Here is a 72089-nt window from a genome sequence, read left to right as displayed (position 1 = left end):
ACCTTCTAGGCCCACCATATTTAAAATTGCAACTTTCCGAAATCACTAGGATTGTGTGATGCCATTAACACATAAAATACTGTTGGCTAATACACAATGCCAACTTCAGAAGTCATTAGTTGAGAGAACTCTAGAAACTTGTGTTAGGAAATTGATAATAATGAATGCTGTGAGCCTGGAAACAGGCTCTCTCTGTAGAAATCCAGTCCTCAATTAGATTCTTCGGTTACCGTTGTGAACAAAATTTTCATCCCTGATTGTCCGTTACTAAAGAGAATATACAGTCAATCTGCAGGACTGAGAAGCACTGAAGCAGGTTATTGGTAAATAAAATAGACTATTTTGATGTTATCAGGCAACTACCTCTGAGGAACTAGAATGCCCAAAAGCTCTGAAATTGAACAAAATCATTCCTGCCGTAACTTTTAAGAATAGGAGACAGTGTTTTCAGGATTAGACCAAGGAATTTAAACTTTGGCCGTGTTTCTACCAGACATTTGTTGTGTGGATTGGGCTAACTCACATATCATCTTTGGGCTTCTCTGGACTCATCTGTTCAGAAGAAAGGGCATATTAAATCATAACCCTCCTTGAGGCAAGGCTCACACTTCTTCGTGAAAAACTTCTCTTCAATTTGAGGAAACCCCATGGAATATCTCAAAGGGTACTAGGATTATACAGAGAACAAAAGCCAGAAACACAGACCACTGCACAATGGCCAGAAAAGAGGCCTCAGGATGCACCATTTCTGTGAGAAGGTATGATTATGGACAGGGTTCTCTGATCCTCTCAGTGTCTCCCACCTGCTGACGTAGAGATACTTGGACCATTTATCAAGAGGTCCCATGGTGACAACAGTAAACACCTCCAAGACATTGTGATGTGAAAGCATGTTAATAAAGCAAACATATCCCCTTGGGTCACACTATGTCACTCTCCAACTATCTTATAAGGAGTAAGGTATAAAACACAATAACCATAACGATGCTATTGAAAGCATAGGTCAAGTTCACACAGTGAAAATGAAGTAAAGAGGGAAATTGAATATGTTTTCAAAAATTTCTAGATAAATGCGGAATTTGCCACTCATTGTCTAGGCAATCTTGTCCTAATAAACCCAATTTTCTACAAATGTATTCCAAAGGGAGAAATCTCCTGAGTACCTCCATGGCAAATGCCAGGAGCTGCTGAAGTAGCATTGCCTAACAGCCCCTAGAAAAACCTGCCAGTTGCCATTCCTGATAGGTTGAACATCCCTTGGCCCAAGACCCAAGACCACATTACCCAAGCAACCTGTCCATCGGGGAAAGACCAAAGGCTGGTCAAATCATAATAAGGTTTGTTTATGAATTGTATACCAGAGTGGTATTTTATTTTTCTCATTCCACTTGGCAAATCTCACCAAGCTCTAGGTATGCAAAGCAAATTGGGCTTTAAAGAGTTACTCCACTAAAGCTTTCAACAACATGGCAACTCACAGAATCTCATTAAGTTAGAGATCTACTAATCAAATCCTGCTGGCTGGTAAACTCCAACCGAGGTTATGGAAATAATAGTAAAAATCATGCACAGCAGCAGGCAACCAATAATCTATTTTCTGTCTCTTATACATTGGCCTTTTACTGACATTTCATATAAATAGAATGAAATAATATTTATAGTTCTATACATGTCTTGTACATACGACTTCTTTTATTTAGCATAATATTTTTAAAATTCATCCATACTGTAACTTGTATCAGTATTTTGTTCCATTTTAATGCCAAATAGTATTTTATTATAGGGGATACTCCATACTTTGTTTATCTCTTAATTGATTGATGGACATTTGGATTGTTCTCATTTTTGAAGTTTTTATTTAAATTCCAGTTAGTTAACATACAGTGTAATATTAGTTTCAGGTGTAGAATTTAGTGATTCAGCACTTACATAAACACCCAGTGCTCATCCCGGCAAGTGCCCTCCTTAATGCGCATCACCAATTTAACCTATCCTTCCGCCCACTTCCCTTCCAGCAACCCTCAGTTTGTTCTCTGTAATTAAGAGTCTGTTTTATGGTTTGCCTCTCTCTCTTTTTTACCACCTGTGTTCATCTGTTTTGCTTCTTACTTTCCACATATGAGTGAAATTATATGGTACTTGTCCTTCTCTGAATTGTTTTACTTAGCTAATACACTCTAGCTCCATCCATGTTGTTGTTAATGGCAAGACTTCATTCTTTTTTATGGCTAAGTAATAGTCCTGTGTGTGTGTGTGTGTGTGTGTGTGTGTGTATGAATATATATGAAAAATATATATATATGTATATCTTTTCACCAGTCGATGGGCTCTTTCCATAATTTGACTATGGTTGATATGCTGCTATAAACATTGGGGTGCATGTATCCCTTCAATTCAGTATTTTTGTATCCTTTCGGTAAATACCTAGTGGTGCAATGGCTACATTTTGGGGTTCTTGTAAATAACACTTTGTTAAATATTCATGTACAAGTCTTTGTGTGGATGAATGTTTCCATTTCCCCTGCGTAAATATCCAAAAGTAGAATCATATGGTAAATTTATATTTAAGAAACTGCCAAATTATTTTCCAAAATGGCTGCACCATTTTACATTACCATCAGCAATGTAGGAGCCATCCAGTTTTTCTGCATCTTCACCAACACCTGTTATTATCTATATTTATCATATTAGCAAGAATGTTGAAACTCAGCTAATCTTTGGGTCCACAAAAATTGACATCTAGACATTCTTCGTGTGACTAAGTATACAGTACAAAAAAAAAAAGAGTTATTGATAAATTACCATAAGTGTGTGAAGACTTAAATATCTCCTGATATTTAATAATCATTTCCTCTGTTATCAAATTTAAAAGCCCCCAAATTACAACCTGTCATTTGCTTTACTATTTGAAAATTATCTACTGTTCGTCTCTCCCCTTCTTCAATATGTGATCACCTCCAGGGTAGCCTCGTATGAAAGTTTCCATTGCAGCCAAGAAAAAATAACCCAGAAGTGGTGGAAGAAAAAATGACAAACCAGAGTTTTTCAGCAGACACACAAAAATTATGCAGCCTGATGTTTCTAAAAAGGAAATGGAAACAGTTCAAGACCATAGCAGCAAAATCTAGGCTGCTGAGTTTTGGCTTCTCATTTCACCAGTTACCAGTGGCTCCACTGAAATAAAAAGGTTAGTCATTACTCAGTGGAAAATTTTGTTGAAGGGAAAAAAAATATATACTAATGGAATCTCTTGTCCAGACCACAAATTACTTTACAAGTGACAATTAATTAGGACCCACAACACATGCATAAAGCCGTTCTGCCTTATATTGTAGCAAAGACTTGGTGAACCTTAGTTTATTTCTCAGGATGTAACACCTGGGAGAGACTACTGGGACATGGATGGGAATTTCACCAGAACTTTTATAACAGATAAAGGCCACTTATCACTTTGTGGGCAAAGACCTTCCCTGTGTTAAGCCACTTAGAGAAATAGCAGAATAAGTCAAATGGATTTGCCATATGCTATCAAAAGCTCATCCTCTTTGGGGACATGGATTAAGTGAGACTCTCCCCACTTATTTTAAGGACCTTTAATGGGTTTTTTTTTTCACTCCAGATATCCAACTTTGACCAACAGTAGTTGGTGGCAATAGTGGCGAACTCTTCAATTTGCAGTGCATCCAACAATTATTGAACACCAGTTGTATGTCAGTCATTGAATTTCCTGAAATTGTCGATTAAAGTATTTTTTTAGAGTTAGTGTCACAGCACTAACGTTGCCAGCAGTGGATGGTGACAGAGTTGGGTGCAGGAAGGAGAAGAACGGCAAGATAAAACAAGAAATTAAATCACGGAACCTTTGTAAAATAAGAGAAGCAGCTGAATAGGGAAATTCTAACTCCCGTTCCCTAGGATTGTGACATCATTAGTCAATCCACTCAATACCTTGTTGACGTTGGGGTGTTCTCTTCCCCTCCAAATCCAGAACTTTTCCAAGTTTGGTCAATGCCTGAGCCATCAGGCCAAGGGCTATTTTCAGCTCCACCGGCTCCCTTGTTTTGTGAGTTCAGCCCAGACAGGAAACCACCCAGTCTGGGAGGATTCAGTTAGATCCCCAAAGAGCACACACACTCAGGTGTAAGACCTTCAAGGCAGAAAGGGATGTCCCAGTTAATCTCCACATGCCGCTGAGGAAGTGAACAAGCAGTCACTGTTTCAACAAGGGATGAACACTTTGATATATGTGTATATGGGCATGTATGTTTGCATATGTATGCAAATGCAAGGGATAGATCTAGAAGGTATTTCACAAAACAAATCCTGCTGCTCCTTTCCATGTAGACTCCCCAGTCCCTGAGCCTGGATTTCCACAGGGAACTTGTGGAGAGCTGAGAAATAGTTTTATTTCAGGAAGATGTTTTATTTTGATGAAATTGTCACCGGTTAAAAACGTTCTGTAAGAGAAGTAATATACAGTAGATTTTGTAGACAGGGAAAAAACACCTGTTGTGTACAAAGTTTTGGTCTAGACTTGGGAGAACTTCTTTACGGTGTTCCTGACTTAATCGTTATCTCCTGTCATGAGGAACAGAGCTTATCTGAGGCTCCAGTTAGTTAGTCCATCTGGGATGCCTGGCCCTACCAGGGACTGTGTGGCTTTAGAGGTAAAAGAGGAGAGGGAGAAGTCAGTAGGGCTCATCAGCTCTCCCCAAAAGTATATGTAATATTTGGGATATACATATGCCAAGAGATTACTCATTGCTCATCTGAAAGTCAGATTTAACTGGTTTCTTGAATTTTATTTGGCAATCCTATCATTGATACCCATCAGTCATTCATCTTTATGCCATGACTTCTTCATGGGCACTCTTTGTCTTTTTTATATTTATTTCCCTGTAGGCTGGGAACAGAGTAAATAATCTAATGTTCACTGGATGAATGGATAGAAGGATTACTAATATAGCCAAAATTGTTAATAAGACCAATTATCTTATAATAAAAAGTTCAAATTGAAGTTAATTGATGAGGCAAATGTCAATCAGATATTTCATTTGCATGATTTCAGGCCAGACTATTTGATGCAATGGTTCCTTTCTATAATCGACAGGTTCATATCTGAGTTGGTGTGAATTATTTTCCTGTAAGGGGGAGCCAAGAAGTTCCACTGAACCATGGGTAGCTAACATTTATTGGATGCTTACTATGGGCCAATGTATATTTATAGTAACATGTAATTCTCTTAAAACCCTACAAAGTAGGAGTTTAGCCTTCTTTCATAGCTGAAGAAGTGGATCACAGGGAAGTTAAGTAATTTTCCCCAAGATCACACAGCTGTTAGGTACTACTGGAATTTGAACCCAAGCAGTCTGGTTCCAAAGCTGGTCTACTAACTATTCAACTATACAGCATATCAAATTGAATGATACTATATATTCAACTATGCCAATTCCATAGCTTTTGCCACAAGAATGTAGTGAATTCTTTCTGATTGTTCATGCCTCAGCCCTCTTCATCTACCAGACAATACCATTCTTCAACAGACCCTGTCAAGGTCCTTTCTTTCCACAACCCTCTCCCTCCCCCACCCTCCCACCCACACCAGTATGCCACAACCAACAATGCAAATGACTTTCCAAATGGTGGCAGTAATATATGAGAGGAAACTTTCAGTGGAGCTATGTTCCAAATTTAAGAACTTCTCAAGTAAATCCTCCTTCCACTCCCTGCCCAGAAGAGAAGACAGGGTGCAAAAATAGAAGCAAGTAATATAGTATGAGATTTCTTTTTTGAACTTTCTGCTGATTGAGTGGGGAGGGGAGTGATTGGGGTACGAATTTTTCACACTGAAGATTCACGTCCAATAGATAAACAGAGACCAAGAAAACCAGACATAATTCACTTGATTAAGGATGACTCAGATGATCTCTAGTGATTCATCTATATTCTGGGGGAGAAGAACATTTTTGGAAAGTTCCCTAAAGTGATTTCATGTAAAGGGCTATACAAATATTAGGCTATTTTATCTGCATTTGATAGAGATGTAATGTATCTTTATTATCCAATTTAAAACTAATATTTTAGGTGATGACAAGTTGAGAAGATTGGATCCACAGAACTGGGACTGGAAATTATCAACTGGGAAAATCTAATCCAGCTTGACTGATGACTGGAAGGAACAGGGATAAGGTTGAATTAACATTTTGGAAGGCCAGTTCATCAGCTGTAATAAGCCAATTTCAATAGGAAAAAAATAATGTGTTAAAGCATGAGATCCTTCAATTAGAAAGAAGAAAAAATACTACAAAAAGCCAAATAACAAGAAACATTTCCAGAGAAGGTTGTTCAAACTGTGTCCTAAAATCCATTTTTAGAACTGCTTTTAAGGAAAACTATTAAATAATGGTCCACCTATAGTGACTGCAGTAAAATTCTCAGTAGGGAGATAAAGATAGCCAGAATGATGCTCTATTTCCTAAGATTCTTTGAATTTCATATCAAAGGGCTTTCAGTTCAATCTCAAGGGTTTTCCAGTGAATGTATTCATTTCTGGGCCATCATCTACCTATATCCACCCACAGTAGTCCACTAGACTTTGGTTTTCTGGGGATTGGGAAACATAGCTGAGGGATCTACCACTTTGGAGACATCGAAAACCACTGTCACTGCCTTTGGATGTCAATGCCCTACGTTCCTCAGTCAAATTACCAGAGGCCTCAAATCCATATCACTCCTGACATGCTAACCACTGTAAGGAACAACAGACATACCTGTTTTGCACTCAGGCCAGACCCAGTAGATATAAGCAAACCCAACAAGTGGCTACAGTGGGGTATGTAGGCCACATGTGTAGACATCTGGTCATCAGCCAGGTGTGTTGATCCATTGCTTCTCATCAGGATGCAAAACCTCATTTTACTCAAAGCAATACTCACATCTTGACTTCTGGGTAGAGGTAAGGCATAGCACGCCAATCAAGCCCCAGTAATGAGACTGTGGAATCTCTGTGCCTTACTTACCCCCTTTGAGGTAAGGAAACACTTTAGGAATCTTATCAAGGAGGATTTGACCAGGGGATGCCACTGTTTATACTTTGGATCTGATACACTCTCAAGTAAAAGAGCTCACCTCATGAAGAGATATCAAGAAAATTTCACTCAGAAAACAGTGATGGAGCAGTAAGGGGACAGGGATGGAGGACAGGATAGGAAAGAGAAGAGAAAAGAAGGAAGAGAATAGAAAAAAGAGAGGTGGGATTTAAGGAAGGAGGAAGATGGAACAGAGTTAACGAAGCCTTGCTCTGAGGAAGACTCTGACCCGCCACCAGGTCTATGAGGAGCTTGCTAGTGTGTATGTGTGTGTGGGGGGGAGGGGGGTTTAAGGCTCTGTTTCATTAAGACCAGGAGTTGGGCAAGCTTCCCTCCTGATCACTGGGCCAATATGTTTCTCTATTATTGCTACCATCGAGAAAGAAAGAAAAAAAAAATATTTGGCATCATTGCTTAGACAAATTTACATTTCATTGTGGAAGAGTCATGTTTGTTCAACTTTACTCAGTTCCAATCTGTTCTAGCTAAACAACTTTCTTATCTTTCTTCCCCATTTTTGTAGGGGCAGAAAGGAAAAGAGAGAGAGAGGGAAGGAGAGAGAAAGGGAGAGAGGGTAGGGAAGAGACAGAGAAGGAGGGAGAGAGAGACTGAGACAGAGAGACCAGTAGGGACAGGCATAGAAACTCTTAGGGTCTATTGAATTCTTCCCAACCCCCCTCTGAAGGTGAGATATTTCCTATGTGTGTAAAAAGAATTTGAATTTGGATTAAACTGTTTCTCGATTCAGTCATGGTTTCTAATATTGAAAGAAAATAGGGACCCAGTATGGCTTAGGTTTTATTTTTTTAAGATGAAAAGTCTTACATGAGGCTGAATTCAACACAAGCAGAACTATCTTGGTTCCTATCCAAAAAATAAAGCCTGATTTATAAAATGTCAAAAGAACCTCATTTCAGAGCAATTGTATCCATCAGACTATTCAATGTCTTAAAATTCGAAAAGAATGCTCACGGAATGTTGCAAGCTAGGGACATTATGGACATTGGATATTATGTCCAATTAGGGACAGCACTTATACCTCTGAGGTGCCTGATGGCTTGGGCTCCGCCCTATTTGCACCTATTTGTGTATTTTCCAGTGGGACAAAACAGTCCCCCTTTCAGGATGACTTTCCCCTATCAATCTGCAAACCGTAGAAAAAGAAAGACAGCAAACCTGGAAAATATAAATCTCATCTTGGAAGTTGGCATTTGAATATGTAACCAAAAATCTAAATAAATAAAGTGGGGCTGCGAGACTTCAGTTCAAACCAGAACCAATTGCCGAAGTGCCTTATCAGGTATGATCCTAGCCCGGAGATGGAGGTAGAGTGAGTGAAATAAGCGAGCTATAAAATCAGATCCTTGGAGCACGCAAACCCACCCTTCTCAGGTTCTTATGCATTTGGAAAAGGTCCACTGCATTTGGAATTATGTGACCTAAAAAAATGGTTAACTATTGACTTCATTTTTCTTAAAAGTATAGATAGATATGTGTACATGTATAGCTCTACAAATACACATTCCAAATAAATTAGGAAATGATATAATTAGTTTAGCATGGTGGTTACAGTCACTTGAACAACAACAAAAAAGAAAAAAAAGAAGAAAGAAAAAAGAAAAAGAAAGAAAGAAAAATCTAAATGCCTGTTGCCCGTTTCTGGAAACTAAACAAGGAATTGAAAGGACTCCACATAAGTTTGCCCTATTAATGCCTTCGAGTTTTGAAAACTGAACCTCTTCCAACCTGGTCAAAAATGACCAACATTGATTTGGCCAAGTCTTTGAATTGTAAAACATTTCAGAACATGTTTGGATATTCTCTACTATTTGTCCTATATAGCCAGAAAATGACAATGCAGACAGGAAAGTAGAAGGAAAAGAAGAGGAAAGAGAAAAGAAAAAGGGGAAAATACATTATGATATAAGAAAGAGGTGATGTATTTCTACTAATTACTGCCAAGAAATTCCCAGCCTGATCCCTTCACTAACCATAGTGCAATGTGTGTGGCTTAAATCCAGCACCCCCCGCCAACACCATTTACCTAGTGAATGATTCTACCCCAGATCAAACCCAAGCTCCATGTAGCACATGATTTGAACTTAAGGGGGATGGAAGAAATCCACTGTATGCTCTCTTCTACTTGATTAAAACTGAACCCCAAATCTTTTTCATTTTCTTAGAAATTCCTGAAGAACTGATTTGAAAATAACACATTGAAACCTGCCTCAAGTTGAGAGGATATAATTGTTGGGTATTGTACATTTTTTTCCCCTCAGTGAATTTAGCTGCATCCATATTCACATCAGCAGAAAAATCGCAAAACAAGAATTCCAAATTGACATCAGTAAATTAATGCGAGAAGTGTAAACTCTTATTATTTTTTTAAGTTTATTTATTTATTTCGAGAGAGAGCAAGGAATGGGCAGAGAGAGAGGGAGAGAGAGAATCCCAAGCAGGCTCCAACTGTCAGCACAGAGCCTGACGCGGGGCTTGAACCCACAAGCTGTGAGATCATAACCTTAGCCGAGATTAAGAATCAGACGCTTAGCCAACGGAACCACCCAGGTACCCCAAACTCTTATTTTAATCAGAACTTTTCCATGATCAGATGCTCACCCCACCCCCACCTAATCCAATACTGCTTCATGCTGAACTAAAACAAACAAAAACAGAATAAATGTCCAGAACCAGGTATTTTCTGGATGCTGCTGGGGAAGGTGGTAAACAAGACAGACACATTCATTGATTTTTATGGATTTTACATCTAGAAGGGGAGAGAGCCAATTAGCAAATAATCACCCAGATCGTGTTAAATACTATAAAAGGAAGATACTGGGTATCATGAAGGCATAGAGCAGGTGGGCCTAATTTAGATAAGGAGTAGGGGTGAGGTGCCTGGGTGACTAAGCCGATTAAGTGTCTGACTTCAGCTCAGGTCACGATCTCACTGTTTGTGAGTTCAAACCCCGAGTTGGGCTCTGTGCTGACAGCCCAGAGCCTGGAGCCTGCTTCAGATTCTGTGTCTTCCTCTCTCTCTGCCACTCGCACTCTGTCTCTCTCTCTCTCTCGAAAATAAATAAAAATTAAAAATAATAATAATAGATAAGGAAGGAGGAGGAAGGTATCAGCCAAGGTCTGAATAGGTTGCTGTAAAAATCTAAATTTTTTGCAGACTCAAAATCACATAGATGTGGCACACAAGACAACTGGAGTGAGCAGGGGAGTGACGTTTGATTGATTCAATAGATTTTTAATTTTTGTTTTGTTTAGAAAGAACATTTTTTTTTTCTCTAGGTAGATGGGATGCAGGATTCCTTGGGAAACACATAATCAACAGCAAGAGAGAGCAGACAGAGGTTTCTTGAACTAGAAGTCAAAATAAGGCATCTACTTTAAAACCATGGAGTAACTGTCAGTGAATTTCCGCCATTAGGTGGGAAGAATTCTCCCTGTTTATGTCATGGTGAAGGGACATTGGGTGACAGCAGCAGAACCTCACCCAGAAACCCCAATGCTGAGGCAAATGCTTTCTGTCTCTTTTACAATTCTCAGGAGCCCACATCCTGTTTTCTCCCAGGCCCTGAACTCATCTACATAGTCAGACCAAGCCAGAATGTTCCTTCCAGCTCTGGGTCTCTGTGTGAGGCTGGGAACTGTTTCAGTAGCAGCTTGGCGCATCAGAGATCTACCTGAAATGACATGATGCAAGAGGGGCCCCAGCTCCAGGCGTCAGTTAAATTCCAATGATTGACAAAGGCTACTTTGCACTTTGAAGTTCCATCTGCAGAAAAAAATATGAAGCCCTCTTCCCATCTTATCAACAGGAGAGCCATGACCTGCACTCAGACTTCCTGATTTCTTGCCCAGAGTCCTTCTCAGAGTCTTTATTTTTATATCTGTGTGCAGCAGGGGGAAAAAATGCACTTTCCCTTTTCCAAATGTGAGGTTAGTAAAACATCATGCACCCCTGTTTAAACTGCAGTGTCACTTTATACAATAAGTCTGTATTATTAAAAATTGACCACGTTAAATGACTGGTAAAATATGTGGTCCGGCACCAAACAATTGCTGTGTGGTTTAAGTGCATTTCCAGTGCCTGACGTCATAGAATCCCCCATGAGAGTCAGGAAAATGGTAAAGTTATATTTACCATTGTAAGAGTCATCTTAAGTGTATGCAAAATGCATCTAAGCTTAATAAGCTATAGGTAGAAAACCAGTCAGGCTAAAGGTTTCATTTAACTGCCCTTATGAAGTGCTCTGAGAACAAAGGATATAGAATCACAAATTGCACACTTGGAAACATCATCTAGTCTAATCCTTTATTAAGTACTTAAATACCTCTAGTGATACAAGGATTTCACTATCTAGAAACAGGAGTCTCACTACCTCCTAAATAGCCAGTTAGACAGCTTTCAATGTTAAAAGCTGCAGAAGGTTTTTATCTTGATGAAGTCCCGATAGTTCATTTTTCCTCTTGTTTCTCTTACTTCCGAAGATCTGCTGGTAAGAAATTGCTACGGCCGAGGTCAGAGAGGTTTCTGCCTGTGTCCTCTAGGCTTTTGATGGTGTCCTCTCTCACATTTAGGTCTTTCATCCAAAAATGCTGATTCAAAGGGGAGCTTGCACCCCTATGTTTATAGCAGCTCTATCAACAATAGCCAAATTGTGGAAAGAGCCCATATATCTGTTGACTGATGAATGGATAAAGAAGATGTGGTATATATATTGTGGAGAAGAATAAGAAAAAGAAAATAAGATAAAAACAGAGAGGGAGGCAAACCATAAGGTACTCTTATGTTAAAGAACAAACTGAGGATTGCTGGAGAGGAGGTGGGCAGGGGGATGGGCCATATGGGTGATGGGCATTAAGGAGGGTACTTGTGATGAGCACTGGGTGTTATATGTCAAGTGCCGAAGCACTGACTTCTACTCCTGAATGCGATACTACACTATATGTTAATTAACTTGAATTTAAATGAAATGTTGGATGAAAAAAAAATGGTAAAACCTGCAGTCCAGGAGAGCATGAAGAATGAAAGAAAAAGAAAGAAAGAAAGAAAGAAAGAAAGAAAGAAAGAAAGAAAGAGGAATGTGTGTGTGTTTGGGGCCAGGCAGGGTGAGGGCATTGCCCATTTAATCGTAAGAGAAATACTGATGCTATGGGTGCATGCCAAATTTAATTTTAGGGGAGGGATCTGTAAATGCTTCTTGGAGGAAGTAACCCAAAGATGAGATCTTACAGTCAAATAGATGAAGTTTGCTGTAGGCAGAGGGAATAGAGAGAAGTGATTCCACCAAAAGAAATGCAGGTACCCAGACCTGGAGAAGTAAGACTGCATGATGCGTACCAAGAACAGAAGGATCACAGTGTGTCTGGATCCCCGATGGACAGGCAGAAGCTCGATAGTGACACAACTGAAATGGACTCATTTTTTGCCATTGCTGTTGTCACCTGGACCCATCCTTCTTTAATGAGTTAGTTAACTTATTCACTGATAATTTATTTACAGTGCCATGTCAGTCACCCCACAGGAGCTTGATCTACAGTGTCCCTGCCTCAAAGGCGTTCCTTGTTCTGGATGAGGTGAGATAAAAGAGGACCAAGCAATGTTTAAAAAAGCAGCATAAGTGCTTTGAAGATGGAAGATGGTGTTGTAAATGGGTCACTTCTTTCTAAATTAATCTATAATTAATAGATATGATGAGTGCCTGCCCAATCGGAGCACCAAAGGTATATTTTGAAACCTGAAAAATAAATTAAAGCTTACCTGGAGAAAATGTGTGCAAAAAATAACCGATAAATCTCTGGAATCAAATACAAGCAATCTGGATTAGAGAACTACCAGATAATAAAATGTATAATTAATCCATAATAATTTAAAAAGGGGGTGTTGGTGGAAGAATAGACAATTGGCCCTCTCATCACTGTCACCCTGCACTTAAAGTGAAAGTTTAAAAGTCATTTAAAATCTCCAATGGTGGGTGAAAACAGAATGCCATGGTATTTTTTCTTCCTTTAATTGCTACTAAGATTGAACATTTCTCTTGCATGTGTTGGCCATTTGCATTTTTCTTTTGCAAATTGTCTATTCATTCCCTGTGCCTATATTTCTGTTATTTGGGATTTTATTCATGAATTTGTTTAAGATCTTTATGTTTCAAGAACATTGAGTTTGGGTGGGATTTTGTTGTTGTCGTTGTTACACAAGAACCTTTGCATCCATTTTAATTTGTTGACACACCTGGAGACTTACTCTTTACCTACAGCTTCCTACAGCCTTCTGGATATGCATATATGCACACTTGCTTATGAATATGCATGTACGCATACTTGTCTACAATATCATCCTTTCTCTCCATGATGATGACAAAGACGATAAGGCAACTGACAGCCAGCAAAACATTATCATGGCATACTTCTTGGGACCCTAAAATTAGCCGAGTCATACATTTCAGGGGTGGTATCTACACGATAGCTTTCTTTGATGAGAGCTCCATACTACCTGAAAAAGACTTCAGAACTACAACATTTGGGAAAAAAAATGTGTGTCCATTTGAAGAACATTTTGAAGACATAAAAATATTTGCAGCTATCATTCACCCTCTTCCTTTATCTATCCCTGACAATTTTAAAAGTGTGCTTTATTTCTCTCCAAAGATTACTTCTGTATAAATTCAAAGGTATCTTAGAGTGGACATGTAAGTAAGTGGGTAGCCTGACCCTCCACATGTACAATATCTGAGCAGATAAACAAAAACGTCTCCCGGCAATGTGCTCTTTTACAAAGCTAAATCCAGCGTCTCTAACTCTCCCTCCCTCAGACTTGATTGACTTCTATCCTCAAAGCTTTCCCGGGCCTGGGTGCCCAGCAGAATCCTGGATTACACCATGTAGTATATTTATCTAATGAAATATGAGCTGTGGGTACAATGAGCAGTGCCTTGCCGCAGACACCCCATCCATCTGCTGAAAATAATCAATCTCAGAAAATAAAAGTCCTGGGAAAAGTTAAAATTGGGTCCATGCCGAGGATTAACAAGGGGTTCAAGGGCAGACCTGTGCTCATTTCACTGACTTGGAATCAGTGCTTGGGGAAAGGATTTGGTCATTTACCATTGGTCTAAAACAGGCATGTGTCACATGAAGGCTGGGATTGCTGTCTGAACAACAGCCAGGCAGGTTACTCAGAGTTGCCTCTTGAATGGGAAATCACGTGGTTGTAGTCGTGGCTGATCATCCCAGTTTTGGCACAGACTGATGCTCCAAGTTAGTCAGTTTAGTTGGAGAACCTTGATGCCATCCCATGGTCCCACATGGTACCTTTAACCTCAGCTGAAAATCGTACTAATAACAACCATAACAATAATGATAATAGCACATAACATTCATTGAGTGCCTACAATATGCCAGGAGCTTTCATAGAGATGTTTCAAATTAAAAAAAAAAAATTCTCTTAGACCCCCCAAGCACCTTTTGAAGTACTTATAATTACTCCTGGTTTATGGGTCTGTGTGCATAAACCAAGGCTCAGGGCAGATGAGATTTGAAATCAAGATTTAAACTCTGTGACTGCAAACCCAGCCACTTGTGATGCAGCCCCACACTCTAGAAGGTCAGGAAAGATTGGGTGTTTGCTCCAGTGTGCTCTATTTCTCTTATAATGGAAAAACAAGCGATATCCCATGGCTCTAGTAATGCCAATATCAAATTGATAAGATAGTAGCTAACCAGAATGTTTCCACTGTTAGAGTCCAGGGTGGGGAGGATTAAAATTCAAAGGTGGCTTCCCAAACATTATGAAGCTCAGGCAGGGAATGCACAGAGCACGTCCATCTCTCCTTGGCAAGGCTGGCTGCAGGCATCTGCCTTTCTACCCCTTGATTTGAGAAGAATTGCCTAACCCCCCACACACTCCCAATACTTCCTAATTTAGCTCTAAACATTTATTCTCAACGAAAAGAATCAGGTTCCAGTGGAAAAGTATGCAAAAAGGAAAAACGAATGAGGAGAACTGGGAGCAAAGAGTGAGAAGTAATATTACGGTACGCTCCCTGAATCTCATCCTGGCTAAGAATATAAACTCTAGAGTCAGCCAGACTTAAGTGAGAATCCAGACTGTTGTTTGGACAAAGTTACTTTTCCCTTTACCTATATTAGGTTAAGAACAGAACCTAATGCGTAGGGTTGCTGTCTGGATTTAATGAGAAAAACACGTGAAAGAGCTTGGCACATACGAAGAGCTCAGTTTAGGACATTTGTCCCCAAGGTCTTTGTCAACATCATCATCACCATCATCACCATCATCATCATCATACAGGCCCCCTTCTAACATCCATGGTGCCTCCTGTATACTTTCCTTGTCACCTGCTCCTACATTGGAGTCTCACACCCTCTTATTTATACAGAGTTGGCAGTCAGGCTTATGATAAGCAGGAAGAGAACAGGCTTTCCTGTTCACGGTCAGATATGCCCAGTAACGAGTGGACGTATCTTCACCACTTCCTTGTCTGAAAGGAATCTTGAAGATCTAGCCAATTCTCAACTCCAATTTTGCTTTCCTAATAAAAATAGTGAAGAGCTCCTAACGTGGCCTGTCAGTCACTCATGTTCAGCTATTTGATATTTGTGCAGAGGTCCCATCTCTTATAAAGGTTTCTTTTCTCTGTATCAGGATGTCAGGCTGCCATCTTCCACATATTCTTACTATTTTCATGTACTTTTCCTTAAAACGGATAGACCAAATTATTGAAGAACGTTTGGAGGGGGAGGAAGTGTAGCCTGGCAAAATGCATTTCTTAAGAACCAGAGCTGGAAGTAAAGACGTTTAGCTTGGCGTAACAGGGAGGGACTTACACAGAACCAGACGGGGCCGTGGGTGGGGATAAGGCTACAGGGGGAGCTAAGAAAGGGCCCCAATTCCCTGGAAGCCTGACTGAGTTTCTGGACGTTCACCCATCCTACTCCAGGAAGGCACTCCACTTTGATATGGAACTTAATCACACTTTTACAAATCTGTAAGCATGGCCTTCCGATCATATTTGTGCAAACTGGAGAATCACCTCCAAAGCCTCCAGATACCACAATGGCGTCTTTCAAAATGGGGTTCGCAAAGATCAACCGCATAAACCCGTGCAAAAAAAAAATTCAGTTAGGCAGCGACATCATGGAAACACAGTCCAAATAAAATAAACCCAGGGGTTTTCCTCCACTGACCTTGAATTACAAATTATATTTCTCATCCCACACAGAGAGACTCTTCCCTGCACCATCCCAGAGATGAAGCCCAAGTGTCAGCTTCAATATTAGAAGTTAATTCTACATTTCCTTCTGCGGATCACGAATGCCAAGGTTCAGGGTGCCTGAATGTTCTGTGGTTGAGTAGATTTTAGTGGTCTTTAGGAGATTACCTCAAATGCACGGCCCTCTCAGTACAAGACCAGAACGATTTCAAAAGAAAGGAAACACACTTCTAACTGCTTTATAATTTAGCTTTCAAGAATTTAAAATTACTTAAAGCCTTATTTTCATATCTAAATTGTGCCAGGTTTCAGGCATGGGAGACGTCCTAGTCTTGTTCTGCAGACAATGTGTCATCAACCAAGTATTTACTGAGCACGTGAGTCATGCATAGCGATGTGCCAAGGCGGCCGGGGGGACTTAATGAGGGGGAGCCTGCTCTCTGCCCTCAGGGGACTTACAGTTTAATTGGGAGCCCTTTGTCTCCTGTATTGTTGTTATGATTACTTTAGCTCCTCTGCGCAGGCAGGTGTTTGACGTACAATCAAAAAACAAAAGGATGTCTTGTTTCAACTCATTCAGTTTTGTAGAACGACTTCCATCTCAAACCTTTGGAGCTTCCTGTTTGCATAACAAATTTGTATCTGAAGTTGGCCATGTGTGTTAATTTCAGAAGGCAGAGGATACATGTGGAGAAGGGGACATGACTGGGTCCAAAATCAGGGAGCAAGAAAGACCTAAGCAGAGTTGGAGCAAGATTGGGGCATGGTGGAGGTGATGGGCAGGCAGCGGTGTGCAGAAGAGGGGCCCCGAGTCCGAACGAGTCAGGTGTGTGCAGTAGCTGGTGCCGTGGAGTGGCGGCTCTCTTTGCTTTGGCCGAGATGCAGTTGTGTGGACATGTATTTGAACTGAACTTTGAAGCCTAGGAAACAGAAGGTGTTTTGTCCCCTTCGGAGAGTGTCCCATTTTCCACTCAAGGTCCAGTTTGCATGCCACAGTCCTGACTCGGCCATCCTCCTTTGAATGGGCACTTATGTTCTCGCCAGGAAGGGCAGCCCTGGCTAAATGTTATGGTTTGGAATGATCCTTCACAAGGATGGAAAACCGAGTTAATTCAATTAAGGCCTGGGGTCCTGGGCTTTGAACCAGCCACAGTCTAAATTTTATGAGAGGATGAAAAGTTAATTATTTGCCGAGTTTGAGTGAAGTCTACTTTGAAAATCCCTTTCCAAAAGACTTATTTCCACGTCAGCTTCCCTGTGGAAAATCAAGGCAGGTTGAACCAGGGTCATAAGTAGAAGCTCTGGGCCTGGGTGCTCCGTCGGGAGTCCGGAGGCACACCCCTCTGTAAACCCCTATCTTGCCTCTGTTCATCCTACATTCAGAGACCTGGATGGTATCTGGAAGGTGACGGCAGCCTCTGTTTGCCACCACCGGCTACTTTGGAAAACAGAAAAGAAAATATAAGCTGAATTCAGGAAGTCAAGTTTTTAGGGTGCTTTTTTTTAGAGGAATGTCTTAATAATTCATTTGATAGGGTTTTTCCTTTCTAACTGGCAGTTTCATTGCGGCTGTTAATGTTCTTATTTTATTTACCTTTAAAATTTTAACTTTAAAAGTTGTATACACATATACATGCATGTATATATAATAAGTATGGAACAACTTCAGTGGTGTAGAAAGTATAAAGAAAGTGAGAATTATCCATAAACCCACTGCCCAGATAGCAGGTGAATGGTTTCAGTGTAGATAGTTCCAAAAACTTTGAAGTACAGAAACACACATGCACACACCCACCCACACCCACACACACACACCCCACATAATTAAGCACATGCAAAAAATAGTATGTACCAGATTTGTTCTGTTTTTCACAACAGCATATCACAATGACATTTCTGCATAAGTTGGGACAGCAAAAGTTTTGGGGAAAAAAAACCCTTTAGAGTGAATTGAGAAACTACTCCACCTTTTCAAGCCCCAGCAAAAGTACAACCAATCTATAGCATGGTTCTCAGCCTTAAATGAAATATTCTATGTAAGGTTTTTAGCATCTAAACTTAATAAATGCTCAGTAAATATTAACTATGGTCTTAGCATCAATGAAGAGGGATTCGTGTCTTCCTCTGTAATGACAGCAAAATGCCCCATAATATTTAGGGATGTACCACAATGTATTTTAGAAGGGTCCTTATTGCTGGACATTTAGACTGTTTCTGATTGCTCTCCCTCATAGACGGACCTGTACAACTTTTGTGGCTTTAGTGTTGGCTGATGCAGGAAGCTGGAAAGAAATATTTTCTGAAAATAAGAAACATCAGCCCCCATCTCCCCGACACACACACACACACACACACACTCACATACTCACACATTATTTTAACCTTACTAATGAGTTGACTTAAGTAATCCCAAGGAACATGCTAGAAATGCTACCACAGGACTTAAACCAAAGTAAAAGAACATTTTCCAATGACTGTACCCTGGGCCACAAGAGTGGACCTGAGGTAAAGAGAACTCATTTCTGACTCTGGGTTTATTATCAACCCCAAACAAATGCCAACTCTCTGGGCCTCAGTTTTTCTCCTTAGGAAAACAGAAGAGGTTGAATGAGAGGAACTAGAAGTTCCTTTCCATATGGATGTAGAATTTATACTCTGCATGTATTTCTTGCAGGATGTCTTCTCACCGATGCTACCAGAAAACCTAAGTCCTGATGCCCAGTGGGCTAGACCTACAGGACGTCCTAATACTTCATGTCTTTGCATTCAGCTCTAACAAAATGAGATGAAATGAAATGGAAAATTCAGCTCTTCCCTCTGGCCCCATGCTAACTCCATGCAATGGACACTAATGATATCACATAACACATACAGAATATAAGCCTGTAAAAAAATCAGAAGAGCTTAGAAACACCTAGCAAACAAATCGCTCCATCCTATCACATACAAAAAGAACTTCAAAGAGCTACAGAGGACATGAGGAACGTTAAGATGTGATTTCTGCCTTAACATTGCTACCAAGTGGTAGGAGAGAAAGGGCATGCCCACAGAAGGCTCTCTGAAAATACAAAGCTTGGTTATATATGGGTATCATGATGCCCTTCTTTGTTGCGAAAAGAATTTGTGACAGTTTAAAAACTTGCATATAATATACAAAAATGCATCAAAATAATTTAGAGAAACAGTGCTAACAAGAGACAAATATGGATGCAGTATGAAAGTAGGGATTATGTTACCAAATTCTCAAAAAAAAAAAAGCTGTGTGCTACATCTTTAAGTAAGCATTCTGGCAGCCAGTGCAAAGATAAGGAGGGACAAACATTACAGTGTTATCAGGGTCGTAATAATAATAGTTAAGGCCGATATAGAGCTGACTGTGTGGTGGGCAGACAGAGAATGTCCTAAAAATTTTACACATAGATGAACTCATTTCATCTCACGACAAACTACAAAGTGATTCTGTTATTATCCCCAACCTACTGTTGGAGAACCTGGCCTAGAGGGGTCATGTAAATTACTCAGGGTCACTCAGCTCAGTTAGAAAGTCCTCTCCAGAGCTAGCTTTCTTTTTTCTTTTTAAATTTTTTTTTAATGTTTATTTATTTTTGAGAGACAGAGACAAAGTGTGAACGGGGGAGGGGCAGAGAGAGAGAGAACACAGACTCTGAAGAGGCTCCAGGCTCTGAGCCATCAGTACAGAGCCCAATGCGGGGCTCAAACCCATAAGCCATGAGATCATGACCTGAGCGAAACCGACTGAGCCACCCAGGCGCCCCTCCAGAGCTAGCTTCCAATTCCTAGCTGTTTCCCAAGTTTCTAGACTCACGACACTCTTCTCATTCTCCCTCTGGGCTCTGAAACAAAGGACAAGTGTTTTTAAGGTTTTCTTTTGTTCTTTATTCCATAGACTTCCCTGAGCACGCCTGTCTCTCTGGAAACTAATTGGTAAGTATATGTCTATACTAAGAAAAATTAACATTTTTACAGAAATAAATGAGGCAAGATAAACTTAGGGGCCACTTGGGGAATTCACCACAAGGAGAGGGTTACCTATTGTAGAAGTATAGACAGAAAGGCTTCGTGGAAAATAATAATAATTAAAAAAATAATAAATTAAAAAAATTTAATTAGGAAAATAATGAAAGGCTTTGTGGAAGAGGTAATCCTTGAAGGACAGGCAGGATCAGGAAAGAGAATCTGGGGAGCATCTCAGGAAACAGGAATTGTGGGGAGGTGAGCGTGTTTTTCAAGATCTGTTCACAAACTGAGCTCCTGAGCAAGTTGCATGGAAATTCAGCTCAATTTCCACAAAGACATTGACCTTCCTGCGTTGATAGATCAAAGAGAGAAAAGTAAGTTAGAGCCACATGTTTTCTTTGCATGTATTTTCATGCGCCCAGAGAGGCTCCAAATTCCTTTCAGAAAGATGGTGACATTATGGCCTCTGCGTTGTCTTCTTTCTCTCCTGTTTTTCTTCTTGCTCATCCATTCCTAAAGTCACAGACCCACAAATTCAGATGTGAATGGCATAGCAGGGAAAGGAAGGAAGCCCAGAGTGAGAGAAAGAAACAGATGTAAAGGCAGTTGGCCTTTGGATCCTCCTCCTTGGTAATTTCTGCCCTGAGACCCCCATTGCCAAGATGCAAAATCCCACCCTCATTAAGAGACTGGTGACAGATATGAGAAAGGTCACCCATCTGAAGCCACTGGAGCTTCCTTGTCTCTGAGAGACCCAGGCGAACAAAACCCTGCTAGCAGATATTTTCAGAACATTCATTTACTTCAAAATCAGATCAGTGAAGGGTTGAGAATATTCTCTGGGAAATCTGGTCAGCCTTTAAGGAGAGAGTTCTAAATGCAGTCATTGATGCAGTGATTAAGGGGAATAATTATCTCTTCCCTTTATTCTGCCACAGAGGATTGCTAGAGGCCAAGAACCGATTAGTGCTGGCTAACAAATCCTGCCCTACCCCACCCCCACTTCCCTGCCCCACTGACTCCCAAATGGAAAGGGCCAGAATATTTTTCAGCTGAACTAATTCATGAAGCTATAAAACTAGCAGCCTTGCTTGCCGTTCACCATTTGGGATTTAAAAACTGAAGAAAAAAAAAAGGAGATTAGACAGATTGGCTTTATATACTGTTACTACCATTAAATAAACAGCCCCCTGTGTGAATTCATCGCCTTGATTCAGCCTAAAATAGAGCAAGAACATAGGCGAGATTTTGAAAAATGTTGAGACTGATTTGAATCAACTAGGAATTGCTAATGGTTTTTATAGCTAATGCTTTCAACTCTGTCCCACAAAAGCAAACACACACACCCACACACACCTAAAACTCAGGAGTACAGTTGTGTCTCCCTTGGTTAGTCTTAGTTTTGCAAAATGAAGATACGTGTTATTTTTACATTGCTTCTCTTCTGAACTTCCCAACATGGCTCAGGAAGGATGGAGGCTAGAAGACAGGTAGAATCCTCTTTACAAAGCTGCAGGCATACTACCCTCTATGGCCTGTCCAAGTGTTGACTCCATTGTGAGACCTTGGACCAGAGCCCCCAAGTGGTTGTCCAGTAATCCTTGAAACAAGACATCAGTGTGAGAAAAGTGGCTAACCTTTACTTGTCAGAGAATCTTATTCCCTAGAAAACCTGTAAACATTGCAAGAATCCACCTAAGAAAGAGAAGAGACAGAATCAAAGAACAGCAATGTCTATGTATCTCTGGTGGGGGTTGGGGGGAGAAAAGAAGGTGTAGAAATAGACATTTGTGTTAATTTATTTCTATTAAAAATAGGATGAGAGGAAATGATACCAAATCATTAAGGGAGGAAAATGTAACAGACATCAACTCCACAGAAGTGACTTTATGATCACAGCAATGGGACCAGTGTTTGGAATTCAGTTAGTTTAATTTTGTAAAGGAAGGGATGGGAAGGCATATACCACAAACAGGGCACGTGATAGTCCTAGAGATTGTTGAGGGAAAAGAAAGGAAAAAAGAGCAAGTCAAACAAGGACTGTGATATAGCCTGGGTAATGAAGGAGGAGGAGTTGCACTTGATGAAAGCCCCAAACACAGCAGCAGGTGGAGAAGATGTTGACTTTATTTAGCATTAATTGCAGGAAAGGGTCTATAAAATGCGGTAAAAAATTATTAAATCCCCAATGTTATGCCAACATTATGCCATCTCCTGTTCCAAGGCAGGTGTATTATTCCTGGTCCCTAGGATTAAAGTAAATCATTGCTTTTCCACGTATTCTGAATATTGCATTTCATTATTTTTTACTGCCCTGTTTCTTGAGGTTTTGTGGCTTAATAGGCACTGTTACGTATGGAGTCATCATGGGTTCTGTGTTGGGAGTGGGAATGTCCAGAAAAAAATATCCTTTCAATGTTCCCTCTCCATCCTTAAATTCCTAGATGAACTTTCTCTACATACATTTCCAGAAACTTCTCTTCGGTCAAATACAATTCCAGTAATGACCACAGCAAATCTCTCATCCCACTGACGTTGAAATACTCGCTCAGGGGGCGCCTGGGTGGCGCAGTCGGTTAAGCGTCCGACTTCAGCCAGGTCACGATCTCGCGGTCCGTGAGTTCGAGCCCCGCGTCAGGCTCTGGGCTGATGGCTCAGAGCCTGGAGCCTGTTTCCGATTCTGTGTCTCCCTCTCTCTCTGCCCCTCCCCCGTTCATGCTCTGTCTCTCTCTGTCCCAAAAAAATAAATAAACGTTGAAAAAAAAATTAAAAAAAAAAGAAATACTCGCTCAGATTTAAAAGACTACCTCAAGCCACTCACTCACTGGTCTGGAGAAGCCCAGATTTGCTTCCTTGAAGCTCCAACCTTTTTTCTAGAAGGTACAAAATTATGCTAATAATTTCAAACTAAAAAAATGGGTTGTGTTCACCCACAAATCCAAAATGAATCCAAGTATACTCATTAAATCCCATCTTAAAATTAAAACATTCAAGTAGTAATTTGCAGGATCCTCTCACTACTGCCCATTAAACATCGAAGAAGACCCAGGAAAAGATCATTGAGATAAACGACTTTCCATCAAGAGTCTAGAGAGTCCTGTCATAAACTACCAGGTATCATAGGTGGGTTGAGAAACAAAGCAAGCAAAAACTTCCCACAGTCCACCTCATGAGATGGGTTTGCCCACTCACCATCCCGTTGTTGGCCACCAGCACTCAGTGAGGAGCCTCCCCTCTCTGTGTCTCCTGAATTGGGAGGTGGCCAACATGCCTCCCCTTCATATTCTTTCTCCTACCCTCAATTTTCTATATCTTTCTGCCTTTAATTTGCAGAAAACAAAAGAGGCAGTTGGAGAATGACCTATAGCAGTTTCCCTGCTTCCCAGCATCCAAAGGTGAGCAGGGAAAAACTCAGAGAACAGCACCCGGGTTAGAGCAGGGTCGGGAATTGTAGTGAACATGTGTGTTCCAAGCGTCAGGGACCACACAGAGGATGGGGGGCAGAGAATTACAATCATGCCACTTCGATGTTTCCCAGCCTTCCCCCTCCCCATTACCACCCTTTCCCCCCAAAACTTTGTAGACTGCTTTTAGTGTCACAGATACACCATAAATCCATTTACATGTTGTATCTATATCTGTGTTTAATACATAAAAAGAGAGTGAGATTTTTAAAAAATTTAAATACAAGTCAGTTAATATATAGTGTAATAATGGTTTCAGGAGTAGAAGGTAGTGATTCATCACTGACATATAAACACCCAGTGCTCATCCCAAGTGCCCTCCTTAATGCCCATCACCCATTTAGCCCATCCTCCCACCCACCTCTCCTCCAGCATCCCTTGGTTTGTTCTCTGTATTTAAGAGTCTCTTACGGTTTACCTCCCAAGAAAATGAGAGTGGGTTTTTTCTGTTTTTTTTGTTTTTTGGGTTTTTTTTTTTTTTTTGCCCTTGCCCAGAAAGAACCAGTGTTCACCTAGTTGGTGGGAATATTACTCCTGTTGAGAATGCGTATGCAGCTAGCACCAGCCCCTTAGACCCTAAGAGTGAAGTTGTGTGATCACTGTGAATTGCTTTTTTCCTATAGGCAGGTCTTCTCAGCCTCCAAACTGTTGCTATTTGGGCCAAATGACTCTTTGCTGCAGGAGCAGCCCTGTGCGTTGTACGTGGTTAGCATCATCCCTGGCCTCTAGATACTGGGAGCACTTTTATTTCCCATCCCCATCTGAAACAACTAAAAATGTCACCGGACCTTCCCAAATGGCTCCCCGAACGGCGGGGGGGGGGGGGGGGGGGTGCAAAATGCCACCTGGCTGAGAACCACTGCTCTAGGGGGAGGGACCCAGCAGTGAACAAGGCAGGCTGATTCCCCACTCATTTTGATACTAAAAAATTAATGTTTACAGCTCTCAGTTGCTTTATCGCTCAAAGAAAAAAATTAAATCAAATAATATCCAAGGCCTGCTCCAACTTTATTATCCTATGGCAAGTGATTTCTTTGTGTTTTTAATTTAACAAAGCTGGGTTATTTAGAATAGCTCTTTTGTTTTTCCCCCTAAAGTTTTAAGCTGAAATCACATATACAATGAATTGCACTTTAAAACTCAAAAGCATTTATTAATATTCTTCCAAATCAGCTGTGAATGATCTTATACAGAGAAAGTTGTACAAATATCACCTTTTTATAGAGTATGGTCCTGCACTAGCAGCATGGATTCTGGGAGGGAGCAGAACCAAGCAACATACAGAATCCAGCATACAATAGATGTCAGATTTTCTGAGTATAAAGCCATCAAAGAGTGTAATAAAATCACATTGAGCCTCGTTAAAGATTTTGTTGACATTTTTAATAAAAGGCATCTCTTTCTCCCTCCTTCAATTATCTTTCTTTCTCTTTCTCTCTAATGTAAACTGATGTTTTGCAACGCAAAGCCCAGAGCTGAATTCAGTGACTTTAAGGGTCATAAAGATGAAAAATTATATTAGCCTGCCACCTAACATCAAAAAAAAATCACTTAATTCTCACTCACACCAAAAAGTCTTAGGATATCCATAGTGGAGAAGATGTTGGTCCAAGGTAGGGCAAAATGTAGAGAAGAGAGGCTCAGAAACGTTACGTGATGGGAATAGAATGTGTTCACAGGCCCTTTCGGCAAGTTAGGCAAGAGCTCTTTGGATGCTATTGAGAATTTCCCAGCCATTCTTGTTACTGCCAAGTCCTTTTTGCCCAGGGTCACTGAAATATTATTATATTCCTGGACTCGGGAATAAAACTCAGAGTGTCTCTGAGTGACAAAAGGATTGAGGTCAGTTTTCATACCACTTGTGTCTCTTCAGCCTAGGAGATTACATGAGATCCTGATGAACAAGGGGTCAGAGTCAATGGATTCCTTTAGTTATGACCGTAAGCCGAAAATTCCAATCAAGTGTAGAACTGACTTAATGAGAGGGTCCCAGGCTGGGTCTGTAACCCATGTGAATTTTGGAGTGCTTGATGCATGACTCTATCTTGCTGTTTCCCATTGCAAAACCATCATCTAAGAGAATTGGTGACTCATTTGCTTTGGAATCCCCAAAATAATTGGAGAAATACCTTGAAGGTCAGGATGAACCCCTAATTTTTTAAAAAAAATAATGGCCTATGTCCCTTGGATCACTGTCAGCCCTAGAGGAAACCAAAGAACTACTCATGAAGAGGCCATTGCTTTTTTTTTTTAATATTTGTTTGTTTGTTTATTTATTTATTTAGAGTGTGTGTGTGTGTGTGTGTGTGTGTGTGTGTGTGAGAAGGGGAGGGGCAGAGAGAAAAGGAGAGAAAGAATCCCAAGCAGACTCCACACTGTCAGTGCAGAGCCCAATGAGGGGCTCCACCTCACCACCGAGAGGGTGACCTGAGCGGAAATCAAAGAGTTGGACGCTTAGCCAACTGAGCCACCCAGATGCCTCCTTATTATTATTTTTTTTAATGTAGATAGACACAGAGGGGTGGCTTCTTTTTCCCTTCAGTTCTGATGACCAAAACATCTTGAAAAGAGTGGGGTTTTAATTTCTTAGAACTCACAATTTCATTTCCCATTCTGATGCTCTCTTGCCTTTCAAGAAAGTCATTATCTGATGACCTGTTCCTCAACAAAGTTCTTCGTTCCAGAATTCCTGGAGGGAACTGAGGGACCCCCTTAGTGTCATATTCCCAGAGCCATCAGGCTTTGTCCTTCTATCCAAGGGGGCCCACATATAGATGGCCCATTTTGGCAAATTCCTCCATTCCCTGTGGGTTAGCTAAGTGCTTGCTGTGGTCAACATCTGGAGAATGTTGCCAGAAAGCCTAAATGGCTATTATCTTGTTTTGGGATCTTCTCACTCCTTGGCCAAAACTTAAAATAACTGGCCGAAGAACCAGGAACTTCTCCCAAAGAGGCATCCAAAGGGAAAGCCAAATAGCTCATAAAATCTTTCCCCAGTCTGTAAAACAGTGAAAGAGACACTTAGCATAGAGTGCTGTTTCCTTGGTTCTCGTTATTTTATGAGGTCTCAATAAGTTTCCTGGGGCTGCTGTAAAAAAGATTTCTTTTTAGTGGTTTACTAGGCTAGATCCCCACCCACCCTCATGCACACCCCCCCCACTCCTGCCTCCTAGACACACCTCCCCTCCCTTTGTTTTTACAAAAGTTTTTCCATGACCTGTGCTAGTTCTGACAACTGACTTTTTTTTTTTTTGACTCAAAATATTTCTTTCTCTCAAAGGCAATGTTCACCGCTGATGGGGCTTGTCACGGTTCAAATTATAGTCTTGTCATGACTCTATGTTTAGACTTTTATTAAAAAATGAAATATGCCAGTAACGCCTCATAATCATCGGAGGTGGACACTGCCATGTGCTGCCTGGACCTCCCTTCAGGAATGAAGGCTCGATTTTTCCAGGTGCTGGTTGTACTAACTTGGACCTCGGCTCTCAGACTCCTTTAAAAACTGCCTCCACTGGGCAAAGATGCCTCATCTGAGGCTGTGCTTTTTTTCCAGGGCAACTCACACCCAGTGACTGATCACTGTGAGGAACGAAAGCCCAGCCTAACTCTGGACAACTCAGAAGGCAATTTCAGCCCCAAGACTTCTTGTGGTATTGCCTCTGCTTTACTGCTCAGCTTTTCCTTCCACCTGATTCTCTTCCCTTTCCCTGTCACAAGATGCTACTACATAGCATCCACCTTGTGCACTACTCTCTGTCTTGAGTTGGCTTCCCAGAGAACTCAGCCTACAACAGTGGGTGGTAGGGGTGGTAATGAGGACCCCTCTCCTCCTGCCACTTGAAGCACCATGGACAGGAGAATTGTTAAACTTCCACCAGCGGTGGACTGGGGGTGGTATAGCTGAAAGGTAACACACTAGCTGGTACAATGTATCAGGTCTTCAAAAATACACAAGGAAGGTCAACTATTGGGACCATGGAGTGGGTTGGCTAGTGCTAAGTTTGATTGACACTCTAGAAGAAGAAAAGATGTGTGTGATGAGTCATCAATTAAAAGCTAAGTGGGAAGACAAGGGGGCTTCTTTGGTAGCATGGAAAGATGCTCTTCTTGGGGAGCCTGGATGGCTTAGTCAGTTGAGCATCTGACTCGGGCTCAGGTCACGATCTCGCAGTTCTTGGGTTCAAGCCCTATGTCACTCTCTGTGCTGACAGCTCAGAGCCTAGAGCCTGCTTCAGATTCTGTGTCTCCCTATCTCTCTGCCCCTCCCCCATGCACACTCTGTCTCAAAAATAAACAAAAAAAATTAAAAAGAAACAAGAAAGATGCTCTTCTTGTCCCCAACAGAAGGAAAACAAAGCAGAGGACTAGGCCAAAGAAGGTTAATTCCCAACCAAATTAGGGTGGCTGTGCCAAGGCTAAATTAGGGTGGAAATAATGGGGTCTTGACTCCTGGGATGGAGACATCTGGGATGATAATACCCACAAATCTTGGATCTCTGGATTTTCCTGAATTCTTTGAGTCTGTAGAAGTCATCCCCAGTCCCAATGGGCTAGTGCTTGCCCCTTGTTTAAAGCAATGCCACAGCCTTTTTTCTTCAAGACAATGTGCTTCCCCTTTAAGATCTATGCCCACCTTTGGTCCTGGCCACTGGGGTAAACTAGGGATGTAGCACAACACGACACAACCAGAGAGGTGCTGGGCCTGCTCAGGAGGGAAAGGACTGCTCCCTAGGGAGCTGTAGGACCTGGTTGGCATTTTCTGGCAGGGTCTTGGAGAGCACTCATGGGACTGGATTATGGGGGTGCTAGACCAAGGGGGCAGAACAGAAATTTGGATACAAGAGGAGAGTTTCATTGAGTTGGGTGCAGTCTCCCAGAAAACCAGATTTAACCACCTTGGTAAGGATGCTGGGAAATGGCACGAATGCACTGTTAGGATGGCCCCCATTAAGTTAGGTAGAAGTACCAGAAGTCCCAAGGCAGACACCGAGGAAGAGATAAATGGCCAGAGAAGGGGACAGCTTAGAGTGGCTGAAAAATCCCACCTGGGAAGAACGTTCACGGGACAGCCCAGAAGAACCACCACTTTCCAAGCAATAAGGAACAGCCTTCTGAGAGGGGCACCAGCCTCTTTCAGTAGTTCAATGGTGGCCCTGCTCCATAGGACGCCATCACCAGGAGAAGATGCTGATTCAAAACCAAGATCAAGAAGAGGAGTGAAAGGGTAGGACCGAAAAACAGTAGAGGCCAGGTGATAATGCTTAACTGCCACAACCAGGTGGGTACAAGTATCATACCTCCTTGAGATGCAAGGAGGTCGGGCAGTTGAGAAGCTCAGGCTGGCAGAGAGTCACGGACATCGGTTAAAAGAAGACAGCAAAATAAACAAAAAGCCAAAAAAAGGCACACCCAACCTTCACAATCACAGTAAATAAAGAATGGATGATTAGGTGAAGTGAGTTGTCCCAATAAAAAGTCAGAGAGCCTTGCCTAGTGTTTAGAGTAGAGCCCGTTTTTGACCCTGGAACTTACAGAATGAGGAAGAGGCAGACTCTCCAGGAAGAAGAACCCTGTAACACTGCTACAAATGTATGCAGCGATGAGCCCCCCATCCTTCCTCAAAGGAACCTATTACCATTTACTTGGTAAGTACACACATGGAAAAAAAGGAGTGCTCAAATATTTTTTAAAAATGTTTATTTATTTTGAGAGAGAGAGAGAAAAAGAGACAGAGACATAAAGAGACACAGAGAGACAGAGAGAACGAGCAGGGGAGGGGCAGAGAAAGGGGGAGAGAGAGAATCCCAAGCAGGCTCTAAGCTGACAGCTTGACACAGGGCTTGAACTCACAAACCATGAGATCATGACCTGAGCCGAAATCAAGTCAGACACTTAACCGACTGAGCTACCCAGGTGCCCCAGTTTTATATTTTTAAAATGGGTACACTTTAAATGGTTTTATAAGTACCTACATAATAGCCTCCACTTTTCCACTTGATAAAGCCTAAAATATTTACCACCTAGCCCTTTACAGAAAAACTTTGCCAACTGCTACATTAAAGAATTATTTCCATCATATCTCCATTTATTCTAACTCCTGCAGAAAAAAAAACAGACAAATCCTGGAAGTTGACAAATCCTGGAGGTTGACAGTGGACTACTACAAACTGAACCCAGCAGTAGTCCCCACTTCAGGTACTATGCCAAGTGAGGTAGCTTTGCTAGAGAAGATTGACATGATTCCTATATATGGTATATGTCAATGTTCTGGGGAATGTATTCTGTTCCTGCCTTATCAGAAAAGAGGGCTATCAACAGTTTACTTGTCTTGGGAAGGCAACTTCACAATAAGTTTTGCTCCAGGGCTAGGTTAACTTTCTCACTCTCTGTCATAATATAGTCTAAGGGGATCTGGACTGTTATGAGGACCCAGACATTCCACAGAAAAACATATTAGTCCACTATCTTGATGACATTGAGTTCATCAGACCAGAAAAGCAAGAAATTACTAACAAAGATACACATGCTCCAAAGCATGGCTGATGAATCCTATGAAGATACAGGGGGCTACCAGGTTAGTAAAAGTTTTAGGGGTCCCAGCAGGAAGGCACGTTAGCACAGAAATCAAGAGAACAGTCTTTGGCTGTTCTCTGCCAACCAAAGAATAGATGCTCAGAAATTGGAAACTAATGTGATTATGGTACCGATGCTAATTACAACTTTTGGAATTTGGAAGAGCTGGCTCTGCATCTGTTGTTAACCTGCCTATGTCTTTAAGTCATTCACTTTGTTATGCCATGTGGCAATATGATGCCTTGGATTTGGAATATTGGAGCTTGATCAGAATGTTGGCTCTGCCCCCTTACTGGTTGTGAAACCCTGAGCATGTTATTTCATATCTCTCTGAAATATGTGTATTATCCCCTGGGATGATCACTTTGGAGTAGATAATATCTAAAGTTTCTTCCATCTTGAAGTCACTGTGTGCAGTCTATGATGGCAGCTACTTAACAGCTAAATTAAATTAAAAATTCGCTTCTTCAGTTTCACTAGCCAGTGCTCAATAATCACATGGAGCTGGGGGCTACCATGTTGGACAGCGCAGATAAGGAACATTTCCATCATCCCAGAAAGTTCTATTTTGGCAGTGCTGCTTTATAATACCAAATACTAATACTACAATATAGTCTTTTTCAGGTCTGATACACACACATAAATAAAATATACATAAAATAAGAGCTAACAGAGTACTAAATCAGCCATTCATAAGGACTCAGTCCTGGGAGATGCGTATTATTTTAACTTCATCATACAACGCTCCCATAAAATTGTTACTATGATTATACCATTTATAGATGAATCTATCTAGTTTAAGACCCTTGCCCCCGTCATACAACTGGTAGAGTGAGGATCAAACTCTTTTTTGTGACCTTCACCCTTAAGCACTTTCTCCCAATGATCTTCAATGTTAATGGCTTTTACAGTGTGACTGTCTTCTGAATTCCAACATGACAGATTCTTGAGAGCTGGAACTCAAGCAGCTAGGAACTGGCTGGCAGGGCCTTGGAGGCAGAGAATGCCTAGTTTCTTAGATCGTAGGGCAGCGTGTTAGAAATAAAGGGAGCATTGCCTGGAAACGCTTCCTTCCCTCTGGCTTTCAAGTTAATTATTTTCTGCCTCAAGCTGACATTGTGGCTACTTTGTGCATCTCTCTCCCTGAATCTTCATACATATCCTCCTTTGTTAATACATTTTTTCCCTATACTGCAGTCTGAAAATAGCATAAATGTCTGAATTCTGCGTTATTCCATTAATTTAATAATAGCATAGCTGTCTGGATGCTGTGTTATTCCTGAAAATAGCATAGCATAAGTGCTAGTTTGAAAATAGCATGGATGTCTGGATGTTGTGTTATTCTATTAATTTAATAATCCTTCTGATAACATACTGCTTTCATCCTCTGCTGTTTCGAAAGTACACACAATGGGGCACCTAGGTGGCTCAGTCGGTTAAGCATCTGACTCTTGATTTCAGTTCAGGTCACGATCTTGTGGTTAGTGAGATCGAGTCCCGAATCGGGCTCCATGCTGACAGCACAGAGCCTTCTTGGGGCTTCTGTCTCCCCCTCCCTCTCTGCCCATCCCCTACTTGTGCTCACTCTCTCTCAAAATAAATAAATAAACTTATATAAATTTTAAAATAAATAAATAAATAAATAAATAAAGTGCACGCAAGTGCATGTGTTTCTGTGAAAGAAAATGGCCTTAATTTTAGGGTTGGAAGTTCAGAAGAATTCCTTGACACAGACAAGTTGAGAACTGAATATTATGTTTTGGAAGGAAAAGGGGAAATCCCAGGTGAGAGTTGTGAAATCTCGCTGATTGAAGTTCAGCTGGCTTTAAATGTTTTTTGAGATGAAACGGTACTGCACATTCTGAGGGACAACAATGTTACTTAATGGCAAACTGGCTTGGAATCAGAAGACCTTGGTTTTGGTACTAACTCTGCCCTTCATAGCTGTGGAACTTTTGGTGGGCAATTCAAGTATTGAGTCTCCTCCTTCTCTTTTGAAAATGGTAACCGTGGTGACACTGGCCTCATTTACCATATTGGGTGCTGTCATGCGTGGTCCAGATTCCCCCTTTGAGACCAGGGAAATGATTTTCCCAGGTGCAGGAAGTGGTTCCTGCTGACAGCTCATAGACCAATCTGTCTCCAGGAATTACCTTCAGCCCTAAAGGAGTCATCTTGCCCAAGGTTCTACATGCTTCCCAAGAGCAGTGCACATCCAATGACTGGTATTTGTCATATACAAAGATCCAATATCCTTATCTCAATGTAGGTCATCTCTGAGTGGCCATTCCAGCTCCAGAGCTCCCTATGGGATCAGCTAATGCCTCTGTTGTGACCACACTGCAGTTCCATTTCTCTGTCTGCCCAATCCTGCTTTCCTCACTCCTTTATAGATGGCATCTCCAGAACCCTCCCCAACTAACCACATGGAAGCAAATCTAGATCTATGCTACAAGAAAGAGTTTTGTTTCTTCACTCACGCCTCACTAACATCAAATCAAACATACTATTAACATAGTTTTGTGTGTTTTTATACTGGAGCATGTTGTTATGAAATATACAAACCTGGAGAAAATTTTGACAGGCTTGGCTCTTTATAGGCCAACAAAATACTAATCTGGATACAACAACTGGAATATTTAATATCTTGGCCATTTTAGTGGATCTAAGGTCAGAGTTAACATAACATGACCTGCTTTAGAATTTTAAAACAATATTATCAGGAAAATCTTTCATTAATACTACCCAGGATACGTCATGCTACCCACTCTCCACATCAAGATTTCTTCCCCAACACCCACAGTCAAAATGAATCATCCTCTTCTGTCTGCTCTGTGTCATTTTGTAAAAGTTGGACACAGTTGTTTGTATATATGTTTTCTTCCCCAACTGGTTATGATGTTCCTGTAAGGCAGGATATATATATATTCATGTTATGAATATATATATATATATTCATATTATGAATGTATGTATGTATGTATGTATATATATATATTCATGTTATGAATATATATATATATTCATGTTATGAATATATATATATATATATTCATGTTATGAATATATATATATATTCATGTTATGAATATATATATATATTCATGTTATGAATATATATATATATTCATGTTATGAATATATATATATTCATGTTATGAATATATATATATTCATGTTATGAATATATATATATTCATGTTATGAATATATATATATATTCATGTTATGAATATATATATATATTCATGTTATGAATATATATATATTCATGTTATGAATATATATATATATTCATGTTATGAATATATATATATTCATGTTATGAATATATATATATTCATGTTATGTGTTCATATGAACATATGTTATATGTTCATAACATGAATATATATATATTCATAACATGAATATATATATATACATACATACATACATATATATATTTCATATTTTATTCCCCAGAAGCAAGTACATTGTCTTTCACTTAGTAAGCTATCCATAGATACTGTCTGAGGGTCAGTTTGCATAGTTATATGTGTTGTACTTTGTATGTGTTTATAGGGCCAAATTTCCTCCATTTTCTCTGAAGACTACAGAAAAGAAAAGATGTCTTTAAACTGAAGCCTGAGAGATTTAGGTGTGATATAAAATTTTTTTTATAATTGTGAGTTTTACTATATTAAAAAGAGCTACTAACACTCATACATTAATGGCCAATTGATTCTTTTTAAAAAAATGTTTGAGAGAAAAAATTTTTGAGAGAAAGAGAGTGAGTGGGGGAGAAGCAGAGAGAGAGGGAAACAGAGGATCTGAAGCAGGCTCTGTGCTGACAGCAGAGAGCCCAATGCAAGGCTGGAACTCACAAGCTGTGAGATCATGACCTGAGCTGAAGTCGGACTCTTGACTGACTGAGCCACCCAGGTGACCCTGACCAATTGATTCTTGACAAAGGCACCAAGACCACTCGATGAGGGAAGAATAGTCTTTTCAACAAAGGTGCTGGGACACCTGGATATCCACATGCAAAAAAATGAAGTTGGACCCCTACCTCATACTATATACAAAACTTAACTCCAAATGGATTAATGACCTAAATTTAAGAGCTCAAACCATAAAACTCTAAGAAGAAAACATAGAGTTAAATCTTTATGACCTTGGGTTTGGCAATGAATTCTTAGATAAGACACTTAAAACATGAACAGCAAAAGAAAAACTGGAGAAACTAGATTTCATCACATTAAAAACTTTCAAACATCAAAGGCTATCATTAAGAAAGTGAAAAGAGCCTACAAAATGGGAAAAAACTTGCAAATCCTGTATCCGACGAGGATCAAGTATTCAGAATACAATTCTTACATTCAACAACAAAAGGACAACCCTATTTAAAAATGGGCACAGGGGCGCCTGGGTGGCGCAGTCGGTTAAGCGTCCGACTTCAGCCAGGTCACGATCTCGCGGTCTGTGGGTTCGAGCCCCGAGTCGGGCTCTGGGCTGAAGGCTCAGAGCCTGGAGCCTGTTTCCGATTCTGTGTCTCCCTCTCTCTCTGCCCCTCCCCCGTTCATGCTCTGTCTCTCTCTGTCCCAAAAATAAAATAAACGTTGAAAAAAAAATTTAAAAAAAAAATGGGCACAAAAGGGGCTCCTGACTGGCTCAGTCAGTTAAGCATCCAACTCTTGACTTTGGCTTAGGTCATGATCTCATGGTTCCTGAGTCTGAGCCCTGCATCGGGCTGTCTGCCATCAGCACAGAGCCTGCTTCGGATTCTCTGCCCCTCCCCTGCACAGGCTCTCTCTGTCTCAAAAATAAATAAACATTTTTTTTAAATGGGCAAGAAATTTAACTAAACATGTTTTCAGAAGATACATAAGTGGTCAACAGGCAAATGAAAATATGCTCTACATCATTTGTCATCAAGGTAACGCAAATCAGAACCACAAGGAGATACCACCTCACATCTACTAGGGTGGATATAATGAAGAAATAATAACAAGTGTTGACGAGGATATGGGAAACCGAAACCCTCATACACTGCTGGTGGGAATGTAAAAAGGTTTAGCCACTGTGGAAACAGTGTGGTGCTTCCTAAAAAGTGAAACATAGAATTACCACAAGGCGTCACAATTCCACTCCCAAGTATATACCCCAAGGAACTGAAAACAGGAACTCCAACAAGTACATGTGCACACATATTCATAGCAGCACTATTCACAACAGACAAAAGTTAGAAAGCATGAATGGATGGGTAAACAGAGTGTAGATAGTACGTACAGGCAATGCAATATCATTCAGTCATAAAAAAGAATGATGTACCGATTAAGGGTACAGCATGGAAGAGGGCATGCTAAGGAAAAGAAAGCCAGATGCAAAAGGTCATATATTGTATAATTCAATGTACATTAAACATCCAGAATGGATAAATCCATACAGACAGAGCACAGATTGATGGTTTGTCTCCAGGGGCTGAGGGGAGGGTGGAATAGGGAATAACTTCTTAATAGATTTTATTTTGGGGGTGGTGGAAATATCTCAGAACTAGATAGAGAGAGTGGCAGCACAACATTGTGAGTATAATAAATGCCACTTAAAAATGGTAATTTTATGTCATGTGAATTTAACCCCAATAAATTATTTTTTAATGTTTAAACGCTATTTAAGTTTATTTATTTATTTTATGAGAGAGAGAGAGAGAGAGAGAGAGAGGGCGAGCAAAGGAGGGGTAGAGAGCGAGGGAGAGAGAAACCCAAGCAGGCTCCTTGCTGTCATCAAGGAGCCCAGTGTGGGACTTGATCCTATGAACTGTGAGATCATGACCTGAGCTGAAATCAAGAGTTGGACACTTAACGGACTAAGCCACCAGGCACCCCAATTTTTTTTTAAAAAATGTTTAGGGGCACCTGGGTGGCTCACAGTCAGTTGAGCATCCAACTTCAGCTCAGGTCATCATCTCACAGTCCGTGAGTTTGAGCCCTGTGTCAGGCTCCGTGCTGACAGCTCGGAGCCTGGAGCCTGCTTCGGGTTCTGTGTCTCCCTCTCTCTCTGCCCCTTCCCCGCTCATGCTCTGTCTCTTTCTGTCTCTCAAGAATGAATAAGCGTTAAAAAAAAATTTTTTTTAATGTTTAAATTGCTACTAAGGAAGGTTTTTAAATGTCTCCCATGTTAGCCTTCTAGACTTTACAGGCTTGTCTAAATATATTGTTGATCTTAAGTCAAGGTAACATGTTATTTGACTTTCTAGGTCACTTTCAAGTTGGTGGATAGCAGACCTGAGTATTATTCACCAATGCCTTCGTCTCCTTCTATTTTGGGAAATGTGAAGGGTGACATTTCCCTGGTGTCACCTTGTGACCATTTCCAGCCTAGAAACTGTGGGTAGATGGTACCTGTGTGATTTGAGTGGTAAGAGAACCTCCTTGTTCTCTTCCTTCACTACCGTTGTTGGGAAAACAAAGCATGGGTTGATATAGAGGTGTTACAACATTAAAACAATCCAGAATGCTGGGCTCCTGGTGGAAGATACCTGTTCTGTACCTAGGCCTGCAGTAAACCTTAAAGATGCAAGAAACTGACTTTCACCGTATCATATCGCTGAAATGTCAGCCGTGTTTTGTTATCCCGCAGAACCTAGCTATCCTGGTCCATACAAAGTGGCACACGGAAAGAGAAAGTTTGTGTTTTTTAAGATTGCTCAAGTTAGGTCTATGATTCCCATGAATAGGCTGGCTAAAGATACATAAAGCATCCTGGTACATTGGTCAGCACTCAGTAAATGCTAAACTGTAGAGGCGCATTTGTAATTCCCTGGAACAATTTTGTAAATGTCTGTGCCACTCGGGGGAATGTTCTGGAAAGAGACAGCACGTGCCCTCTCTCCTCTGCCTTCTCACTTGGGCTGTTGCTCCTCAGAGCATCTCCCGCAGAAATTGTCTGGTTGCACAAAACCAGGAAGAAATGCCTAGATGAGGTGAATATCACCTCTTTTTAAATATAGCCTTGGTTTATTTCTTACCGCTTTGAGAATATTTCAAAGTCACAGGGGTGAGATTATGAGATATTCACGTCTAATGGATATAAAGATTTCCTTGCCTAAGACAGACTCTGATTTGTGGTTGTCACTCTTTGGAAGATTAATACCGTGAGACCCTCCATCCCTAAAGAAAATGCCATGGAACACTGTTAATTTATCTGTAGGACCCAGAAGGAAAAATTTGAGTTATCTAAGAAATTAGACTGTGGAATCAGATGACTCCAGGTGTGGTCTCAGGAAACTTTGTTAACCCCCCAATGCCTCTGTTTTATCATCTATGAAATGGGAATATTTATCCTTATTTAATAGAGTTGCCGTAAGGATTAAGTGGGTCTATGTGTTGAGCGTTTAGAGTAATCCCTGGCACACAGTACGTCCTACGAAACACTTTGCTGACTTTGCTAAGGAGCTATTCAAATACCCCCCTGAACCTGAAAGGGTTGTGTGGTGAGGACCGGCTTGGAAGTAATGCCTGAGTTTAAATCCTGCCTTAGCCTCTTACCAGCTGCGGGACTTCAGCTAGTCAAACCCAGAGCCTTTATTCTTCCTATGTCAAGTGAACAATACTTGGGGAAGGGATTGAGCAAAATAAAATATGTAAACAATTTAGCCCAGTGCATGCTCAAGTCATAATCCCTTCCCTTGAAAGACCGTCCTCTTAAACCAGGAACTTAGCTACAGAGGTGAGGTGTGTGGGGGTTAGCTTTCTGTCTCTTACCAACAACCCCTTCCTGAAACTGTATTTAGGAAATGTAAGATCTGACTGACTCACACCGCTCACATAAAGTGCAGTCATGGAATTAACTTCAGATACAGTCAGAAATAAGTACCCAAGTGAAAGCAAAAGTGATCTTTCTACCTTCCCATTATCGGCCTCTGCTCTATTTTGTGCCGGCTTCTTCCTTCTCTGTGGTTATGCTTAGAAGCTCCAGACATATTAGTGTAACGACACACGTAGAGTAAGAACGTCTTCCCAAGAGTTGTGACAGAAATCCTAGCATTTGCTGTCTGTGGATTAAGATGATCACAAGGACACCTTTGAACGAATTGCTGTGATCTGAAGAAATGCATATGCTAATTAAGCTAGGCTAGAGTCATTTTTCAGTGCCATAAAAAAATGCAGAGTCTGGGAATTCCAAAGTGGTACTTTCCAAAAGAAAATGAAAGTATTCTTATTCGAGAAGGGAGAATGGAAGCTCAACGGACAAAAGGAGCAGATTTCTACTAAAAAGGCATCAATAGCAGAAAGAGAAAAATAAAAGGAGATACTAGGCTAAAGGTTCAGGGGAGCCTGGGCGTTAGAAGTTGCAACCAGATTTCCACGTCCTGAAAGTCACAGTGGGACTTTAACTTGTGTGTCCAGTGGTAGTGAATGGATTTTCCACTGTTCAGAGTCCCTTGCCCCCTTGCCTGGTTTCTGTTTGTAAGCAGCTAACAGGAGTTAGGTGTGGAGTTTGTGGCTCCATGAAACAGCCTTGTTCACTGGATTTTACAAGAATTAAATTAAATGTGACTAAATGTTAGCAATATGAGCCTGGAATCTTGGGATATCTATTTGATGTAGAACCAAAATGAAATAAATTAATCAGTATGTATTTGTCTACAAATATCAGAAAACCCAGATTCAACTGGCTTAAATAAAAAGGATATTTATTCACTTCTTTAGCTATAAATACAGAGATAGGACAGGTTCTAGGCAAGATATGTTATGTGCCTCGATGACATCAGCAAGGATTCAGATTTTTTTTTTTTTTTAGTGTATTTGCTTTCCTTTACTCAGCATCTGCTATAGGTTAAGATTGCTGGTCACAAGATGACTGCAAGTGACTTCAGGCTCCCTGCTCTGGTCCAGCACAAGAAAGAAAAAACTCTTTCCAAAACATAAAACATAAGTTTTTCATTTTGGTCTACCTGAGTTAAGTCAAGTCGGACCATATTAGGAGCATACTTATACTGAAAAATTATTCGTTGTTTATCTGAAATTCAAATTCAGCCAGACATTCCATATTTTTTCTGGCAACTGTAGTCCCAGTTGGTTTAGACTAATCCCAAATGTCCTCTAGAGGGAGGTAGGGAGAACACAGGAACAAAATCAGGCTGCATGTCTGTCTCCTTTCTAGAAAGGAAGAAGGCAAACTGGACGCTGAAAATGCAAACATCAGTGTCTGCTACACCAGATGTCAGTTAAGGGATTTTGGAAGAAAAATTCCAGGATGAGTTGCTTTATCCAACAAATAATCTCCAGTCTTAAACCCTGGATTAGTAAGTATTATAATGCAATCCAATTACACAAATATTTATTTAATACTTTTTATCAACAAGGCACTGTTGAAGATTCTGGAGGTCTATTGAGTCTGTTTCCTAGGTGCTTCCAAAATATTAAAGAGAACTAAGCCAGTGAGCACACAAACGTGAAGACCACTATGGGAAAGATCCAGAGACCATGGGGTGCCAGTGTGGTGCTCTTCTGAAAGAACCAGCCTTGGAAACACGCATTAAAGGAGAGTGGATAAGAAGTGACGAGAGAGCGCCGTGGGAGATAAAGCACGGAAGGAGATCTATCTGATCTTAGAGGTGCTTTACAGAGACATTCCGGTCCGAATTTGAACTCTCCACAAGTTATCCAGTAGAAAATACAGTAAAGAAGATTGTTTGAGGAGTGACATGATTAAAGCTGCATTTTAAGGAAAATAAGTCTGACGGCAACGTGTAGGATAGTTGTAGTGAGAAGAGAATGGAGGTAGAGAGGCCAGCGATGGGATGGTCTGCTATAGTGCTACCAGATCGAATGCCCGCGTCTGGTAAGCTGAATTCTGTAAAGGCTACTTTACTATCGTAGAATGAAATTCACAGCCTACAAACATAATTCCAGAAAAAGAAGTGAAATACCTTAATTGTAACGTAAAGAAGAAATGAGGTGATTATTTTATAATAAAAATATTCTAGTACAGGAGTCATTAAACTACCAGATACAGCCCTACACCTGTTTTTATATGGCCCGTGAGATAAACATGATTTTTTTTTCATTTTTAAATAGTTGTTTTTTTAAAATAATTACATGAGTTCCTACATCATATCTTTGACGCCTTCTTGGCCCTCAAAACCTAAAGTATTTACCATCTTTCTCTTTGCAGGAAATATTTGCCAACCCCTATTCTCAGGAATGGCTATATAATTTGTGTGACCGAGGGCAAAGTGAAAATGCAGGCTCCTAATAAAAATTATTAAGAATTTCAAGACAGTGATAACAGAGTAGCCAACCACGAGTAGGGTCCACATCTGTGAAGCCAACCCTGCCTGTTCTAGCATATATATACTTGGACGTCTCTCCACTACAAACATAATGAACTAGTCGGACATGTTCTGTGAATGCACCAGCTGTAAATACAGACTGATACAAACAAGGCCATGCACACAGCACTACCCTATTCAACAACCCAATACAAATATGTTTTATTGACAGCTCAAGTGCCGTGGTGATGTTTCCATTCTTGGTGTGATTTCTGAAACTGGCAAACAGCTCTGTGGGAATTTACAAATAATGCATGGTATAACCTTTCTTTAATTTACATGAAAATTGCATTTCTGGAATATTCATGAGATATTAAAACATAAAGAACTGTATTCATGTGTGAGATGGGATTAGCTTCTAGGTTCAGCTAACTGTTAGCAGATTTTATACGAATGTTCAATGAAATGTTTGGAGGATGGTGTGGGACTCAGGGTACTTCTTTGCTGTGAAACAGTGGCCAACACATGGCAGAATGAGCAACATTACTGACCCCATGCATGCAGTGTCATTAGAATCTCCACAGCCTCCTATTGTAACATGTAACACCTCAAGCTGCCCAGGGCTGTTTTCAAACCAGCCTTTAGAAGGGGGTGCTACTTGAGTCAAGAACAATTAATCTAGAAGATCCAATAATAATTAGATGTTGGGTGGTTAAGTGTAAGATATAATAGGAATGGAGTTTTTGGCTCTTGGCTATTGGTTGCAATGGGGAGAACATTTGAGGAAAAATGTAAATATGAAAACTGTGACGTCTTGCACCGGAATGGCCCTGAATTTTCAATGTATCAAATCAGAATTGCTTAGCTTTCTTCACTTTCTCTTTGTGACATGTCTTTAGGAAGGCAGGACAGTGGGAATGCAAACTGGTGCAGACACTCTGGGAAACAGTATGGAAGTTCCTCAAAAAATTAAAAATAGAACTACCCTATGATCCACCAATTGCATTGCTAGGTATTTATCCAAAGGATACAGGTGTGCTGTTTTGATGGGGAATGTGCACCCCAATGTTTATAGCAGCACTATTAACAATAGCCAAAGCATGGACAGAGCCCAAATGTCCATCAACAGATGAATGCATAAAGAAGATGTGGTATGTATACATATATATACATACACAATGGAGTATTAGCGATCAAAAAGAATGAAATCTTGCCATTTGCAACAATGTGGATGGAACTAGAGTGCATTACACTAAGTGAAATAAGTCAGTCAGAGAAAGATAAATATCATGATTTCACTCATGTGGAATTTAAGAAACACAACAGATGAACCTAGGGGAAGGGAAGCGAAAATAAGATAAAAACAGGGAGGGGAACAAAACATAAGAGACTCTTTTTCAAAAAAATTTTTTAACATTTATTCATTTTTGAGAGTGAAAGAGACAGAGCATGAGTGGGGGAGGGGCAGAGAGAGAGGGAGACACAGAACCCGAAGCAGGCTCCAGACTCTGAGCTGTCAGCACAGAGCCCGAGGCGGGGCTTGAACCCACAAACAGTGAGATCATGACCTGAGCTGAAGTCGGATGCTTAACCGACCGAGCCACCCAGGTGCCCCATAAGAGACTCTTAAACACAGAGAACAAACAGGGTTGCTGGAGGGGTGTTGGGTGGAGGGATGCACTAAATGGGTGATGGGCATTAAGGAGGGCACTTGTTGGGATGAGCACCGGATGTTATACGTAAGTGATGAATCACTACATTCTACTCCTGAAATCATTATTATAGTATATGTTAAGTAACTTGGATTTAAATAAAATTTAAAAAAATTAAAATTAAAAAAGGAAGGCAGGACAAACACTAGCAATATAAGTACTTTAGACCAACGTAGACTTAAAACCCTCCCGGCATTTTTTATTTTGCATTTCACAGAATAGAGATTCAGCATGAAGAGTAAGTATTACTCAATCCAATTACTTAAATATTTTTATTAGAAATTTATATTTTGGGAATGCAAGCTGGTGCAGCCACTCTGGAAAACGGTATGGAGGTTCCTCAAAAAACTAAAAATAGAACTACCCTACGACCCAGTAATTGTACTACTAGGCATTTATCTGTGGGATACAGGTGTGCTGTTTCAAAGGGACACATGCACCCCCATGTTTATAGCAGAACTATCAACAATAGCCAAAGTATGGGAAGAGCCCAAATGTCTACCGATGGATGAATGGATATAGAAGATGGGGTATATATATATATATATATATATATATATACACAATGGAGTATTACTCAGCAATCAAAAAGAAGGAAATCTTGCCATTTGCAACTACATGGATGGAACTGGAGGGTATTATGCTAAGTGAAATTAGTCGGTCAGAGAAAGACAAAAATCATATGACTCCACTCATATGAGGACTTTAAGGGACAAAACAGATGAACATAAGGGAAGGGAAACAAAAATAATATAAAAATGGGGGGGGACAAAACAGAAGAGACTCATAAATATGGAGAACAAACTGCGGGTTACTGGAGGGGTTGTGGGAGGGGAGATGGGCTAAATGGGTAAGGGACACTAGGGAATCTTCTCCTGAAATCATTGTTGCACTATATGCTAACTAATTTGGATGTAAATTTTAAAAAATAAAAAATAAAATTAAAAAAAAAAAGAAAACAAACTGATGGTTACCAGAGGGGAGATGGGTGGGGGGATGGGTGAAATAGGTGATGGGGATTAAAGAGTACAGCTATGATGAGCACTGAGTAATGTACAGAATTGTTGAATTACTACATTGTGCACCTGAAACTAACATAACACTGTATGTTAACTATACTGGAATGAGAATTAAAAATTAATTAAAAAAATAAAAATTTATATTTATTTCAGAGTTAAATTTTTTTTTTAATTTTTTTTTCAACATTTATTTATTTTTTTGGGGACAGAGAGAGACAGAGCATGAACGGGGGAGGGGCAGAGAGAGAGGGAGACACAGAATCAGAAACAGGCTCCAGGCTCTGAGCCATCAGCCCAGAGCCCGACACGGGGCTCGAACTCACGGACCGTGAGATCGTGACCTGGCTGAAGTCGGACGCTTAACCGACTGCGCCACCCAGGCGCCCCCAGAGTTAAATATTAACGCTCACTTATACATAAGACACATAGTTTGGAAATGCAGAAAAGAACAGTCTGAGACTGAGAAAGAGTGAGCAACTTGCCCAGGTTCCCATGACATACAGATAGTAGAGCCAGGGCTAGAATTCCAATTTTTTGATTCTTAATTCTGCCTTCGTCCAAATTTCCTCCCGTCATAGGGTAAATGAATTGGCTCAGCATCTGCTTTGGAAAGAAGGCATTTCAACTCGCAGCTCAGAAGAATAAGGAACATCAAGAATGATGACACCAAGTTCTCTTTGGATTCAAAAAAAGACCCTCACTTGGCATCCCTCTCTAACTGAAGGAGAGAGGGTAGTTCACAGGCAGTCCGTGAGATCTAAATGCCAGTGACTTCCCACGAAGAGAGTATTCATATCAATACTTATGGGGAGCCCATGGAAAACACAGAGACATGAGACACTGGAGTGTTTAAAAAAAATGTTATTGTTGAAACAGGCCCAGAACCCCACTACGGAGCATATAGGTCTGGAACTTGGCAAGACCCAGAATTAATGGTATCGTCATAAAGTTTATATATAATATAATTTCTTAAGCCATGCACCAAGAAGGAGGCTCATGTACAGTAACCAACTCAGCCCACCCATAAATAATCCATGTTAATATCCTAAGAGAGGTCACGGACTAGAGTAATGTACTGACATCTGGCTGCTTCTGGCAGGATAGGCTATATGGTATAAACAGATGGCCTTTAATTAGTGGTGGGTTGTCTCAGCAGAGGGCAGTTTGGGCAGGAATGGTTATTTGGATTACCCACCTCATGCCTGGCTCCTAGAACTCTTGGCATATCGTCAGAAGTGCCACTGTGGTTACTGCCAATAGGTCTGATGTCACTGGATGGCAGCCTCTTGGGCTACCATCGTCATTGGAGGGAGGCCTCTTTGGGAGAATCTCAGGAAAGATGCCATGGTGCAAATAAGCTGGGGAAATCAGGGGGATGGTCAAGGGTGGAGAGAATCCATGGAATAAACTTGCCTTCAGGAGAGTTCCTTACTGAAGTCTTTGGGTTCGGGAGCCAAATTGTTGCTTCTTCTTTTCGAACTCAACACACTTTGAACCCTTTCAATGGCAGAAAGAGATAAAAACAAGGAGGTGAAGGTTTAAACTTGTTTCCTACGACATATGAGTTAAATGGCAGAGGAAAATGCCCATAGGTCATTATAAACAGCCAAGCTGCTGAAGGATCACAAGTTCTATTGCCCAGATACAAAACAATCAAGCTTCTGTTTCAGATATAAAGAGAAAATGACTTACTGTGTCCAAAATGGAACACAACAGCCAACAAAACCATGTCTTCAATTCACCAATTCCTGAAAGTCCTGAGAACACTTGGATCCTGAGCAGAGTAAGGCAAGTTTTCTCTTCTGAATTGAAAAAAGTAAAATAAAATATTCCTGTAGTACCTGACCCTGTGCTGGGACTTTTGAGAGTGGGACACATTGTGTGCCTTCAAAGCTAGGTTCGTGGTTGGTGAGGACCAGATCTGAGCACTGCTATCCACAGTAAAGGCGTGGATTGATTTGTGGATATGGGAGCATTTAGCTAATTTCCTGATCAGTTTTTCCAACAATGGCCTTAGAGTTTACTTTTCTGTATGTGATGGTGAGTGAGAATCACACTTAGCCAACTCAGCTGTCCTCAACTTGAACAGAAACACAAGAGAAGTCTGGTAATAATCTTCTATGTTTTCAGACATTTAAGCAGATACCTTCGTTCACTTGTCTGGTCCTTCAGTATCTTTGTTGTTGTTGTTGTTGTTGTTTTTAATGTTTATTTATTTTTGAGAGCAAAAGAGACAGAGCACAAGTGGGGGAGTGGCAGAGAGAGAGGGAGACACAGTCTGAAGCAGAGTCCAGGCTCTGAGCTCTCAGCACAGAGCCTGATGGCGGGGCTTAAACTCATGGACCATGTGATCATGACCTGAGCCTAAGTCAGACGCTTAACCAACTGAGCCACTGAGGCACCCCTGGTCCTTCAATATCTTGCTTAATGACTTTTGCTCTGATGCAGTTTCCGAGACTCAAGAGTTGGCATGATTTGCTTCATTGTATAAAAATCCTAAAAGCCCAGAGAGAACATTTATGCACGTGATTTGGGAGACACTGCATTGTCTGGATGGCAGAGGTCTTTTTTCTTGAAGATGAAGCATAGTGTACAAAAACCTAACGATAGAGAGGAGGCCTCCTTCTAGTTCAGACAAGGTGACCTTGGGGAAGTCTGAAGGAGCAGGGTCAAACCTTCCTAACTACTGGGAACTTTATAAGTCACGAGACCTTTGGGAAGTATATTGAATGCAAGAAGAATACGGTCAGTAGAGAAAAGAGAGGTTTTCCTGCTCCTATGAGAGACATCTCCAATCAAATATAATATTACCCTGGCTGAAAACACCAAGGATAGGAAATATTGCAATTATTCCTGTATGAGTTTCATGGATTTATGTGGAAAGTTATCTCATATGAAAAGTTATACAGGTAAGATCAAAACACAGAATAATCTTGATTGCCTGAGTGCTCTCATTACTCTTCATTGTTGGGATAAACTGGAAAGTCATCTGAAGATCCCGGGATGAGTGTTTACTGTGTAGCCATCAAGTCTTCCTCTGTACAATAGGAATTGCGTACATGGTTTATTTGTTCGTTCATTTAATCGATATTTAGTGTATTTAGGCATAATATTTATGCCTTCTGTATTTTGAACTCCTTTTTAGAGGTTAGAAATACTTCAGGGAACAACAACAGAAGACAAAACTGATGCTTTCATGGATCTTATGTTCTAGAAGGGAAGCTATATATATATTTATATATAACAAGTATATTAATTAGTAAATCCATAACATGTAGGTCATGAGTGATATGAAAGCAAATAACACAGGAAAGAGGGTTAGGGCATATATATATATTTAATATATATATATTTAATGTGCATTTACTTATTTTGAGAGTGGTGAGTGGATGAGGGGCAGAAAGAGAGGGGGAGAGAGAGAATCCCAAGCAGGCTCCACGCTGTCAGCACAGAGCCCAAAGCGGGGCTTGGCTAGAACTCACAAACCGCGAGCTCATGACCTGAGCCCAAATCAAGAGCCGGATGCTTAGCCAACTGAGCCACCCAGGCACCCCAGGTGCCATTTTACCATGTTAGAAGAGTAATGTCCTCTTCAATAAAGTAAGTTTAAGCAAGTATCAGAATGGAGTAATGGAGTAAGTCAAGAGGCTATTAGGGTGTAGAATATTCCGGGCAGAAGAAACAGCAACAGTAAAGGCCTGGATGTTTGATGTGTATGAAGAAATTCCAAAAGGTCAGTGAGCCAGCGTCCATCTGAGGGAACGGAGATGGGGTCAGAAAAAGGTGGGGACCAGAGCACAGGCAGCCTCACGCACATCTTTCCTGTGTTACATTCAAGTGAAAGACTTTCCCTCCACATGTTTGTTATCTGCAAAGCTCTGAAGCTGCAAACACAGATGACATTTCTCGAGCGCTTGCTATGCACCAGGTCCTGTGTTAAGTGCTCGCCTTGAGTCATAGCATTTGACTGTCCCCTGCAAGTTGAACGCATAGGTATTATTATCATCCCCTTTTATAAGTCGGGAAGCTCAGACTTAAAGGTTAAACCACTTGCCAGAGTTGCCCTGCTGATAAGCACTGGAGATTCCAAAGTAAGACTGAGCCACAAAGGGGTTAAAAGGCTCACCGTGTTGTTTGAAGCCCCCTTCAGAATTCCAGTAGATGTGATCTTCTTAGGGAAGAAAGCACGATAGAGGGAAACCAAGAGATAAACCCTGGGAAAGAGCCCATCTCTTTCTCCAGACGCTCACCAAGCTTCTAAACCCCTCATTCCCAAGAAGCCTTGGCTCTTCGCTGGCCCTGGAGTTTGTGTTTCCATTGATGCCGAGAATCACGCTGAGTGCTGAGAAGCCCTCTATATTCTTCTCCCCGTGTGGTTAGAGGTGGAGGAGAGTCTCGGCTGCAGTGCCAGCGACCACACCTCTTTGTCAGGAACATGTAATTAAAAAAGAAAGAAAAAGGGGGAAAAAATGAGCAAAGAAATAGCCACCCACCCCCGTTTTTCTTAAACACACGTTCATGCACGCGCGCGCGCGCGCGCACACACACACACACACACACACACACACGTGCGCCAAGCCAGCAGACGTCCATCACTCGGGTCCTTGGGATTCTGATGAAAACATTTTCCACCTGGCACAGTTAGGCACTAAACACCCCTCAAACCCAACCTGAGACTTGGACCGTCAGTGGAGATATTTTTAAAACCGTGACACAGAGGAGTGTGACACACTCGGTTTTCTCAGTGGGTGGGTAGAGCGCTATTGCGTGTTGTTCTTGTCACTGAGCCCAACATTATAAGTGTGCACTTTATTACCACACCGAGAATGCTCTCCAGCCAGGCCTACCTAGCACAGTGTGTTCCCAGTGAGGGAATGGCGACCTGGACGGGTGCAGGAAAGGAAGCTGCTGGGGACACAGGCTACCCTCTTGAATTCTCCCTCCTGCATTCAGCTCACGCTCAGCTCAGCGGTGGACGACACCTCCCTATAGCTGTTACTCCATATCCATCAGCGCCTGTCCTTGGGGAAAATTCTAGATACTCAGATATTCAGTGATACCTAACTAATTCCTTCAATGACTAAATTTTTCCCTCCTGCTCTCTTGTTCTCCTTTCTCTTTTTCCTGATGGGAGTCTTTTCTCTGTTATGCCCAGAATTTGTGATCCTCAAAGACCAGCAGGGAGCCGAGTCCGATGCAAAAGCACAGAGCCTTTATTCAAGCTAGCTCGAGCTCAATCCCCTACCTGCACCGATGCAGCGGTGAGATGCCGGAGAGAGAGCCTGTTTCAAAAGCACAAAGGTTTTATAGGGATCTAGGGGCAGTTGGGGGGGGGGTGACGGTCGTGGCCTTAGCCCATTGGCTGGGGAAGGGTCAGAGTCCCGCTGCGCAGGTTGCCGGGCGTGGTTTGAACAGGAAGTTTGAATGGGTGAGCGGGAAGTTACTCAAGGGGAGGAGGCGTGGTCTGAGGTTTGAGCGGGAATTTCTTTCTGCGGTTTTTCCGGAAAGGGGGCCATATCGGGGACATAGTCACTCAAGATGGAGGACACAGAACAAAATGGAGTCAGCCGGTCTAGGTCCGCTCTTTCATCTCAATATCACGTGTAAAATTTAAAGGCAGAACAGGGAGTGAGTATCCCCTTCTCACTGTTCAGATGCAAAAGTGTGAGTCAGGGGCCCTCATTGTTTTCTCTGAATGGCTAGGACAATGATTACCAAGGAAATGGGGGCAATGGGTGTGTCTGCCTTGGGCACAGGCAATAAAAAGGTGGAGTAAAGGTGAGGAATTTAAGAGCAGCCTAGAAAACAATTAACAGTCCATCTGTATTTTATTGGCCCTTGCACTGGCAATTCTAAACAATTTGAGGGCTACAAGACTCCCCCCCCCCCAGAAGATCACTCCCACCATCTCCCCCATCACCCACTGGTGAGTTACTGAGCCCAATGGGGATAGAAGGTTGGTTTGGGGGAGAATATTGTGTAGCAGAAAACCGGGGCTTGCCAGGTGGAGGTCACCTAATTTCCCATTACGTGGACTTGATTCTTACTTTTTTCCATTGATAGCAAACGGATTTTACCTGTTCACCTTAATACACATATAAACGTAACTATTGCTGAGAAATGACAAATAAGAAAAGCCTTACCAAGTCACATAATAAAATGGAAAGATTAAAAAGTGGATCTCAGGAGGGTGTCTTTGATTCTGTACTACCCCTTAGCTCCCACATTTAATCCCTTTGCGGCTTTCCAGAGCTACTAAAACTCTGTCAGTGCTGTGGGCCTAGGCAAACCATCAGCATTTCTGGTTTAAAACAGAGGTCTGCAAACTATGGCCCACAAGCCAAATCCAGCCCACAGCTGTTAATAAGCGTTGTTGGAACACAACCACGCCCATTAATTTGTTTATTGTCTATGGCCAAATTATTGCTCAACAGCAGAATTCAGTAGTTGTGACAGAAAGTGTGTGGCCTGCAAAGCCTAAAATATTTATTATTTTGCATTAGTTCAGGCTGCTATGACAGAATGCCACAGACTGGAGGTGGGGGCTGGCTTAAACAACAAACATGTATTTACCACAGTTCTGGAGGCTGGGAAGTCCAAGATCAAGGAACCAGCATGGGTGTGGTCTTGAGAAAGGTCCTCTTCTTGGTTTACAGATAGCCATCCTCTTGTATTCTCACACGATGTGGGTGTGGGGGGGGGACGCTCTCATATCTCTTCTTCTAAGGGCGCTAATCCCTTCAAGAGGGCTCAACCCTCATGACCTAATTATCTCCCAAAGGCCCCATCTCTACATATCATCACACTGGGGATTAGGGTTTCAGTGTATGAATTGGGGGGAGGAATTCACCAATGGACAAACATTCAGTCCATAGCCTAGCCCTTTACAGAAAAAAATTACTGACATCTTCTCGAGAATATTGCAGTAAGGTCCTAGCTGGGCCCATGGCTTCTTCTCTTGGTCTCTTACAACCCATTCTCCACCAGGCAGCCAGCATTACCTACAAAATATAAACCATCGTGACACTCTCCTGCTGGAAACTTCCATTCATCTCCCATAATGATTAGAATAAAATGCAAACCTCAGGTTTACACTGACAAGACCCTTCATAATGCAGAGCCATAACTCTCAGCTTCAGGCACTCTGAACACGCCCCTCAGACGCGATGTACTCTTGGCCACTTCACGCTCTTCATGCTTGCTCTTCCCTCTGCTGGAATGCTCTCTTCCCCAGATCCTGCTAGAGTTTGCTCCTTCCTGTATTTCAGGAAGGTCTTTGCTTTAATGTCACTTTTTCAGAGTCTATCTTCTCTTCCCTTCTGGTACATTCTGTCCCCACACCTTGCTTTATTTTTCTTCATGGCATCAGTCAATTCCTTCCATTAACATGTACTGCAGACAGACCTGTGGATGGATCTGCCTGTGAGGAGAGTAGAAAGGTTTCAAAGATGACTCTTACAAATGGGACGTGAACAGCTAGAGAATGGAGACGCCATTTCCTGAGGTGAGGAAATCTGTGGGAGGAGCATATTTGGGGAGGAAAGGGGGAGAGGAGGATCAATATGTCCATTTTGGACATGTTATATTCAACATACCTATTAGATATCTGGGTGGAGATGTCTGCTAGGCAGTTGGATATGCAAGTTTGGAATTCAGGGGAGAGATTGGGTCTGGAGATAAAAATTCGTGACTCATCAACACATAGATGACATTTAAAGCTGTGATCTCAGATAGGAAGTGCCAGGTAGTAGAGACACAGAAGAGAAGAGGGCCAGAGCTAAGCCCCAGAGCAAACACATATTTAGAGACCAGGAGAAAAAGAGGAAGGACAAAGGAAAGGAGATGGAAAAAGAGAATCCATCGAGGAAGCAAGAAAATCAGGAGAGCATAATGCCCAAAAAAACGAAGTGAGGAAAAATTGCCATTCCAAATACGGCCATAGATTGAGAATTGGTCTTTAAATCTGGCCAAGGGCTGAGACAAGAGCAGAAAAATGGGGACAAAGCCTTGTGGAAGGGGATTGAGAAGAGCGAATAATGCAGAGGTGAAGAGGGAGAGGCAGAGTACAGGTAACAGCTTCAAGGAGTTTGGAGAGATGTCAACAAGAAAGTCAAGTGATAGCTAGAGGAAGATAGGAAGAAAGGGGGAGATTATCTAAACAGGAGATATTCCAGCACATTTACCAGTTGGCAAGAACAGGACACTAGAAAGAAGATTATATTGAGGGAAGGAGGGATCATTGCCGAGCAGCCTTTACTTCAGGGCGAGATCTGGTGTGATCCAAGATAGCATCTGGTGCAATTCAGGGCAGGATCTGGTGCAACTCGGGCAAGATCTGGCACACTAGCAACAAAGTCTCAGGGGGGAGCAGGCACCATCTGTAGGGAAAGCAGAATATATGGGGACTGCAGGAGGTGGTAGGTGACTCACTCACAGGTGGATGAAGAAGTTCTCTTCTGCCTGCTTCTGTTCTCTTAGTGAATAAAAGATGAGGTCATCAACGGAGAGTGAGGGGGTGGATGCAAGGAGAGAGGACATGTGAAATAGTGGCCTTGGAGAACGGGATCGTAAATTGACCAGGGGAACGTATTAGAATGGCCAGGCAGTGCTGAGGGCCCGACTGAGGTTTGTTTGTGGTCAAAAACTAACACGCGACCAGACAGCCCTGCTTGGTGTCTTCCTCCAGCCATAGTTAAATATTTTGTGCAGATTCCAAGCTGGTAAAGAGCTGGGTTGAAGCAGGGTGGCTTTTAGGTCAGTAGACTGGAGGGAGAGATGAAAGCTGAAAATTTATGCAAGGCATTGACTGTAACAGCAGAAATAAGAGAATGAGGCCATGAAAGGGTTGAAGGAATGATGCCAAATGGACCAGCTGGTGGTTTAGAGGTCTCGTAGGACCAAAGAATTGCTGAGGTCAGGGTAGTAGAGGGAATTATCTGGAAGATAGCAAATGGTGGGTGGAGAGTGAGATTCTTAAAAATGAGATTTGGGAGGAAGAGTGTCTACTGAATGGCTGGGTGTGACCATGGGAGAGAGCCAGTGAGTGTAGAAGACAAGATCGTTGGAAGAGAACAGACCAAAAACCTGAGAGTGCTGAGTAGCGAAAGGCCCATCTAAATGATCGTGGAGACAACCCAAGAAGATGACGGCTGCAGCTGGTGTTGGCGGTAAAAGGTAGCCAGTGCAAGTCTTCCATAGATGGGGGGAAGCTCAGACGGTGGCAGGGGTTAACCCACCCAAGAAAGGGTGGTTAATGGCGTGTATAGTCCGATGCTATGGGCATCAAAGGGTCTGGGGTTGGGGAGGATAAAGGATAGAGGATGGAATGTGGCGCAAGGAAGACATAACCCCCTTCTAGGCCCTGTGTCCATGGGGAGGAAGGAAAAGCCACTGGAACAGAAGGTTGAAAGGTCACCTCGAGGGGTGACTGGTTTTAGTCACAGAAGACATTCCAGGAGAACATTCATGGAAAAGGGTAAAGAAATGGGGCATTTCGATAAAGGAGGGACTCTGAGTTACCAGTCACATGGAAGGATTTTGAAAGACTGCTGGGTGGCTCAGTCGGTTGAGTGTCTGACTCTTGGTTTCAGCTCAGGTCATGATCTCACAGTTCATGAGTTCGAGCCCCACATAGGGCTCTGAGCTGACAGTGTGAGGCCTGCTTGAAATTCTCTCTCTCCCTCTCTCTCTCTCTGCCCCTCCCCTGCTCACTCTGCCTATCAAAATAAATAAAGGAAAAAAAGAAACAAAAATGAAAGACTGCCTATGTGTCCAAATTTCTCCTTTTTATAAGGATGTTAGTTGTATTGGAAAAATGCCCACTCTGATGACCTCATTTTAATTAAATCTGAAGAAAAAAAAAAACCATTTTCAAATCAGATCACATTCTGAGGTACTAAGGGTTAGTACTCCACCGTATCTCTTTTTGGGGGGCGGGGTGGGACACAATCCAACTTATAACAAGGTCTGAAGGTCTCAGTGACAGTACACGTTCTTGTGGGCTTGGACTTTTGATGGTAAACTGCAATGTAATGTGGGGGTGGGTAACAAGCTTTGATCTTGGAGTTGTTCTCTGCGAGAATTTGTAGGGCAACCTGACTAGTATTACAATAGGAGAGAGGTGGTCTCACAAAGCTCACATTAATTCCAGAACTATACAAAGGTTCGTGGACCTTGTTTGTAGACAGCTGGGGGTAGGGTGGCAGTAAGCAGTGGCTCTCATGCTGCTCTTCCCCTCACTCATTCTAGTTGCTACACTTCAGCTACATTGGTCTATCTCTGCCTCAAAAAAAAAGAAACCTAGATTGTTTCAGCCTCAGGACCTTTGCACTTGCCACACCATTGCCTAGAAAACAGTTCTCTCAGAGCTTCTTGTGGCTAGCTCTGTCTCGTCTCAGAGAGTTCATCTCAGAGGTCACCTGATTAGAGAGATCTTCCCTGCCCATCATAACCTAACCAATCGTCCCTTCTGTCACCATTGTCTTCATCATATTCTGAAAAGATACCATTTTCGCATTTGTTCACTTGTTAGTTTCTCCAAGGAGTCTGCAAGCTCCACACACAAAAAAAGAATATCGCTCCCCTTTTTTCACCGAGGACTCCCCAGTGTTCAGAACAATGCTAAGCGTGTGTAGGTGCTGAATAATAACGACAGCAAGACCAGAGTGATGGTAATAATAACCTTTGATGAATAAATGTAGGTGTGTACAAAGCATAAGTGATTTAACCTCCCTCAGCCTCATTCATAAAGACTTTGACCCAGCTATTATCTTTAAGAGCCTTTCCAATCTTATAATGCCAGTTACATAACAGTCTGATATAATCTGAGGGGCCCGCAGGAATGTTAATGCTTGATGTACATGCTAATATCCCAAGGCCAAGAGAAGAAAGGTCCCATGTATTATACCTGAAAAAAAAGTCTCTTTATCAGGTCAAGATAACTGATCTAATTTGAGCAAAGAAGGGTTTTACTAATACCCTTCCTTCCTCTTCACATCAATCCTTTAAGCTGCAGTTAGACTCCATGCTTAAAAGATAAGGCCAAGGGACAAGATGGTCCCACAGGGGAAGCTGTGCTGACTCAGCCACCATCTTGGACCTTCGGGTGAGTTCCATGTGGTTTTGATTTTTCTTCTCATATGCTTAGAGCATAAAAGGGGCTTCCCAAACTGTAGGAGTCTCATCTCCCCAAGAACCACAGAGACCTTTATCATTGAACTTAGTTCGATTTTTTGTTAAGGAGGCAAAAATAACGGAGTTTACCCATTTGCTTCTTTCTGCCGCCATTATTGACCTAGGGTCCACTGTGGTCGGCTCTTGACCTGAAGATTCAACTCCTTTCTCAAGCTCCAAATGTCTAATGCTCTCTCCCTTCTACACTCAGTTGAGCAGAAGTTCATCTGGCGGTGCATCCCCACCCCCAACTCATGTATTCTTTGGCCAAAGGATTAAATGCGTAAGACCAAGCTTGAAATAGCAGAGGTCACAGACACTTGACAAAAGTCTTGCCCTCGTTGACTGTGGTCCTGTGCTGTGGTTGTGGCACACCCTCCCCTCATCTCTCCCCCTTCTTCTACTCCCAAAGCACATGTCCAGAGCCCTCTGCTTGGCAGGTTACTGTGCCTTTGGAGTTGCAGGATCTTTATGAAGCTGGGAGGTGGAAGCCGGAGGCCCTGCAGCTCTGTCACATGCTAGAAGCCGCAGCCGTGGGGAAAAGTCAGGAAGAGTATGGAAGGAGGCAAAGCCTGCCTTTTCTGATGCCTGGTCTAAGGCTTCTTACTTGAACTTTTGGTTTTATAGTTCTATAAAAGGCAGCTGACAAGAGATCCCGTTTTGGGAGGGTCCAGCTGGCTGGGCTGCGCTGGGCGGGGCAGCCCCAACATTTGAAAGCCAGGCCTGATGTTCAGCCATGATGTCAGAGAGGCCTGGGGTTCCCGGCGAGCCAGAGGGTGGGAGAACAGAGCCCCAGCCCGCGCCCCGCCCGGTGCCAGCAGCAGCTTCAAATGCTGCCTTCCTGGCCTGTCTGCGAGAGCGCTTCCTTCTTGGAGACTCTTTGCAATGCTTGGAAGGAAAGCTCTCTCGCTCGTCCTGCGGGTGTCTGCTGGGGCAGGGGAGCCGGGCTTCCTTCCCGGGCTCCCCAGCTCCCCCCACCTCCTGGCCTGGCCCAGCTCTCCGCTCCCCTTCACTCCAGTGCTGGAGGCAGGAAGCCCGGGTGGGCTGGGGGCTCTGACACCCACATCTTTCCTATAGACCTGTGGTCCTGAGCCCTTGGACTCCAGGCCTCCATTTCTAGATTTAGGGTGCCAGCCTCTGCTCCCTCCTTTGACTCAAAGGCAGACACCGGACCATAGTGCTGCCCAAAAGGAAAGGAAAGAGTTTTGGGGGGGGGGGTTGTTTTTAATTAAATTCAATCTGAAGAACACTTTTTTTTTTTTTTGCTTATTCACAACAAACCGGCCCAAGCCTAGCAGTTTCCTATGGACAAAGCAGTTCGGCTCTCTCCAAGCCCTCAGGGCCTGAGGGTGAAACAACAGCTATTCACTCAGCCCTGACTCAGAGGAGGTTCCTTTCTCCCCTGCCAGAAGTAGCCGCTGCCCAGCTCCAGGGAGAGGCCGGGAGGAGGGAAGAGGGAAAGACAGTTGCAGAGGGGAACAGAGTGCTTGTTTCAGATTCTCGAAAGGTTGCAGAAGGGAAGGGCTCTGGCAGCCCGTGGGTCCCATGATGGGTCCAATCTGCCCGCTCAGCTCCTTTCTGTGGAGACTGATCAGATTCCCCCCCTGGGAGCCCAGCAACAAGGTCGGGAGCAGAGTTAACAGTGAAAACCCCACATAACACCGCCGAGTGCGCCCAAGTACTGAAACGACCCATCGCCATCAGTAATCACCGTGCTATGCGATTTGAATGTGGTCCTGTGTTTTCTTGGCTGTGCTTTGTGGTGTCCAGACACACATCAGTCCTGAGCTCATTCATTCACTCAATTTTCAAATGTTATTTCCAGGGCCTACTACGCGCTAGATGCCTTCAGTAAGGAAGCCTGAGGTCACTTGGTGCTTCCTTGATTAACAAATGCCCTGGACAGCGAGGCTCTTTTAACAAAGCGGTCACGGGGGCAACGGGTAGGGGGGGGTGCTGTTTTCCTTTGTACCACCTGTTTCCTCAAGACTGTCTCCTTCTTTCATTGTTTTAAAACTTTATTCATTTTGAGAGAGAGAGAGAGAGAGAGAGAGAGCGCGCGCGCGCAAACAGGAGCAGGGGAGGGGCAGAGAGAGAGGGAGAGAGAGAGTCCCAAACAGGATCCACGCTCTCAGCCCAGAGCCCGACTTGGGGCTCGGGCTCAGAACCGCGAAATTATGACCTGAGCCGAACACAAGAGTCAGACGCTTAACCAGCTAGCCACCCAGGCGCCCGAGACCGTCCCCCTTCTTTCAGACGGGGAGGGCGTAGATGGAAGGTGAACTTAAAGAAATCTCCCAAAGAGAGTGGAAGTGAGCTTCCTCTACTCAAGTGTAGTGAGGGGGGACTCCACCATCTGCCACCCATCCTTACTCCTCCTTCTCCCCTTTGCCTGCCCTTTTGTTCATTTCTTACTCCTTAAATATCCATCGAGTGACCACTATGGTCCGGCTGATGCCTTCCTTCTTATGAGACATTGCTGTATTTAAATATGAAAGTCAAATCAAATTTGTAAGCATAATAATAATAAATTCAACTTAAAACCTGTAGCAAGAGAGCAACCGTGTACTTGGTAAAGGTGTCGGGGTGGGGGTGGGGGGCATGTGGTGGGGGCATGGATGGGCCTCTCTCCTGTCTTGGTGAGGTCACAGAAACTGCTCGATTCAACAGTGACATCCTTTCCAAGGTACTTTTTCTTTATCTTACTCACTTTTATAGTAGTCCTAGAGGGTAGGAGGACCAGGGGGATTGTGCCCATTACAGAGACGAGCAAACCATGGCCTGCAGGTAAGTCACCTTGACCTCGTATGGTCAAATATTTAGTTATTGGCAGAAAGAGAACATGAAAGAGACTTAGAGTTATTCTCGAGGATTCCAGCCGTGCCCCAGAGGAGGTATATATATAGCTCCAACAAGGAATGTTTATTTTTCTTCCTTTTTTCTTAATTAATACCTTGGAGAGTGGCTTAGTTTGGACTACTATACCACATTACCATGGAGGGAGTGACTTCTCACAGCTCTGAAGGCTGGTAAGTCCAAGATCAAGGTGCCAGCAGACATGGTGTCTAATGGGAGCCTGCTTCCTTGTTCACAGACGGTGGTCTTACTGTGGCCTCACTTGGTGGAAAAGAGAGGAAGCTAGCTGTCTCTGGTCTCTTCTTATGAGGGCCCTAATCTAACCACCTCTGGAATACCCTATCTCCTAATACCACCATATTAGGGGCTAGGATGTCAACATATGAATTTGGGTGGCAGTGTGGGGGGAGACACAGACATTTAGTCCCTAACAGGGAGACAGAAAACTTACAAGCACATTCTAGTTGATCCACACCTTAATGTTACCTGGATTTGAAGTCAGAGAGATGGTGGTTAAGAGAAGGATGAAACCCACTGTTGCTGCTTTTGAAGATGGAGAAGGGCCTATGAGCCAAGGAACACAGGTTATCTCTAAGCTGGAGAAGGCAAGGAAATGGGTCTCTCCTCCAGAGCCTCTAGAGGGTACTCGGGCCTGCTGACACCTTGATGTTAGCCCAGTGAGACCCTCTTCGCACTTTTGGTCTCCAGAACTGTAAAATGATAAACTTGTTTTAAGCCATTAAATCTGTGATAATCTGTTACAACAACCGTACAAAACCAATACAGATAGATAACATTCAGTCTGGTAACTCTGGCTAAGTTCCCATCGGTCATGTCCAGAGCATATCTGTAAATTATTACGTTGTGCCCATGAATCACCAAACAGTAAAAAATGGAGAGCTTCTAGGATTTCCCTGCTTAGCTAATTTCTCTGGGCCGCTTAGAGAATCTCTCTTTGTCACGGTCACATCAACATCAATGAACCTGGACCCTCTCTGCTTCCCTCTACCTTTTTAAACAGTAGTTCCCCTCTGAGGCCAGTGCTGGGTTCCGGGGCCCCACTGCGGAGCACATAGACAGGGTAACGGCTGTGCCGCGCAAGTGAACTCACGGCTCCCATTTATTGGCAAAATGCAGCTTCAACAAACCGCTAATAAAAGAAACCACAAAGCCCAGGGCTCCCCAAGGAGATCAGGACCACAAACATCAGCCAGGAAAGTTTGGTTGAGCCTGCACATACTCGTACTGAGACTTTTCTACCTGCCTGTGGGCAGAGGTCATCCTGGTGTGATGCTACTTTGGATAGTCGAGTAGAGGCTACAGGTGATCGTGGCCCCATCTGTGAAACTCACAGGGAAAAGCCCCAGCAGAGTTGGGCCTGGGAATGCAGAAGACTCCAGGTTGGAAGGCCATGGAAACTGTGCGTGAGTCAGAACTATGGAAAGGCCCTGATGCTTGGCTATAAACCAGAGGATGCCTCCTTGCTTACTTTTTCCTTTTAAGAAAATACCCAGTTTCATAACAATGGTCCTGATTAGTATCTGACAGTGGTGGTTGTCCTTGTTCTCTGCATAACGTAAGAAGAGCCCTGATCTGCTTCCCACCTCTCCCCCTTGTAGGTTCCCTTAGCCTCACTGAACTCCTTTGAAAAGGGGAGATGATAATAGTGAGCTTGGTAAGTTTTGGAAGATTAATGGGTCAGCAATTGAAAAATGACCAGCACATCATGGACAATCCATAAATTTGAATTTCCTTGCCTCAACCCTTCCTGACTCCCACCAGATTAAGCTGTATTATCCATATTGGTCCTGATCCCCCAGCTAGGGTCTAGGCTTCTGCCTTCAAAAATGACTATGATTAGGGGCATCTATGTGGCTCAGTCTGTTGAGTGTCTGACTCTTGACACAGTTTGTGAAATTGAGCCTACATTGGGATTCTCTCTCTCTGCTCCTCCCCTGCTTGTGCTCTCTCTCTCTCTCTCTCTCTCTCTCTCACTGTCTCAAAATACATAAATAAACTTTAAGGGCACCTGGGTTAAGTCAGTTAAGTGTCCAATCCTTGATTTTGGCTCAGGTCACGATCTCACCATTCATGGGGTCAAGCCCCATGTCAGTCTCTGTGCTGACAGCTCAGAGCCTGCTTGGGACTCTCTCCCTCCCTCCCTCTCTCTGCCCCTCCCCTTCTCTCTCTCTCTCTCTCTCTCTCTCACACACACACAAAATAAATAAACTTTAAAAATCTACAACAGGAGATTCCACTTCCACAGTGTCCCTTGGCCCCTATTTAGCCTTCTGATCTCCAGTCCACTAGCGTTGTTTCTGTCCCCAGCAGCAGTGACACAAACTGCACCTTATCTTTTGCTTACAAAGAATGTTATTTCTTTGCAGTTCTTTAGACTGTTCCCTCCATGTCACACAGATGGCATTTGGGAAGCTCTTTATTGAAGATTTTTTTCTTCTGAAAAAAATGTTAGTGTTCAGGCATTCAAATCCTCATGCCCAACGTCATGCTGTAAAAAGATTAGTTCACTGAGTCTCCATAATGCATTCCTTCCCTCCACGCATGTGTGTCAGAAGGATACCATGATGGTTTAATCAGGGAAATATGTCCCAAAGGCTTTTACCTCTAGGCTTCTGGTGACCCAAGGCTGAGATGATGGAATGCCATTCCCATCTGATAACTGGTTTCTTGGCTTAGGTGAAACCAATTTCTAGAGGGCAGAAAGCCAAGTCCCTGGGCCAGGCCCTGAACAAACATTTCCTTCCATTATGCTCAGTTGTCCAGGAAACCCACTTACTGGGCTAGAAGTGAGTCCTGTTGGTGCCTACGATCCCGGAACAAGAACGGAAGTCCCGTAGTCTTCTTTTAGCCCAACAAATGATGCATTCTCTGAACTCTCCCAGATCCACCAGAGGTAGGGAAGCATCCACGGATAGGAGGAATTCCTGAAGGCCCTAGAACTGGTATGGGTGACTCAGGCAAGATCTGCTGTGATCTTGGTTCATGGTCCGGCTCTGATCAACCATCTGTGGGACCTTCTCAGTTTCTCCTCTGAAATAGCAAGGACAGGATCCAATGATCTCTTGGTCTATCCAACCTCTTAGGACTGTCTGTTCCCCATTTCTCCCACTTTTAATGTTATGGTGATGTCTTTTTATCCCAAGGCATGAATGGCATGGCAGCAGTAACTAGAAAAATAGTATTGGTATATTATCTAAAATTTTTTTAATGTTTATATTTATTTTTGAGAGAGAGACAGAGTGTGAGTGGGAGAGAAGCAGAGAGAGATGGAGACACAGATTCTGAAGCAGGCTCCAGGCTCTGAGCTGTCAGCACAGAGCCCGATGTGGAGCTCGAACTCATGAACCATGAGATCATGACCTGAGCCGAAGTTGGATGCTCAACTGAGTCACGCAGGTGCCCTGTTATTGGTATCTTATTACATGTATTTTATTTTTCAGTGCTAGCTATTACCCTTTACATGAAAGTACTTCATGGGACAAGTTGAAGCCATTAGAAATGATGTCTATTATTCAGTCAGTGAATATTTGTTTAGTGCTACATTGGGCTGGGCCATTGGGCACAGGACAAAAGACAGAGCATCTCCCTTAAGGGATTCACATTCTAATGGGAGTTGACAGGAAACAAACATGAAAATAATAATAGTATAACGAGGGCTCTGGGGAAGAAGAAGTTGGGTGATTAGGGAGGTACCTTGCCTAAGATGAGGGGACCAGGGAAAGTCCCTCTAAGGAGATGCCATGTAAAGACTGGAGGGAAGGAAATGGCTGTAGAAAGAATGAAAGTGCATAGGCCTGGGGTGTTTGAAAGGCTAGAAGTCCAGAAAGATTAGCAAACACCAGGCCACTAAAGCCTTGTAGACCAGGGTGAGGAGTTTAGTTTTAATTTGAGGAATTTTACAATCAGACTTCAGTGATGTGAACTGAACTATTAAATTCCAAAAGAGTCCACGCAATCCTATAGGTAAAGTAAAACAATTTATCATCATATTTCAGTGGTAACCCATGGGGGGAGCATGGGTGGCTGTTCAGTGGACCAGAGTTTCATTCCTGGTTAATTTGGCAAGTCAGTCTGGGAGGGCTGAGATCCAAGAAAGTGCCCTAATGATGGAAGAGGTGGGGTGGGTGAGCTGGAGTGGAGAACCACAGGCTCAAGGAGCGCTTGGGTGAAGGAGTGGAAGGCAAATTTGCCTGGCAGAAGCCTGGAGGAATGATAACAATCTGGTGGAGATAGATGGGGGGTAGTCTGAGGACCCCAGTTTTCTGAAATAGAGGATGAGATTGGGCAGCTGGGTGGCTCAGTTGGTGAAGCGTCTGAATTCGGCTCAGGTCATGATCTCGCGGTTCGTGGGTTCGAGCCCCACGTCGGGCTCCGTGCTGAGAGCTGGGAGCCTGGAGCCAGCTTCGGATTCTGTGTCTCCCTCTCTCTCTGCCCCTCCCCCGCTCATGCTGTCTCTCAAAAAATAAATAAATGTTTAAAAAATGAAAAAAAAATAAAATAGAGGATGAGAAGTTTGTAACATGAATTATGATCAACCCAGACCCCTATACACACCTTTCCTCATTCCTCATGTGCAACTTACACACGGGCGACTGGCCCGAAATTAGACAAGAGACTGATTTCCACTCATGGGAGCCTGACCTTGCTTTTCCCGCCAACTCTTGCCGAGTTAAGAGTCAACATATGTTTGTCGTTTTTCCTTCCGTCAACAATATATAATCTTCTAGTCATTTCCTACCTATTCTCATTGCCACTAGAAAAATGTTTGCTTTGTTGGTTCGTTCTGAAAAATAATATTTAGAATGCTTTTTAAACAATAGTAAGTAAATAGAGTCAACCTTATTCCTGCCAGTCAGGGATTATTCTTAATATTCGATGTTTTCATTTCCAGTTCTTTTATGTGCATATACATGCATTTATGGATTCTCTACCCATCGTTGAAATAATATTGCATATTCACTTTTGTACTTGGATTTGTTTTCACCATGGATTTTTTTCTATATCACTGGTATGACTTAGACGCATTAATTTCACAGCTGATAATATTCCTTTTTAAGGTCACACCAGTATTTATTTAACTCTTTCCTTATTATTCCAGTTTTAAAAAGTCATTGGGATTTGAGACAGTTGCTACTAGGTGATACGTCTTCTTCATAAAAAAGTCCGTGGACTGTTGCACCAAACCTTCACCACAGCCCCTACAACCGGGTACTACTTTTAAATTCACATTTTACAGATGATGAGACGGAAGCTTAGGGAGGTTTGGTGGCTTGCACAAAGCCATCCCAGCTAGTAAGAGGTGGAGCCGGGGCCATTATTACTTCAGGGAATATGCTCACCTTTACACGCGTGTATCTGCAAACTGTTTCTCGAAAGTGGAATTTCTTGGTCAAAGGATATAACCTTTTTTTTTTTTTTTAATTTGGTCTAAGGTTCAAGTGTGTACTCCCAAACTGCTTTAGAGAAGCACCCCCAAACAATAAGTAGTCGATGAAGCTGTTCACGTTGTGACCTCCCCACTCCAAAGATGATACGATGGGGGTTTATTTTGCTCCTTTTGATTGCTCACCAGTGGGTCTGAGCTTCCTTTTGTCCCTGCATGGCTACCTTCATATTCTTCTTCAATGAACCATCTATTTACGTCCTCTCCCTCCTGTGGTCTGGGAGTTTTTCAACAAATCTGGACGGTCCCTTTGTATACTTAGGGTATTTTTCTTTGCTTTGGAATATTTGTGTCATGTTTCATTTTGTTTCTGAGTTTGCAGCTTGCCTTTTAATTACGATGTTTTTATGCGGAGCTGGTATTAGCAAGGTTTTTTCTATAAAGGGCCAGACAGTAAATATTTTAGACTTTGCGGGCCATATGTTCTCCATCACAACTACTCAACACTGCCCGGTTGCCGGAAAACAGGGATAGATAATACATAAATTAATGGGTGTGGTTGGATTTGGCCCATGGGTTGTAGTTTGCAGACCCTCGATGTAAAAAAAATTTCTAATCTTATGTTAGAAAATCCACCAATTGCTCCTCTTTGAGATTTTCTCCACTGCTTTTATACTCATATAACCCAGATACTTGATAGGCACTTCCTGTCCTGTAGAGGTTGCTGAAAACTGGCCCAAACTCTGATTTTGGTAGTTGGTAACAGTTCAACATCTCACTTCTTCTAGACAGAATTTCCTCTTCCCCTCCACACACATTATGATGTCTTTTTGTTGTTGTTGTTTTCAGGTGGGATTTTTTTTTTTCCTCGTTCTTTTTTGCCTTCAATCTCTCTACCTTATTGGAATTTCAAGGAAATTCTCTTTGTCTCCCACTGAGCAATGTTTACTACTCGGCCTCCTCTCTCGCCTCCCTCTCCACTTCATGAACTTTCTCCAACAAATGAGTTCCATTCATCATTGGAATTGTGGTGAATAAAATTTTCCCCATCTCATTATATGTAGACAAACGAAACCAAGCTCAAGATCAGAGATATATCCATCTACATTTTATTTTGGCTTCCTTTTGTGCATTTAACTATTTAGCCCTTTTGGTCTCTGTATTGTGGTGGATGCTTTGAGAAATGATGCCAACTTTATTTCCAATGGCTAACCACTTCTTCCAAAAATAGACTTTGGTATATATAGAAGAGTGAGTTTGTGATTAAATTTGGCATCCAAAATTAGTGGAGAAAGAATCATTAAATAATGCTGGGGCATCTTTTCTTCATTCTCTGCCTATCAGTTCTACCACCACCATGCTGTTTTGATTACAATCTATTCTAATAACCCTAAAAAATGTCTTGGCTACTTGTACTATTTCTGCTTCCAGATAAATGCTAGATTCGCTTTTTCAGGCATCCCTTTAGCCCTTACCATTCAGATTTTTATTAAAATTAGTTAAATTATAGCATAATATAGGAAGAATGTGTACCTCTGTACCATCTTATCTTCTGCCCAGGAGTATATATATCCAAATCTTATTTTGGATTTTTTTTAGTAAGTTTTTTTTAGTATTTTATCATAGTTGGTCTCAAAAAAATTTCTTTATTTGGATTGAGCATTTAGAAATTTACTAACTAGGGATTGATGCTCTGGGAGCACGATTTACTCGTGTTTTCATGTGTGATTTTTTATACCAATAACCATTAATGACTGCATCTCATATTTCCTTCTTTAAAAAGTATCCAGAATTTTTTATTGGGTTTTTGTTCTCTCTTTTTCATATTGATCATTTTCCTTTCTGGGTTTTCTCACTCTCTTTATCCAACTGTATTCTTACAGTTTCTTAAGTTTGTTCTTTTTAAAAAAATGTTTATGTATTTATTTTCAGAGAGAGAGAGAGAGAGAGAGCATAGAGAAGGGGCAGAGAGAGAGGGAGAGAGAGAATCCTAAGCAGGCTCCACACTGTCTGCACAAAGCCCGACAAGAGGCTCCATCTCATGAACTGGGATATCATTACCTGAGCCAAAATCAAGAGTTGAGAATTTAACCAACTCAGCCACCCAGGCTCCCCTGTTCTTAAGTTGGTTTATTTCATTTACTACCGTGTCAAGTCTATGATTTTACTATCTCTGAGACAGACATTTCTAACATTGCGAGTTCTATTTCTTTGGAGGTATTTCTCTTCAGTGTCCTCTATATTCTCTGTCCATTGACTTGGTTCTACTCCAAGGATGCAAAAATGACTTGCACTCTGTGAAACAAAAGAGCAAACCAGGAGGAGAGAACAAGTTAAAATGGAAAGATCGAGAAACAAAGAGCTAGTTTTATTCATTTGTTTTTAATTCAACTTCCTATGGAAGTAATTTTCAGAGGCATGCTTTTCCTTTAGTTCTCAGGATACAGTTCTGTTTTCTCTGTATTGATTATTTGTCTCCCTCAGGTATGATGTTAATTCCCCCCCCTCTCTGCACTTGTCATAGAAGGAAGAGAGTTCTGTACAAAAGCAGTGTTTTCAAGCAGTTTCAACATTGGAGTCTTCTTAGACTCTCTTGCTGTTCACTTCTGGGCTGATTGAAGCTGTATCTTAGCTGGAGGATAAGTTCAAAAAGTGAATGAATCCATAAGCCAGTCAGTTGTAAGGGGGCACATTCCCCAAACCCCATATCTAGAAACGTGGTGGAGATCCCTGCTGAGATGTTTATATCTGAGGTTCCCATATCTAAGACTGTTGTGCCCTGTCAGCTCTGGATGGTGGCATTTGATAAGTGCTTCCCTGAGATGTCAAAGATATGCTCCATAGGGCTTTGCAGCAGGAATGCAGAGCCCCGGAAACCTGCCAGAAGTGTAGGAGGCGAATATACTCTGCCCTACAAATCTCGTTTCCAGGGACAAAAGATGCAAGCAGCGACTCAGCCTGTGACTCAGTGATTCCCAGCTGTGTGGGTGCTAATCATGTGAATCCCAAAGGTGAACCATGGGCCACAGGGCATTGAGTATTGGTCTTGAATAACACGGGAGTTTGGTAGAGGCCAGAAGGACCACTGAGTGGAGGTCACACTGTGCCTCTTTGGGATCCAATAACAGGCATGGTAAGGTTAAGATGGATGAGGGAGAATGAATAAGGAAGCACCACACACCCACTTTGATCTTCTTATCCAGCAGTAAGTCATTCTCCTGAAGGCAAGTATCACATTGTGGTTAAAAGCTCAAAATCGGCCTCTGACGTAGTAACTTCTATTAGTCAGCCATGTTGGTTCATCTTTTCACCAAGGCATGGGGAGGAGTACCAGCGCACTTGGTTGCCTTTAGGCAGGGCCATGTGACTCGTTGCGGCCAATGGGCTATGAGTAGAAGTGATGCATGTCATTTCCAGAACATAACTGCTATTGAGAAACTCTAGCATTCTCTTCACTGCCATTGTAACCAGAGGGCTATGTTCCCAGATTTTGAAGCTTTGAGATGGTAAAGGCTCCCTCAGTCTAGGTCTTTAATTATGTGGGCCTGTAGTGTACATGAGAAATAAACTTGGTTTAAACCATGAACTTTGGGGACTGTTTGGTGGGCTTTGAGGATTATTGACCACCATGGCATAACCTAGATTATTTTGACCAAAACAGTGTCTTATGAACTGAGTGATCATAAGTCACTCTCCAAAAGTATTGATTTCCTCATCTGTCAAGTAGAGAAAATTGTGGCATTTACCTTGTAAAAGAGATTTTTAAAATATTGCCTGTAAAGTGATAACCAATGTGTCTAGCATATAATAAGCGTATTGCAAATGTTACCTCTTAGCTGTATTTGATTCTCCAGAAGGTAGAAAGTAAAAAGAATATTCTTCTGTCAAAGTATCTCAACTCACATCTGAAAAGAAAAATCAAGAAAGAGAGAGAGAGAAAGAATCCTTTGGACACATATTTCATGTACAGAACAACTAATGGGCTCCTCAAGAAAACAACCAGAACTTTATTGCCCAAGTCTCACATGCCAATGTGTTCAAGGTCCCATGAGATCTGAACTACTTAAACTATTTTCAGATAAATATATGAGGAGAATAAGGGTTCCAACTAACTTCCCAGGAAAACATTCCCACATGCCAGTCTTCTCTCTCGTCATTATATTCCAAGATGGTAGGGTAAACCTCTGGGAAAGCAAGAATGATTTCTGGAGGCTCTTTTCTATTTTCTCACAGCAGGGAGGGAAGCTGACTCAGGGTGTGGTGTCCCTGCCTGCCACACATGCTCCTTGGGGTGTCACAGCATACCAGAGGTGTGGTTGGGTGAGTATCACTCCACCCATGGGGTGTCTACTTGGCCAAGCCTCATATGACCCAAACTCTCATAAACAGGACTGTGCAGTGGCAGGAACGATAGGATACATTTAGTGTCCTCCACTGTCTCCCCCAACAGACTGTTGGATGTATCTGCCAAGGACAATTTGACATCAATAAAACCCCCTTTCTAAGCAATTCCTTGAAGATCTCCTAGTCAACTATTCCCCTGGCCCAGGTAGGCTTCTTGGATGAGGCCTGACACCATCACAGCACAAATAGTTAGGAAAGTTAGGGACAGCCTCACACTGAGGCTGCAGGGTGCTTCCCAAGCATCACACCCAGGAGAGCCAGCCTCTCAACAGGTGCTGTTTAGGCTTGTCCCAAATATAATCACACAGTGGAGTCACCAATGTCCCAGGACAATTATGCAGCCCTTTGGAGCTAGTGATTATAGTTGAGCTCAGAATCCAAGCTCCTTCTCCAGTAGGGATAATAGTGCAAAGAACAGTTTTTTCCAAACTCACATGTAGCCTCCAGAAAAATACATGAACCTCACATTTCCATCCAGGTGGTGTTGTTAATGTCCTTCCCTGACCAGTTTATTCTCATTGAACACAACCGTGAAATTTTTTCTAGCATGTGAACATCCAAGGAAGACTCACCTTAAAGATCAAAGGAGATAGAGCCTCCCTGCAAAGCTGAGAGTGAAGCCATATGTGTATGTCATGCATATTTATGACATAGATGGACACATTGGACATTGGTGACAGATAGATAGGGGTGTGTGTGTGTGTGTGTGTGTGTGTGTGTACAAAGCCTATACTTAGAGATCTATCAAAATAACAGAGTCAAAATGTAATAGGTAGACCCCAGGCAGGGTCTTTTCCAACTTTAATTCAAAGGGAGCAACATATTTTTGGATTCTTTACAAAAACAGGACAAATGGTACTATTGTCCTGATTCTATAAATATTAGCATTGGAGGATAACATGAAGACCCTCTATTATCATCCATCTGTACTTCGATTTTTTATAGTCTTGTGTCCCTCCACTCCTATCTTCATCAGGGGTAGAGAGAAAATGGTAACTTCTGCCAGCAGCCTGGACCACAGGTTGGAAAACCTCATCAGTTAAGACCAGGAGGCCCCCAGATGTGAGACCCTGAAACTGTGAGCCTCACTCCAATGGGACAGTAGGTTGAGGGGCCTGAGAAGGAATATGGGAGGAAGATTCAGGGGACACTTGTGTACTTTGGGATGACCCTGAGTCTGTTGGCTGTTTCCCTCCCTCCCTGGAAGAAGGTAGATTCACACTATGATAATTTGGGGACATTTAAAAGAACGTAGCTAACCTTATTTTCTGTGTTATGGAGTCAGTGCTCTTCAAGCCTCATTAGAAAATCCAGAAGCATCCTGGGAAAGCAGAGTGAACAGGATCTACTTTTTAGTTTATCAGTAAAATCCTCCTTTTCTTACCTCCAAGAAGCTAAAACATAAAGTAGTAACTATAGCCTCTAATTTCTCTGAAGATTCTATAATATTAAGATCATTTGAATCTACAGTTGACAAACCAGTGATTCTCACTGACCTCTCGATAGCATGTCTTCGAGATAAACAGAACTGGATTCTTCCTTTTAATACTTTATTAATGTTTAAATTCCTGAATTGGATTTCTATAATTCATAAAAGTCATAAAAAATCCCATGTAACCAGCCTCCTTTGGTCCAATGTAGTCATTCCCCAGGCTCCCTCTGTTGTGTAAACTCAGTAAAAAGTTTGATGGTATTTCTTTCCTGAACTTTTTGTCGGTTGACTTTATGGATGGAGCCGTGTGACATACAATGTCTTGTGATTCACAGCTAAGAGAAAGCATTTCTATGTAGATAAGCGTTTAGCTACACTGAGCTGTTGCAGATAAGGTACACATTTTCAGGGGAAGAGTATTCTTTGACTTATACAGGGTATCATCCATCCACAGTTAAATCCCCACATTATAAATAATGCACACTGATCACCTAGTGTGTGCAAAGAAACATTTGGCTTCATATACTTCTCCTATAATACTTTAATATTTCATCTATTTCTGTCTGTTCTCCATCAAAATAAAAACGCCATTATTTGAAAGGAAACATTAAAAAATAATTAAATTTTTAAAAATTTTTAATGTTTATTCATTTTTAACAGAGACAGAGAGAGAGAGAGAGAGAAAAGCGCTAGTTGGGGGGTGGGGGGACGGAGAGAGAGGGAGACACAGAATCCGAAGCAGGCTCCAGCTTCGTGCTGACAACAGAGAGTTCAACGTGGGGCTCGAACTCACAGACCATGAGATCATGACCTGAGCTGAGGTTGGACACTTAACCAACTGAGCCACCCAGGCGCCCCTAAAAATTTTTTTTTAAAGCAAGCAAAAGGCAAATTTCCTCATCCTCCGAGCCCCTTCTACATCCGTAAAACTGCAGGGAGCTGTCCCGTCAGTCCTGCTCACCACCACCACTTTTCAGGGGATGATAAATCATTTATTTCCACACTGAAACTACAACTGACAACTGCTGAGAGTTTCTGCCAAAGGGTGTGTCATAGCCAAAGGCAGTCAGAGTCCCTATAGGAATCTAGTTCTCAGACCTGGGGACCCTGAGATACCACTGGAATTTGCCTACAGGCCAGAATCAATACCAACAGAATTCCCAGTGGAACGCTCATGACTTCCTCCAGACTGCTCCCTCACCCTGCTCTAAAAAGTGCTTCTTGAAAAAAGATGTTGTGGATATCAATAGAGACCCTAGAGCTGCTCTATCAGCAATCAGGCAGAATCTGCACCCCTCATGGCAACATGCTTGCATTATTTCTCTCACTTTTTATTTTAAGATTGACGAATCAATCCTTGTAGTTCATAACACTGTTGGAAATAGTTGCTTTTAACATGCACCCTCCTTTATTAAGGGTGCTTATTGGCTGATGCCCTATTTTCTCTATTTACTTTTACTTGACATTCGGTCTTTAAGAAAGTACATGGCAACCCAAAATATCACCGTCACAGAATTCTAGGCAAGTTTTAAGACAGGAAAGCTTGATTTAATTTGCTGTGTTACATCAATTTAATGGATGAGAAACATGTTCCTTAGATGGAATGAGTTGCAGAAAGAAATCAATCAGAGGATTGATGGAGAAACCAGATTGCCTTCCAGGTCCCTCCAAGTTAGTGGAGTCACAGAGTGGCTTTATTGTTTAGTTTAGAGGAAATTCCCACTATATCAGCAGGAAGATGTAAAAAAAAAAAAAATGATAATGCTAAACAGAACTTTTTTCTTTAATAATCTGCAATTTTTTTATAATCTCAAAATCAAAATTACCCAATTTGGGAGGACTTTGATAATTTATACACATGCATACAACGAAGGAGAGCCATATGGTGATACAAAATGATTAGTACTCCAGAGAGGTGAAACACTGAAGATAAATAAAGGAAGGCTTTATGGAAGTCAAGCAACTTGGCTAAAGTTTTAAAAGAAAAGAGAGAGACTTGGAATCAATCCTAAACTCTCAGCCCACAAGAGTTGCGAACCAATACTCTGCTGAGGTATACAACAGGTGTAATGCCACAGCCTACAGCTAATAGTACACACAAAATAGCTTCTTTGCTTACCCAAGTGATGCTAGTTTTGACAGGGTAGGATAGCAGAATAAAATAATAGCGTGGAATAGAGTGGAGAAATATGAATTGCCTATGTTTACCTGATTTTCATACTCAGCTTGGCCAATCTGAAAATGTTTTCTCCAAGACTGCATTTTTAACTGGTTTCTCCTCCTTTTTGCCAGAGTTCCTGAGAAGGATATGTACTGCTTTTAAATGCATAGAACCCATTTTTAAAATAAGACTGGATTTTGTTGTTGTGGCTTGGTGTTGAGCAGTAGAAGTTCTTTATATCTTTTGGACATTAACCCCTTATGAGGTATATCACTTGCAAATATCTTCTCATTCGGTAGGTTGCCTTTTGTTTTGTTGATGGTTTCCTTTCTGGTGCAAATGCTTTAATTTTGATGTAGTCCCAATACTTGATTTTTGCCTTTGTTTCCCTCGCCTTAGGAGACAGATCTACAAAAACATTGCTATTGCCGATGTCAGAGTAACTGCTGCCATGTTCTTTTCTAGGATTTTTATGGTTTCAGGTCTCATAGTTAGATCTTTAATCCATTTTGAGTTTATTTTTGTATATGGTGTTGGAAGGGGTCAAGTTTAGTCCTTTGCATGTAGCAGGACAAAGAAGATGTGTAACACATACACACACACGTACATATATACACATATACACACACACACACTGACACACACAACAGAATATTACACAGCCCTCAAAAAGGATGAGACCTTGTCATTTGTGACTACATGGATAGACCTAAAGGTTATTATGCTAAGTGAAATAAGCCAGAATGAGAAACACAGACACCATACGATGTCAGTCATATGTGGAATCTAAAAAACAAACCCAATGAATAAGAATACACACATACATACATACATAAATGAAGCGAACCAGATGTAAAACAGAGGTGTCTGGCTGGATACTCATGTTGCAACTAAAAACGATACTGCCATCTCTCATTGACTTTGAATGCTTAGAAATGCCTGTCCTCAAGGTGCATATGGACACCTCGTTTGGGACTCTGCTTGGACAGACTCTTGCTAGGAGAATGTAGCCACACCCTCCTTTGCAACTGTCACCCATATGCCATTGGTGGATAACTCTCAAATCTACCTCCCCAGGCATTGTATCTCTGAAGAGTTTCAGGACTACATCTGACCACCTGGCAAACATTGAACATCACCATTTAGGGTGCCTGACAAGCATCAGCGTCTCTAAAACGTGAATGAGGGCGGCTTCGCAAGGGGAGTGAATGCCCTGAGACGTGCATATCAAGGACGAGTCTGCAGTCTGAACAACAGCCTCATCCTTACCCTCTCCTATGACCCCCTGAAGGTCCATCGTCTCCTCCTACTCGTTCTTCT

This window comes from Lynx rufus, unplaced genomic scaffold, assembly GCF_022079265.1.
Source record: "Lynx rufus isolate CCGP_SWC_20201006 ecotype Redwood Valley unplaced genomic scaffold, mLynRuf1.p SCAF_18, whole genome shotgun sequence".
In the NCBI taxonomy this organism is placed as follows: domain Eukaryota; kingdom Metazoa; phylum Chordata; class Mammalia; order Carnivora; family Felidae; genus Lynx; species Lynx rufus.
This window is presented reverse-complemented; position numbering follows the sequence as displayed.